Genomic DNA, 72089 nt, shown 5'->3' with positions numbered 1-72089 from the left:
AGCATGCAGAATCGACTCAGAATAGGAAAAGGAGACGTTTAGGTCAATTTTATGCATTCTGGCGTTCGTAGATACAAGAAAACTGTTAAAATTCTTCAGAAACGTCACTTTTGAAGTGTTTTCTTGTACTTTTAAGCCAATCAGATACCCTACGGGCTCGGAAAGTGCAACGAAACCATCAAATTTTAGCTAGAAACTGTATTTTTGTCGATTTTTATTGAATTTGAACTATATTTCAACGTTTTTTGATGGTTCTGAGCCACCAAACACACTTAAAGCATGCAGAATCGACTCAGAATAGGAAAAGGAGACGTTTAGGTCAATTTTATGCATTCTGGCGTTCGTAGATACAAGAAAACTGTTAAAATTCTTCAGAAACGTCGCTTTTGAAGTGTTTTCTTGTACTTTTAAGCCAATCAGATACCCTACGGGCTCGGAAAGTGCAACGAAACCATCAAATTTTAGCTAGAAACTGTATTTTTGTCGATTTTTATTGAATTTGAACTATATTTCAACGTTTTTTGATGGTTCTGAGCCACCAAACACACTTAAAGCATGCAGAATCGACTCAGAATAGGAAAAGGAGACGTTTAGGTCAATTTTATGCATTCTGGCGTTCGTAGATACAAGAAAACTGTTAAAATTCTTCAGAAACGTCACTTTTGAAGTGTTTTCTTGTACTTTTAAGCCAATCAGATACCCTACGGGCTCGGAAAGTGCAACGAAACCATCAAATTTTAGCTAGAAACTGTATTTTTGTCGATTTTTATTGAATTTGAACTATATTTCAACGTTTTTTGATGGTTCTGAGCCACCAAACACACTTAAAGCATGCAGAATCGACTCAGAATAGGAAAAGGAGACGTTTAGGTCAATTTTATGCATTCTGGCGTTCGTAGATACAAGAAAACTCTAAAAATTCTTCAGAAACGTCACTTTTGAAGTGTTTTCTTGTACTTTTAAGCCAATCAGATACCCTACGGGCTCGGAAAGTGCAACGAAACCATCAAATTTTAGCTAGAAACTGTATTTTTGTCGATTTTTATTGAATTTGAACTATATTTCAACGTTTTTTGATGGTTCTGAGCCACCAAACACACTTAAAGCATGCAGAATCGACTCAGAATAGGAAAAGGAGACGTTTAGGTCAATTTTATGCATTCTGGCGTTCGTAGATACAAGAAAACTGTTAAAATTCTTCAGAAACGTCACTTTTGAAGTGTTTTCTTGTACTTTTAAGCCAATCAGATACCCTACGGGCTCGGAAAGTGCAACGAAACCATCAAATTTTAGCTAGAAACTGTATTTTTGTCGATTTTTATTGAATTTGAACTATATTTCAACGTTTTTTGATGGTTCTGAAACACCAAACACACTTAAAGCATGCAGAATCGACTCAGAATAGGAAAAGGAGACGTTTAGGTCAATTTTATGCATTCTGGCGTTCGTAGATACAAGAAAACTGTTAAAATTCTTCAGAAACGTCACTTTTGAAGTGTTTTCTTGTACTTTTAAGCCAATCAGATACCCTACGGGCTCGGAAAGTGCAACGAAACCATCAAATTTTAGCTAGAAACTGTATTTTTGTCGATTTTTATTGAATTTGAACTATATTTCAACGTTTTTTGATGGTTCTGAGCCACCAAACACACTTAAAGCATGCAGAATCGACTCAGAATAGGAAAAGGAGACGTTTAGGTCAATTTTATGCATTCTGGCGTTCGTAGATACAAGAAAACTGTTAAAATTCTTCAGAAACGTCGCTTTTGAAGTGTTTTCTTGTACTTTTAAGCCAATCAGATACCCTACGGGCTCGGAAAGTGCAACGAAACCATCAAATTTTAGCTAGAAACTGTATTTTTGTCGATTTTTATTGAATTTGAACTATATTTCAACGTTTTTTGATGGTTCTGAGCCACCAAACACACTTAAAGCATGCAGAATCGACTCAGAATAGGAAAAGGAGACGTTTAGGTCAATTTTATGCATTCTGGCGTTCGTAGATACAAGAAAACTGTTAAAATTCTTCAGAAACGTCACTTTTGAAGTGTTTTCTTGTACTTTTAAGCCAATCAGATACCCTACGGGCTCGGAAAGTGCAACGAAACCATCAAATTTTAGCTAGAAACTGTATTTTTGTCGATTTTTATTGAATTTGAACTATATTTCAACGTTTTTTGATGGTTCTGAGCCACCAAACACACTTAAAGCATGCAGAATCGACTCAGAATAGGAAAAGGAGACGTTTAGGTCAATTTTATGCATTCTGGCGTTCGTAGATACAAGAAAACTCTAAAAATTCTTCAGAAACGTCACTTTTGAAGTGTTTTCTTGTACTTTTAAGCCAATCAGATACCCTACGGGCTCGGAAAGTGCAACGAAACCATCAAATTTTAGCTAGAAACTGTATTTTTGTCGATTTTTATTGAATTTGAACTATATTTCAACGTTTTTTGATGGTTCTGAGCCACCAAACACACTTAAAGCATGCAGAATCGACTCAGAATAGGAAAAGGAGACGTTTAGGTCAATTTTATGCATTCTGGCGTTCGTAGATACAAGAAAACTGTTAAAATTCTTCAGAAACGTCACTTTTGAAGTGTTTTCTTGTACTTTTAAGCCAATCAGATACCCTACGGGCTCGGAAAGTGCAACGAAACCATCAAATTTTAGCTAGAAACTGTATTTTTGTCGATTTTTATTGAATTTGAACTATATTTCAACGTTTTTTGATGGTTCTGAGCCACCAAACACACTTAAAGCATGCAGAATCGACTCAGAATAGGAAAAGGAGACGTTTAGGTCAATTTTATGCATTCTGGCGTTCGTAGATACAAGAAAACTGTTAAAATTCTTCAGAAACGTCACTTTTGAAGTGTTTTCTTGTACTTTTAAGCCAATCAGATACCCTACGGGCTCGGAAAGTGCAACGAAACCATCAAATTTTAGCTAGAAACTGTATTTTTGTCGATTTTTATTGAATTTGAACTATATTTCAACGTTTTTTGATGGTTCTGAGCCACCAAACACACTTAAAGCATGCAGAATCGACTCAGAATAGGAAAAGGAGACGTTTAGGTCAATTTTATGCATTCTGGCGTTCGTAGATACAAGAAAACTGTTAAAATTCTTCAGAAACGTCACTTTTGAAGTGTTTTCTTGTACTTTTAAGCCAATCAGATACCCTACGGGCTCGGAAAGTGCAACGAAACCATCAAATTTTAGCTAGAAACTGTATTTTTGTCGATTTTTATTGAATTTGAACTATATTTCAACGTTTTTTGATGGTTCTGAGCCACCAAACACACTTAAAGCATGCAGAATCGACTCAGAATAGGAAAAGGAGACGTTTAGGTCAATTTTATGCATTCTGGCGTTCGTAGATACAAGAAAACTGTTAAAATTCTTCAGAAACGTCACTTTTGAAGTGTTTTCTTGTACTTTTAAGCCAATCAGATACCCTACGGGCTCGGAAAGTGCAACGAAACCATCAAATTTTAGCTAGAAACTGTATTTTTGTCGATTTTTATTGAATTTGAACTATATTTCAACGTTTTTTGATGGTTCTGAGCCACCAAACACACTTAAAGCATGCAGAATCGACTCAGAATAGGAAAAGGAGACGTTTAGGTCAATTTTATGCATTCTGGCGTTCGTAGATACAAGAAAACTGTTAAAATTCTTCAGAAACGTCACTTTTGAAGTGTTTTCTTGTACTTTTAAGCCAATCAGATACCCTACGGGCTCGGAAAGTGCAACGAAACCATCAAATTTTAGCTAGAAACTGTATTTTTGTCGATTTTTATTGAATTTGAACTATATTTCAACGTTTTTTGATGGTTCTGAGCCACCAAACACACTTAAAGCATGCAGAATCGACTCAGAATAGGAAAAGGAGACGTTTAGGTCAATTTTATGCATTCTGGCGTTCGTAGATACAAGAAAACTGTTAAAATTCTTCAGAAACGTCACTTTTGAGGTGTTTTCTTGTACTTTTAAGCCAATCAGATACCCTACGGGCTCGGAAAGTGCAACGAAACCATCAAATTTTAGCTAGAAACTGTATTTTTGTCGATTTTTATTGAATTTGAACTATATTTCAACGTTTTTTTATGGTTCTGAGCCACCAAACACACTTAAAGCATGCAGAATCGACTCAGAATAGGAAAAGGAGACGTTTAGGTCAATTTTATGCATTCTGGCGTTCGTAGATACAAGAAAACTGTTAAAATTCTTCAGAAACGTCACTTTTGAAGTGTTTTCTTGTACTTTTAAGCCAATCAGATACCCTACGGGCTCGGAAAGTGCAACGAAACCATCAAATTTTAGCTAGAAACTGTATTTTTGTCGATTTTTATTGAATTTGAACTATATTTCAACGTTTTTTGATGGTTCTGAGCCACCAAACACACTTAAAGCATGCAGAATCGACTCAGAATAGGAAAAGGAGACGTTTAGGTCAATTTTATGCATTCTGGCGTTCGTAGATACAAGAAAACTGTTAAAATTCTTCAGAAACGTCACTTTTGAAGTCTTTTCTTGTACTTTTAAGCCAATCAGATACCCTACGGGCTCGGAAAGTGCAACGAAACCATCAAATTTTAGCTAGAAACTGTATTTTTGTCGATTTTTATTGAATTTGAACTATATTTCAACGTTTTTTGATGGTTCTGAGCCACCAAACACACTTAAAGCATGCAGAATCGACTCAGAATAGGAAAAGGAAACGTTTAGGTCAATTTTATGCATTCTGGCGTTCGTAGATACAAGAAAACTGTTAAAACTCTTCAGAAACGTCACTTTTGAAGTGTTTTCTTGTACTTTTAAGCCAATCAGATACCCTACGGGCTCGGAAAGTACAACGAAACCATCAAATTTTAGCTAGAAACTGTATTTTTGTCGATTTTTATTGAATTTGAACTATATTTCAACGTTTTTTGATGGTTCTGAGCCACCAAACACACTTAAAGCATGCAGAATCGACTCAGAATAGGAAAAGGAGACGTTTAGGTCAATTTTATGCATTCTGGCGTTCGTAGATACAAGAAAACTGTTAAAATTCTTCAGAAACGTCACTTTTGAAGTGTTTTCTTGTACTTTTAAGCCAATCAGATACCCTACGGGCTCGGAAACTGCAACGAAACCATCAAATTTTAGCTAGAAACTGTATTTTTGTCGATTTTTATTGAATTTGAACTATATTTCAACGTTTTTTGATGGTTCTGAGCCACCAAACACACTTAAAGCATGCAGAATCGACTCAGAATAGGAAAAGGAGACGTTTAGGTCAATTTTATGCATTCTGGCGTTCGTAGATACAAGAAAACTTTTAAAATTCTTCAGAAACGTCACTTTTGAAGTGTTTTCTTGTACTTTTAAGCCAATCAGATACCCTACGGGCTCGGAAAGTGCAACGAAACCATCAAATTTTAGCTAGAAACTGTATTTTTGTCGATTTTTATTGAATTTGAACTATATTTCAACGTTTTTTGATGGTTCTGAGCCACCAAACACACTTAAAGCATGCAGAATCGACTCAGAATAGGAAAAGGAGACGTTTACGTCAATTTTATGCATTCTGGCGTTCGTAGATACAAGAAAACTGTTAAAATTCTTCAGAAACGTCACTTTTGAGGTGTTTTCTTGTACTTTTAAGCCAATCAGATACCCTACGGGCTCGGAAAGTGCAACGAAACCATCAAATTTTAGCTAGAAACTGTATTTTTGTCGATTTTTATTGAATTTGAACTATATTTCAACGTTTTTTTATGGTTCTGAGCCACCAAACACACTTAAAGCATGCAGAATCGACTCAGAATAGGAAAAGGAGACGTTTAGGTCAATTTTATGCATTCTGGCGTTCGTAGATACAAGAAAACTGTTAAAATTCTTCAGAAACGTCACTTTTGAAGTGTTTTCTTGTACTTTTAAGCCAATCAGATACCCTACGGGCTCGGAAAGTGCAACGAAACCATCAAATTTTAGCTAGAAACTGTATTTTTGTCGATTTTTATTGAATTTGAACTATATTTCAACGTTTTTTGATGGTTCTGAGCCACCAAACACACTTAAAGCATGCAGAATCGACTCAGAATAGGAAAAGGAGACGTTTAGGTCAATTTTATGCATTCTGGCGTTCGTAGATACAAGAAAACTGTTAAAATTCTTCAGAAACGTCACTTTTGAAGTCTTTTCTTGTACTTTTAAGCCAATCAGATACCCTACGGGCTCGGAAAGTGCAACGAAACCATCAAATTTTAGCTAGAAACTGTATTTTTGTCGATTTTTATTGAATTTGAACTATATTTCAACGTTTTTTGATGGTTCTGAGCCACCAAACACACTTAAAGCATGCAGAATCGACTCAGAATAGGAAAAGGAAACGTTTAGGTCAATTTTATGCATTCTGGCGTTCGTAGATACAAGAAAACTGTTAAAATTCTTCAGAAACGTCACTTTTGAAGTGTTTTCTTGTACTTTTAAGCCAATCAGATACCCTACGGGCTCGGAAAGTGCAACGAAACCATCAAATTTTAGCTAGAAACTGTATTTTTGTCGATTTTTATTGAATTTGAACTATATTTCAACGTTTTTTGATGGTTCTGAGCCACCAAACACACTTAAAGCATGCAGAATCGACTCAGAATAGGAAAAGGAGACGTTTAGGTCAATTTTATGCATTCTGGCGTTCGTAGATACAAGAAAACTGTTAAAATTCTTCAGAAACGTCACTTTTGAAGTGTTTTCTTGTACTTTTAAGCCAATCAGATACCCTACGGGATCGGAAAGTGCAACGAAACCATCAAATTTTAGCTAGAAACTGTATTTTTGTCGATTTTTATTGAATTTGAACTATATTTCAACGTTTTTTGATGGTTCTGAGCCACCAAACACACTTAAAGCATGCAGAATCGACTCAGAATAGGAAAAGAAGACGTTTAGGTCAATTTTATGCATTCTGGCGTTCGTAGATACAAGAAAACTGTTAAAATTCTTCAGAAACGTCACTTTTGAAGTGTTTTCTTGTACTTTTAAGCCAATCAGATACCCTACGGGCTCGGAAAGTGCAACGAAACCATCAAATTTTAGCTAGAAGCTGTATTTTTGTCGATTTTTATTGAATTTGAACTATATTTCAACGTTTTTTGATGGTTCTGAGCCACCAAACACACTTAAAGCATGCAGAATCGACTCAGAATAGGAAAAGGAGACGTTTAGGTCAATTTTATGCATTCTGGCGTTCGTAGATACAAGAAAACTGTTAAAATTCTTCAGAAACGTCACTTTAGAAGTGTTTTCTTGTACCTTTTAAGCCAATCAGATACCCTACGGGCTCGGAAAGTGCAACGAAACCATCAAATTTTAGCTAGAAACTGTATTTTTGTCGATTTTTATTGAATTTGAACTATATTTCAACGTTTTCTGATGGTTCTGAGCCACCAAACACACTTAAAGCATGCAGAATCGACTCAGAATAGGAAAAGGAGACGTTTAGGTCAATTTTATGCATTCTGGCGTTCGTAGATACAAGAAAACTGTTAAAATTCTTCAGAAACGTCACTTTTGAAGTGTTTTCTTGTACTTTTAAGCCAATCAGATACCCTACGGGTTCGGAAAGTGCAACGAAACCATCAAATTTTAGCTAGAAACTGTATTTTTGTCGATTTTTATTGAATTTGAACTATATTTCAACGTTTTTTCATGGTTCTGAGCCACCAAACACACTTAAAGCATGCAGAATCGACTCAGAATAGGAAAAGGAGACGTTTAGGTCAATTTTATGCATTCTGGCGTTCGTAGATACAAGAAAACTGTTAAAATTCTTCAGAAACGTCACTTTTGAAGTGTTTTCTTGTACTTTTAAGCCAATCAGATACCCTACGGGCTCGGAAAGTGCAACGAAACCATCAAATTTTAGCTAGAAACTGTATTTTTGTCGATTTTTATTGAATTTGAACTATATTTCAACGTTTTTTGATGTTTCTGAGCCCCAAACACACTTAAAGCATGCAGAATCGACTCAGAATAGGAAAAGGAGACGTTTAGGTCAATTTTATGCATTCTGGCGTTCGTAGATACAAGAAAACTGTTAAAATTCTTCAGAAACGTCACTTTTGAAGTGTTTTCTTGTACTTTTAAGCCAATCAGATACCCTACGGGCTCGGAAAGTGCAACGAAACCATCAAATTTTAGCTAGAAACTGTATTTTTGTCGATTTTTATTGAATTTGAACTATATTTCAACGTTTTTTGATGGTTCTGAGCCACCAAACACACTTAAAGCATGCAGAATCGACTCAGAATAGGAAAAGGAGACGTTTAGGTCAATTTTATGCATTCTGGCGTTCGTAGATACAAGAAAACTGTTAAAATTCTTCAGAAACGTCACTTTTGAAGTGTTTTCTTGTACTTTTAAGCCAATCAGATACCCTACGGGCTCGGAAAGTGCAACGAAACCATCAAATTTTAGCTAGAAACTGTATTTTTGTCGATTTTTATTGAATTTGAACTATATTTCAACGTTTTTTGATGGTTCTGAGCCACCAAACACACTTAAAGCATGCAGAATCGACTCAGAATAGGAAAAGGAGACGTTTAGGTCAATTTTATGCATTCTGGCGTTCGTAGATACAAGAAAACTGTTAAAATTCTTAGTTGCACTTTCCGAGCCCGTAGATTATCTGATTGGCTTAAAAGTACAAGAAAACACTTCAAAAGTGACGTTTCTGAAGAATTTTAACAGTTTTCTTGTATCTACGAACGCCAGAATGCATAAAATTGACCTAAACGTCTCCTTTTCCTATTCTGAGTCGATTCTGCATGCTTTAAGTGTGTTTGGTGGCTCAGAACCATCAAAAAACGTTGAAATATAGTTCAAATTCAATACAAATCGACAAAAATACAGTTTCTAGCTAAAATTTGATGGTTTCGTTGCACTTTCCGAGCCCGTAGGGTATCTGATTGGCTTAAAAGTACAAGAAAACACTTCAAAAGTGACGTTTCTGAAGAATTTTAACAGTTTTCTTGTATCTACGAACGCCAGAATGCATAAAATTGACCTAAACGTCTCCTTTTCCTATTCTGAGTCGATTCTGCATGCTTTAAGTGTGTTTGGTGGCTCAGAACCATCAAAAAACGTTGAAATATAGTTCAAATTCAATAAAAATCGACAAAAATACAGTTTCTAGCTAAAATTTGATGGTTTCGTTGCACTTTCCGAGCCCGTAGGGTATCTGATTGGCTTAAAAGTACAAGAAAACACTTCAAAAGTGACGTTTCTGAAGAATTTTAACAGTTTTCTTGTATCTACGAACGCCAGAATGCATAAAATTGACCTAAACGTCTCCTTTTCCTATTCTGAGTCGATTCTGCATGCTTTAAGTGTGTTTGGTGGCTCTGAACCATCAAAAAACGTTGAAATATAGTTCAAATTCAATAAAAATCGACAAAAATACAGTTTCTAGCTAAAATTTGATGGTTTCGTTGCACTTTCCGAGCCCGTAGGGTATCTGATTGGCTTAAAAGTACAAGAAAACACTTCAAAAGTGACGTTTCTGAAGAATTTTAACAGTTTTCTTGTATCTACGAACGCCAGAATGCATAAAATTGACCTAAACGTCTCCTTTTCCTATTCTGAGTCGATTCAGCATGCTTTAAGTGTGTTTGGTGGCTCAGAACCATCAAAAAACGTTGAAATATAGTTCAAATTCAATAAAAATCGACAAAAATACAGTTTCTAGCTAAAATTTGATGGTTTCGTTGCACTTTCCGAGCCCGTAGGGTATCTGAATGGCTTAAAAGTACAAGAAAACACTTCAAAAGTGACGTTTCTGAAGAATTTTAACAGTTTTCTTGTATCTACGAACGCCAGAATGCATAAAATTGACCTAAACGTCTCCTTTTCCTATTCTGAGTCGATTCTGCATGCTTTAAGTGTGTTTGGTGGCTCAGAACCATCAAAAAACGTTGAAATATAGTTCAAATTCAATAAAAATCGACAAAAATACAGTTTCTAGCTAAAATTTGATGGTTTCGTTGTACTTTCCGAGCCCGTAGGGTATCTGATTGGCTTAAAAGTACAAGAAAACACTTCAAAAGTGACGTTTCTGAAGAATTTTAACAGTTTTCTTGTATCTACGAACGCCAGAATGCATAAAATTTACCTAAACGTCTCCTTTTCCTATTCTGAGTCGATTCTGCATGCTTTAAGTGTGTTTGGTGGCTCAGAACCGTCAAAAAACGTTGAAATATAGTTCAAATACAATAAAAATCGACAAAAATACAGTTTCTAGCTAAAATTTGATGGTTTCGTTGCACTTTCCGAGCCCGTAGGGTATCTGATTGGCTTAAAAGTACAAGAAAACACTTCAAAAGTGACGTTTCTGAAGAGTTTTAACAGTTTTCTTGTATCTACGAACGCCAGAATGCATAAAATTGACCTAAACGTCTCCTTTTCCTATTCTGAGTCGATTCTGCATGCTTTAAGTGTGTTTGGTGGCTCAGAACCATCAAAAAACGTTGAAATATAGTTCAAAATCAATAAAAATCGACAAAAATACAGTTTCTAGCTAAAATTTGATGGTTTCGTTGCACTTTCCGAGCCCGTAGGGTATCTGATTTACTTAAAAGTACAAGAAAACACTTCAAAAGTGACGTTTCTGAAGAATTTTAACAGTTTTCTTGTATCTACGAACGCCAGAATGCATAAAATTGACCTAAACGTCTCCTTTTCCTATTCTGAGTCGATTCTGCATGCTTTAAGTGTGTTTGGTGGCTCAGAACCATCAAAAAACGTTGAAATATAGTTCAAATTCAATAAAAATCGACAAAAATACAGTTTCTAGCTAAAATTTGATGGTTTCGTTGCACTTTCCGAGCCCGTTGGGTATCTGATTGGCTTAAAAGTACAAGAAAACACTTCAGAAGTGACGTTTCTGAAGAATTTTAACAGTTTTCTTGTATCTACGAACGCCAGAATGCATAAAATTGACCTAAACGTCTCCTTTTCCTATTCTGAGTCGATTCTGCATGCTTTAAGTGTGTTTGGTGGCTCAGAACCATCAAAAAACGTTGAAATATAGTTCAAATTCAATAAAAATCGACAAAAATACAGTTTCCAGCTAAAATTTGATGGTTTCGGTGCACTTTCCGAGCCCGTAGGGTATCTGATTGGCTTAAAAGTACAAGAAAACACTTCAAAAGTGACGTTTCTGAAGAATTTTAACAGTTTTCTTGTATCTACGAACGCCAGAATGCATAAAATTGACCTAAACGTCTCCTTTTCCTATTCTGAGTCGATTCTGCATGCTTTAAGTGTGTTTGGTGGCTCAGAACCATCAAAAAACGTTGAAATATAGTTCAAATTCAATAAAAATCGACAAAAATACAGTTTCTAGCTAAAATTTGATGGTTTCGTTGCACTTTCCGAGCCCGTAGGGTATCTGATTGGCTTAAAAGTACAAGAAAACACTTCAAAAGTGACGTTTCTGAAGAATTTTAACAGTTTTCTTGTATCTACGAACGCCAGAATGCATAAAATTGACCTAAACGTCTCTTTTTCCTATTCTGAGTCGATTCTGCATGCTTTAAGTGTGTTTGGTGGCTCAGAACCATCAAAAAACGTTGAAATATAGTTCAAATTCAATAAAAATCGACAAAAATACAGTTTCTAGCTAAAATTTGATGGTTTCGTTGCACTTTCCGAGCCCGTAGGGTATCTGATTGGCTTAAAAGTACAAGAAAACACTTCAAAAGTGACGTTTCTGAAGAATTTTAACAGTTTTCTTGTATCTACGAACGCCAGAATGCATAAAATTGACCTAAACGTCTCCTTTTCCTATTCTGAGTCGATTCTGCATGCTTTAAGTGTGTTTGGTGGCTCAGAACCATCAAAAAACGTTGAAATATAGTTCAAATTCAATAAAAATCGACAAAAATACAGTTTCTAGCTAAAATTTGATGGTTTCGTTGCACTTTCCGTAGGGTATCTGATTGGCTTAAAAGTACAAGAAAACACTTCAAAAGTGACGTTTCTGAAGAATTTTAACAGTTTTCTTGTATCTACGAACGCCAGAATGCATAAAATTGACCTTAACGTCTCCTTTTCCTATTCTGAGTCGATTCTGCATGCTTTAAGTGTGTTTGGTGGCTCAGAACCATCAAAAAACGTTGAAATATAGTTCAAATTCAATAAAAATCGACAAAAATACAGTTTCTAGCTAAAATTTGATGGTTTCGTTGCACTTTCCGAGCCCGTAGGGTATCTGATTGGCTTAAAAGTACAAGAAAACACTTCAAAAGTGACGTTTCTGAAGAATTTTAACAGTTTTCTTGTATCTACGAACGCCAGAATGCATAAAATTGACCTAAACGTCTCCTTTTCCTATTCTGAGTCGATTCTGAACAAGAAAACTGTTAAAATTCTTCAGAAACGTCACTTTTGAAGTGTTTTCTTGTACTTTTAAGCCAATCAGATACCCTACGGGCTCGGAAAGTGCAACGAAACCATCAAATTTTAGCTAGAAACTGTATTTTTGTCGATTTTTATTGAATTTGAACTATATTTCAACGTTTTTTGATGGTTCTGAGCCACCAAACACACTTAAAGCATGCAGAATCGACTCAGAATAGGAAAAGGAGACGTTTAGGTCAATTTTATGCATTCTGGCGTTCGTAGATACAAGAAAACTGTTAAAATTCTTCAGAAACGTCACTTTTGAAGTGTTTTCTTGTACTTTTAAGCCAATCAGATACCCTACGGGCTCGGAAAGTGCAACGAAACCATCAAATTTTAGCTAGAAACTGTATTTTTGTCGATTTTTATTGAATTTGAACTATATTTCAACGTTTTTTGATGGTTCTGAGCCACCAAACACACTTAAAGCATGCAGAATCGACTCAGAATAGGAAAAGGAGACGTTTAGGTCAATTTTATGCATTCTGGCGTTCGTAGATACAAGAAAACTGTTAAAATTCTTCAGAAACGTCACTTTTGAAGTGTTTTCTTGTACTTTTAAGCCAATCAGATACCCTACGGGCTCGGAAAGTGCAACGAAACCATCAAATTTTAGCTAGAAACTGTATTTTTGTCGATTTTTATTGAATTTGTACTATATTTCAACGTTTTTTCATGGTTCTGAGCCACCAAACACACTTAAAGCATGCAGAATCGACTCAGAATAGGAAAAGGAGACGTTTAGGTCAATTTTATGCATTCTGGCGTTCGTAGATACAAGAAAACTGTTAAAATTCTTCAGAAACGTCACTTTTGAAGTGTTTTCTTGTACTTTTAAGCCAATCAGATACCCTACGGGCTCGGAAAGTGCAACGAAACCATCAAATTTTAGCTAGAAACTGTATTTTTGTCGATTTTTATTGAATTTGAACTATATTTCAACGTTTTTTGATGTTTCTGAGCCCCAAACACACTTAAAGCATGCAGAATCGACTCAGAATAGGAAAAGGAGACGTTTAGGTCAATTTTATGCATTCTGGCGTTCGTAGATACAAGAAAACTGTTAAAATTCTTCAGAAACGTCACTTTTGAAGTGTTTTCTTGTACTTTTAAGCCAATCAGATACCCTACGGGCTCGGAAAGTGCAACGAAACCATCAAATTTTAGCTAGAAACTGTATTTTTGTCGATTTTTATTGAATTTGAACTATATTTCAACGTTTTTTGATGGTTCTGAGCCACCAAACACACTTAAAGCATGCAGAATCGACTCAGAATAGGAAAAGGAGACGTTTAGGTCAATTTTATGCATTCTGGCGTTCGTAGATACAAGAAAACTGTTAAAATTCTTCAGAAACGTCACTTTTGAAGTGTTTTCTTGTACTTTTAAGCCAATCAGATACCCTACGGGCTCGGAAAGTGCAACGAAACCATCAAATTTTAGCTAGAAACTGTATTTTTGTCGATTTTTATTGAATTTGAACTATATTTCAACGTTTTTTGATGGTTCTGAGCCACCAAACACACTTAAAGCATGCAGAATCGACTCAGAATAGGAAAAGGAGACGTTTAGGTCAATTTTATGCATTCTGGCGTTCGTAGATACAAGAAAACTGTTAAAATTCTTCGTTGCACTTTCCGAGCCCGTAGATTATCTGATTGGCTTAAAAGTACAAGAAAACACTTCAAAAGTGACGTTTCTGAAGAATTTTAACAGTTTTCTTGTATCTACGAACGCCAGAATGCATAAAATTGACCTAAACGTCTCCTTTTCCTATTCTGAGTCGATTCTGCATGCTTTAAGTGTGTTTGGTGGCTCAGAACCATCAAAAAACGTTGAAATATAGTTCAAATTCAATAAAAATCGACAAAAATACAGTTTCTAGCTAAAATTTGATGGTTTCGTTGCACTTTCCGAGCCCGTAGGGTATCTGATTGGCTTAAAAGTACAAGAAAACACTTCAAAAGTGACGTTTCTGAAGAATTTTAACAGTTTTCTTGTATCTACGAACGCCAGAATGCATAAAATTGACCTAAACGTCTCCTTTTCCTATTCTGAGTCGATTCTGCATGCTTTAAGTGTGTTTGGTGGCTCAGAACCATCAAAAAACGTTGAAATATAGTTCAAATTCAATAAAAATCGACAAAAATACAGTTTCTAGCTAAAATTTGATGGTTTCGTTGCACTTTCCGAGCCCGTAGGGTATCTGATTGGCTTAAAAGTACAAGAAAACACTTCAAAAGTGACGTTTCTGAAGAATTTTAACAGTTTTCTTGTATCTACGAACGCCAGAATGCATAAAATTGACCTAAACGTCTCCTTTTCCTATTCTGAGTCGATTCTGCATGCTTTAAGTGTGTTTGGTGGCTCTGAACCATCAAAAAACGTTGAAATATAGTTCAAATTCAATAAAAATCGACAAAAATACAGTTTCTAGCTAAAATTTGATGGTTTCGTTGCACTTTCCGAGCCCGTAGGGTATCTGATTGGCTTAAAAGTACAAGAAAACACTTCAAAAGTGACGTTTCTGAAGAATTTTAACAGTTTTCTTGTATCTACGAACGCCAGAATGCATAAAATTGACCTAAACGTCTCCTTTTCCTATTCTGAGTCGATTCTGCATGCTTTAAGTGTGTTTGGTGGCTCAGAACCATCAAAAAACGTTGAAATATAGTTCAAATTCAATAAAAATCGACAAAAATACAGTTTCTAGCTAAAATTTGATGGGTTCGTTGCACTTTCCGAGCCCGTAGGGTATCTGATTGGCTTAAAAGTACAAGAAAACACTTCAAAAGTGACGTTTCTGAAGAATTTTAACAGTTTTCTTGTATCTACGAACGCCAGAATGCATAAAATTGACCTAAACGTCTCCTTTTCCTATTCTGAGTCGATTCTGCATGCTTTAAGTGTGTTTGGTGGCTCAGAACCATCAAAAAACGTTGAAATATAGTTCAAATTCAATAAAAATCGACAAAAATACAGTTTCTAGCTAAAATTTGATGGTTTCGTTGTACTTTCCGAGCCCGTAGGGTATCTGATTGGCTTAAAAGTACAAGAAAACACTTCAAAAGTGACGTTTCTGAAGAATTTTAACAGTTTTCTTGTATCTACGAACGCCAGAATGCATAAAATTGACCTAAACGTCTCCTTTTCCTATTCTGAGTCGATTCTGCATGCTTTAAGTGTGTTTGGTGGCTCAGAACCGTCAAAAAACGTTGAAATATAGTTCAAATACAATAAAAATCGACAAAAATACAGTTTCTAGCTAAAATTTGATGGTTTCGTTGCACTTTCCGAGCCCGTAGGGTATCTGATTGGCTTAAAAGTACAAGAAAACACTTCAAAAGTGACGTTTCTGAAGAGTTTTAACAGTTTTCTTGTATCTACGAACGCCAGAATGCATAAAATTGACCTAAACGTCTCCTTTTCCTATTCTGAGTCGATTCTGCATCCTTTAAGTGTGTTTGGTGGCTCAGAACCATCAAAAAACGTTGAAATATAGTTCAAAATCAATAAAAATCGACAAAAATACAGTTTCTAGCTAAAATTTGATGGTTTCGTTGCACTTTCCGAGCCCGTAGGGTATCTGATTGGCTTAAAAGTACAAGAAAACACTTCAAAAGTGACGTTTCTGAAGAATTTTAACAGTTTTCTTGTATCTACGAACGCCAGAATGCATAAAATTGACCTAAACGTCTCCTTTTCCTATTCTGAGTCGATTCTGCATGCTTTAAGTGTGTTTGGTGGCTCAGAACCATCAAAAAACGTTGAAATATAGTTCAAATTCAATAAAAATCGACAAAAATACAGTTTCTAGCTAAAATTTGATGGTTTCGTTGCACTTTCCGAGCCCGTTGGGTATCTGATTGGCTTAAAAGTACAAGAAAACACTTCAGAAGTGACGTTTCTGAAGAATTTTAACAGTTTTCTTGTATCTACGAACGCCAGAATGCATAAAATTGACCTAAACGTCTCCTTTTCCTATTCTGAGTCGATTCTGCATGCTTTAAGTGGGTTTGGTGGCTCAGAACCATCAAAAAACCTTGAAATATAGTTCAAATTCAATAAAAATCGACAAAAATACAGTTTCCAGCTAAAATTTGATGGTTTCGTTGCACTTTCCGAGCCCGTAGGGTATCTGATTGGCTTAAAAGTACAAGAAAACACTTCAAAAGTGACGTTTCTGAAGAATTTTAACAGTTTTCTTGTATCTACGAACGCCAGAATGCATAAAATTGACCTAAACGTCTCCTTTTCCTATTCTGAGTCGATTCTGCATGCTTTAAGTGTGTTTGGTGGCTCAGAACCATCAAAAAACGTTGAAATATAGTTCAAATTCAATAAAAATCGACAAAAATACAGTTTCTAGCTAAAATTTGATGGTTTCGTTGCACTTTCCGAGCCCGTAGGGTATCTGATTGGCTTAAAAGTACAAGAAAACACTTCAAAAGTGACGTTTCTGAAGAATTTTAACAGTTTTCTTGTATCTACGAACGCCAGAATGCATAAAATTGACCTAAACGTCTCCTTTTCCTATTCTGAGTCGATTCTGCATGCTTTAAGTGTGTTTGGTGGCTCAGAACCATCAAAAAACGTTGAAATATAGTTCAAATTCAATAAAAATCGACAAAAATACAGTTTCTAGCTAAAATTTGATGGTTTCGTTGCACTTTCCGAGCCCGTAGGGTATCTGATTGGCTTAAAAGTACAAGAAAACACTTCAAAAGTGACGTTTCTGAAGAATTTTAACAGTTTTCTTGTATCTACGAACGCCAGAATGCATAAAATTGACCTAAACGTCTCCTTTTCCTATTCTGAGTCGATTCTGCATGCTTTAAGTGTGTTTGGTGGCTCAGAACCATCAAAAAACGTTGAAATATAGTTCAAATTCAATAAAAATCGACAAAAATACAGTTTCTAGCTAAAATTTGATGGTTTCGTTGCACTTTCCGAGCCCGTAGGGTATCTGATTGGCTTAAAAGTACAAGAAAACACTTCAAAAGTGACGTTTCTGAAGAATTTTAACAGTTTTCTTGTATCTACGAACGCCAGAATGCATAAAATTGACCTAAACGTCTCCTTTTCCTATTCTGAGTCGATTCTGAACAAGAAAACTGTTAAAATTCTTCAGAAACGTCACTTTTGAAGTGTTTTCTTGTACTTTTAAGCCAATCAGATACCCGACGGGCTCGGAAAGTGCAACGAAACCATCAAATTTTAGCTAGAAACTGTATTTTTGTCGATTTTTATTGAATTTGAACTATATTTCAACGTTTTTTGATGGTTCTGAGCCACCAAACACACTTAAAGCATGCAGAATCGACTCAGAATAGGAAAAGGAGACGTTTAGGTCAATTTTATGCATTCTGGCGTTCGTAGATACAAGAAAACTGTTAAAATTCTTCAGAAACGTCACTTTTGAAGTGTTTTCTTGTACTTTTAAGCCAATCAGATACCCTACGGGCTCGGAAAGTGCAACGAAACCATCAAATTTTAGCTAGAAACTGTATTTTTGTCGATTTTTATTGAATTTGAACTATATTTCAACGTTTTTTGATGGTTCTGAGCCACCAAACACACTTAAAGCATGCAGAATCGACTCAGAATAGGAAAAGGAGACGTTTAGGTCAATTTTATGCATTCTGGCGTTCGTGGATACAAGAAAACTGTTAAAATTCTTCAGAAACGTCACTTTTGAAGTGTTTTCTTGTACTTTTAAGCCAATCAGATACCCTACGGGCTCGGAAAGTGCAACGAAACCATCAAATTTTAGCTAGAAACTGTATTTTTGTCGATTTTTATTGAATTTGAACTATATTTCAACGTTTTTTGATGGTTCTGAGCCACCAAACACACTTAAAGCATGCAGAATCGACTCAGAATAGGAAAAGGAGACGTTTAGGTCAATTTTATGCATTCTGGCGTTCGTAGATACAAGAAAACTGTTAAAATTCTTCAGAAACGTCACTTTTGAAGTGTTTTCTTGTACTTTTAAGCCAATCAGATATCCTACGGGCTCGGAAAGTGCAACGACACCATCAAATTTTAGCTAGAAACTGTATTTTTGTCGATTTTTATTGAATTTGAACTATATTTCAACGTTTTTTGATGGTTCTGAGCCACCAAACACACTTAAAGCATGCAGAATCGACTCAGAATAGGAAAAGGAGACGTTTAGGTCAATTTTATGCATTCTGGCGTTCGTAGATACAAGAAAACTGTTAAAATTCTTCAGAAACGTCACTTTTGAAGTGTTTTCTTGTACTTTTAAGCCAATCAGATACCCTACGGGCTCGGAAAGTGCAACGAAACCATCAAATTTTAACCAAACACACTTAAAGCATGCAGAATCGACTCAGAATAGGAAAAGGAGACGTTTAGGTCAATTTTATGCATTCTGGCGTTCGTAGATACAAGAAAACTGTTAAAATTCTTCAGAAACGTCACTTTTGAAGTGTTTTCTTGTACTTTTAAGCCAATCAGATACCCTACGGGCTCGGAAAGTGCAACGAAACCATCAAATTTTAGCTAGAAACTGTATTTTTGTCGATTTTTATTGAATTTGAACTATATTTCAACGTTTTTTGATGGTTCTGAGCCACCAAACACACTTAAAGCATGCAGAATCGACTCAGAATAGGAAAAGGAGACGTTTAGGTCAATTTTATGCATTCTGGCGTTCGTCGATACAAGAGAACTGTTAAAATTCTTCAGAAACGTCACTTTTGAAGTGTTTTCTTGTACTTTTAAGCCAATCAGACACCCTACGGGCTCGGAAAGTGCAACGAAACCATCAAATTTTAGCTAGAAACTGTATTTTTGTCGATTTTTATTGAATTTGAACTATATTTCAACGTTTTTTGATGGTTCTGAGCCACCAAACACACTTAAAGCATGCAGAATCGACTCAGAATAGGAAAAGGAGACGTTTAGGTCAATTTTATGCATTCTGGCGTTCGTAGATACAAGAAAACTGTTAAAATTCTTCAGAAACGTCACTTTTGAAGTGTTTTCTTGTACTTTTAAGCCAATCAGATACCCTACGGGCTCGGAAAGTGCAACGAAACCATCAAATTTTAGCTAGAAACTGTATTTTTGTCGATTTTTATTGAATTTGAACTATATTTCAACGTTTTTTGATGGTTCTGAGCCACCAAACACACTTAAAGCATGCAGAATCGACTCAGAATAGGAAAAGGAGACGTTTAGGTCAATTTTATGCATTCTGGCGTTCGTAGATACAAGAAAACTGTTAAAATTCTTCAGAAACGTCACTTTTGAAGTGTTTTCTTGTACTTTTAAGCCAATCAGATACCCTACGGGCTCGGAAAGTGCAACGAAACCATCAAATTTTAGCTAGAAACTGTATTTTTGTCGATTTTTATTGAATTTGAACTATATTTCAACGTTTTTTGATGGTTCTGAGCCACCAAACACACTTAAAGCATGCAGAATCGACTCAGAATAGGAAAAGGAGACGTTTAGGTCAATTTTATGCATTCTGGCGTTCGTAGATACAAGAAAACTGTTAAAATTCTTCAGAAACGTCACTTTTGAAGTGTTTTCTTGTACTTTTAAGCCAATCAGATACCCTACGGGCTCGGAAAGTGCAACGAAACCATCAAATTTTAGCTAGAAACTGTATTTTTGTCGATTTTTATTGAATTTGAACTATATTTCAAAGTTTTTTGATGGTTCTGAGCCACCAAACACACTTAAAGCATGCAGAATCGACTCAGAATAGGAAAAGGAGACGTTTAGGTCAATTTTATGCATTCTGGCGTTCGTAGATACAAGAAAACTGTTAAAATTCTTCAGAAACGTCACTTTTGAAGTGTTTTCTTGTACTTTTAAGCCAACCAGATACCCTACGGGCTCGGAAAGTGCAACGAAACCATCAAATTTTAGCTAGAAACTGTATTTTTGTCGATTTTTATTGAATTTGAACTATATTTCAACGTTTTTTGATGGTTCTGAGCCACCAAACACACTTAAAGCATGCAGAATCGACTCAGAATAGGAAAACGAGACGTTTAGGTCAATTTTATGCATTCTGGCGTTCGTAGATACAAGAAAACTGTTAAAATTCTTCAGAAACGTCACTTTTGAAGTGTTTTCTTGTACTTTTAAGCCAATCAGATACCCTACGGGCTCGGAAAGTGCAACGAAACCATCAAATTTTAGCTAGAAACTGTATTTTTGTCGATTTTTATTGAATTTGAACTATATTTCAACGTTTTTTGATGGTTCTGAGCCACCAAACACACTTAAAGCATGCAGAATCGACTCAGAATAGGAAAAGGAGACGTTTAGGTCAATTTTATGCATTCTGGCGTTCGTAGAAACAAGAAAACTGTTAAAATTCTTCAGAAACGTCACTTTTGAAGTGTTTTCTTGTACTTTTAAGCCAATCAGATACCCGACGGGCTCGGAAAGTGCAACGAAACCATCAAATTTTAGCTAGAAACTGTATTTTTGTCGATTTTTATTGAATTTGAACTATATTTCAACGTTTTTTGATGGTTCTGAGCCACCAAACACACTTAAAGCATGCAGAATCGACTCAGAATAGGAAAAGGAGACGTTTAGGTCAATTTTATGCATTCTGGCGTTCGTAGATACAAGAAAACTGTTAAAATTCTTCAGAAACGTCACTTTTGAAGTGTTTTCTTGTACTTTTAAGCCAACCAGATACCCTACGGGCTCGGAAAGTGCAACGAAACCATCAAATTTTAGCTAGAAACTGTATTTTTGTCGATTTTTATTGAATTTGAACTATATTTCAACGTTTTTTGATGGTTCTGAGCCACCAAACACACTTAAAGCATGCAGAATCGACTCAGAATAGGAAAAGGAGACGTTTAGGTCAATTTTATGCATTCTGGCGTTCGTAGATACAAGAAAACTGTTAAAATTCTTCAGAAACGTCACTTTTGAAGTGTTTTCTTGTACTTTTAAGCCAATCAGATACCCTACGGGCTCGGAAAGTGCAACGAAACCATCAAATTTTAGCTAGAAACTGTATTTTTGTCGATTTTTATTGAATTTGAACTATATTTCAACGTTTTTTGATGGTTCTGAGACACCAAACACACTTAAAGCATGCAGAATCGACTCAGAATAGGAAAAGGAGACGTTTAGGTCAATTTTATGCATTCTGGCGTTCGTAGATACAAGAAAACTGTTAAAATTCTTCAGAAACGTCACTTTTGAAGTGTTTTCTTGTACTTTTAAGCCAATCAGATACCCTACGGGCTCGGAAAGTGCAACGAAACTATCAAATTTTAGCTAGAAACTGTATTTTTGTCGATTTTTATTGAATTTGAACTATATTTCAACGTTTTTTGATGGTTCTGAGCCACCAAACACACTTAAAGCATGCAGAATCGACTCGGAATAGGAAAAGGAGACGTTTAGGTCAATTTTATGAATTCTGGCGTTCGTAGATACAAGAAAACTGTTAAAATTCTTCAGAAACGTCACTTTTGAAGTGTTTTCTTGTACTTTTAAGCCAATCAGATACCCTACGGGCTCGGAAAGTGCAACGAAACCATCAAATTTTAGCTAGAAACTGTATTTTTGTCGATTTTTATTGAATTTGAACTATATTTCAACGTTTTTTGATGGTTCTGAGCCACCAAACACACTTAAAGCATGCAGAATCGACTCAGAATAGGAAAAGGAGACGTTTAGGTCAATTTTATGCATTCTGGCGTTCGTAGATACAAGAAAACTGTTAAAATTCTTCAGAAACGTCACTTTTGAAGTGTTTTCTTGTACTTTTAAGCCAAGCAGATACCCTACGGGCTCGGAAAGTGCAACGAAACCATCAAATTTTAGCTAGAAACTGTATTTTTGTCGATTTTTATTGAATTTGAACTATATTTCAACGTTTTTTGATGGTTCTGAGCCACCAAACACACTTAAAGCATGCAGAATCGACTCAGAATAGGAAAAGGAGACGTTTAGGTCAATTTTATGCATTCTGGCGTTCGTAGATACAAGAAAACTGTTAAAATTCTTCAGAAACGTCACTTTTGAAGTGTTTTCTTGTACTTTTAAGCCAATCAGATACCCTACGGGCTCGGAAAGTGCAACGAAACCATCAAATTTTAGCTAGAAACTGTATTTTTGTCGATTTTTATTGAATTTGAACTATATTTCAACGTTTTTTGATGGTTCTGAGCCACCAAACACACTTAAAGCATGCAGAATCGACTCAGAATAGGAAAAGGAGACGTTTAGGTCAATTTTATGCATTCTGGCGTTCGTAGATACAAGAAAACTGTTAAAATTCTTCAGAAACGTCACTTTTGAAGTGTTTTCTTGTACTTTTAAGCCAATCAGATACCCAACGGGCTCGGAAAGTGCAACGAAACCATCAAATTTTAGCTAGAAACTGTATTTTTGTCGATTTTTATTGAATTTGAACTATATTTCAACGTTTTTTGATGGTTCTGAGCCACCAAACACACTTAAAGCATGCAGAATCGACTCAGAATAGGAAAAGGAGACGTTTAGGTCAATTTTATGCATTCTGGCGTTCGCAGATACAAGAAAACTGTTAAAATTCTTCAGAAACGTCACTTTTGAAGTGTTTTCTTGTACTTTTAAGCCAATCAGATACCCTACGGGCTCGGAAAGTGCAACGAAACCATCAAATTTTAGCTAGAAACTGTATTTTTGTCGATTTTTATTGAATTTGAACTATATTTCAACGTTTTTTGATGGTTCTGAGCCACCAAACACACTTAAAGCATGCAGAATCGACTCAGAATAGGAAAAGGAGACGTTTAGGTCAATTTTATGCATTCTGGCGTTCGTAGATACAAGAAAACTGTTAAAATTCTTCAGAAACGTCACTTTTGAAGTGTTTTCTTGTACTTTTAAGCCAACCAGATACCCTACGGGCTCGGAAAGTGCAACGAAACCATCAAATTTTAGCTAGAAACTGTATTTTTGTCGATTTTTATTGAATTTGAACTATATTTCAACGTTTTTTGATGGTTCTGAGCCACCAAACACACTTAAAGCATGCAGAATCGACTCAGAATAGGAAAAGGAGACGTTTAGGTCAATTTTATGCATTCTGGCGTTCGTAGATACAAGAAAACTGTTAAAATTCTTCAGAAACGTCACTTTTGAAGTGTTTTCTTGTACTTTTAAGCCAATCAGATACCCTACGGGCTCGGAAAGTGCAACGAAACCATCAAATTTTAGCTAGAAACTGTATTTTTGTCGATTTTTATTGAATTTGAACTATATTTCAACGTTTTTTGATGGTTCTGAGCCACCAAACACACTTAAAGCATGCAGAATCGACTCAGAATAGGAAAAGGAGACGTTTAGGTCAATTTTATGCATTCTGGCGTTCGTAGATACAAGAAAACTGTTAAAATTCTTCAGAAACGTCACTTTTGAAGTGTTTTCTTGTACTTTTAAGCCAATCAGATACCCTACGGGCTCGGAAAGTGCAACGAAACCATCAAATTTTAGCTAGAAACTGTATTTTTGTCGATTTTTATTGAATTTGAACTATATTTCAACGTTTTTTGATGGTTCTGAGCCACCAAACACACTTAAAGCATGCAGAATCGACTCAGAATAGGAAAAGGAGACGTTTAGGTCAATTTTATGAATTCTGGCGTTCGTAGATACAAGAAAACTGTTAAAATTCTTCAGAAACGTCACTTTTGAAGTGTTTTCTTGTACTTTTAAGCCAACCAGATACCCTACGGGCTCGGAAAGTGCAACGAAACCATCAAATTTTAGCTAGAAACTGTATTTTTGTCGATTTTTATTGAATTTGAACTATATTTCAACGTTTTTTGATGGTTCTGAGCCACCAAACACACTTAAAGCATGCAGAATCGACTCAGAATAGGAAAAGGAGACGTTTAGGTCAATTTTATGCATTCTGGCGTTCGTAGATACAGGAAAACTGTTAAAATTCTTCAGAAACGTCACTTTTGAAGTGTTTTCTTGTACTTTTAAGCCAATCAGATACCCTACGGGCTCGGAAAGTGCAACGAAACCATCAAATTTTAGCTAGAAACTGTATTTTTGTCGATTTTTATTGAATTTGAACTATATTTCAACGTTTTTTGATGGTTCTGAGCCACCAAACACACTTAAAGCATGCAGAATCGACTCAGAATAGGAAAAGGAGACGTTTAGGTCAATTTTATGAATTCTGGCGTTCGTAGATACAAGAAAACTGTTAAAATTCTTCAGAAACGTCACTTTTGAAGTGTTTTCTTGTACTTTTAAGCCAATCAGATACCCTACGGGCTCGGAAAGTGCAACGAAACCATCAAATTTTAGCTAGAAACTGTATTTTTGTCGATTTTTATTGAATTTGAACTATATTTCTACGTTTTTTGATGGTTCTGAGCCACCAAACACACTTAAAGCATGCAGAATCGACTCTGAATAGGAAAAGGAGACGTTTAGGTCAATTTTATGCATTCTGGCGTTCGTAGATACAAGAAAACTGTTAAAATTCTTCAGAAACGTCACTTTTGAAGTGTTTTCTTGTACTTTTAAGCCAACCAGATACCCTACGGGCTCGGAAAGTGCAACGAAACCATCAAATTTTAGCTAGAAACTGTATTTTTGTCGATTTTTATTTAATTTGAACTATATTTCAACGTTTTTTGATGGTTCTGAGCCACCAAACACACTTAAAGCATGCAGAATCGACTCAGAATAGGAAAAGGAGACGTTTAGGTCAATTTTATGCATTCTGGCTTTCGTAGATACAAGAAAACTGTTAAAATTCTTCAGAAACGTCACTTTTGAAGTGTTTTCTTGTACTTTTAAGCCAATCAGATACCCGACGGGCTCGGAAAGTGCAACGAAACCATCAAATTTTAGCTAGAAACTGTATTTTTGTCGATTTTTATTGAATTTGAACTATATTTCAACGTTTTTTGATGGTTCTGAGCCACCAAGCACACTTAAAGCATGCAGAATCGACTCAGAATAGGAAAAGGAGACGTTTAGGTCAATTTTATGCATTCTGGCGTTCGTAGATACAAGAAAACTGTTAAAATTCTTCAGAAACATCACTTTTGAAGTGTTTTCTTGTACTTTTAAGCCAATCAGATACCCTACGGGCTCGGAAAGTGCAACGAAACCATCAAATTTTAGCTAGAAACTGTATTTTTGTCGATTTTTTTTGAATTTGAACTATATTTCAACGTTTTTTGATGGTTCTGAGCCACCAAACACACTTAAAGCATGCAGAATCGACTCAGAATAGGAAAAGGAGACGTTTAGGTCAATTTTATGCATTCTGGCGTTCGTAGATACAAGAAAACTGTTAAAATTCTTCAGAAACGTCACTTTTGAAGTGTTTTCTTGTACTTTTAAGCCAATCAGATACCCTACGGGCTCGGAAAGTGCAACGAAACCATCAAATTTTAGCTAGAAACTGTATTTTTGTCGATTTTTATTGAATTTGAACTATATTTCAACGTTTTTTGATGGTTCTGAGCCACCAAACACACTTAAAGCATGCAGAATCGACTCGGAATAGGAAAAGGAGACGTTTAGGTCAATTTTATGCATTCTGGCGTTCGTAGATACAAGAAAACTGTTAAAATTCTTCAGAAACGTCACTTTTGAAGTGTTTTCTTGTACTTTTAAGCCAACCAGATACCCTACGGGCTCGGAAAGTGCAACGAAACCATCAAATTTTAGCTAGAAACTGTATTTTTGTCGATTTTTATTGAATTTGAACTATATTTCAACGTTTTTTGATGGTTCTGAGCCACCAAACACACTTAAAGCATGCAGAATCGACTCAGAATAGGAAAAGGAGACGTTTAGGTCAATTTTATGCATTCTGGCGTTCGTAGATACAAGAAAACTGTTAAAATTCTTCAGAAACGTCACTTTTGAAGTGTTTTCTTGTACTTTTAAGCCAATCAGATACCCTACGGGCTCGGAAAGTGCAACGAAACCATCAAATTTTAGCTAGAAACTGTATTTTTGTCGATTTTTATTGAATTTGAACTATATTTCAACGTTTTTTGATGGTTCTGAGACACCAAACACACTTAAAGCATGCAGAATCGACTCAGAATAGGAAAAGGAGACGTTTAGGTCAATTTTATGCATTCTGGCGTTCGTAGATACAAGAAAACTGTTAAAATTCTTCAGAAACGTCACTTTTGAAGTGTTTTCTTGTACTTTTAAGCCAATCAGATACCCTACGGGCTCGGAAAGTGCAACGAAACCATCAAATTTTAGCTAGAAACTGTATTTTTGTCGATTTTTATTGAATTTGAACTATATTTCAACGTTTTTTGATGGTTCTGAGCCACCAAACACACTTAAAGCATGCAGAATCGACTCGGAATAGGAAAAGGAGACGTTTAGGTCAATTTTATGAATTCTGGCGTTCGTAGATACAAGAAAACTGTTAAAATTCTTCAGAAACGTCACTTTTGAAGTGTTTTCTTGTACTTTTAAGCCAATCAGATACCCTACGGGCTCGGAAAGTGCAACGAAACCATCAAATTTTAGCTAGAAACTGTATTTTTGTCGATTTTTATTGAATTTGAACTATATTTCAACGTTTTTTGATGGTTCTGAGCCACCAAACACACTTAAAGCATGCAGAATCGACTCAGAATAGGAAAAGGAGACGTTTAGGTCAATTTTATGCATTCTGGCGTTCGTAGATACAAGAAAACTGTTAAAATTCTTCAGAAACGTCACTTTTGAAGTGTTTTCTTGTACTTTTAAGCCAAGCAGATACCCTACGGGCTCGGAAAGTGCAACGAAACCATCAAATTTTAGCTAGAAACTGTATTTTTGTCGATTTTTATTGAATTTGAACTATATTTCAACGTTTTTTGATGGTTCTGAGCCACCAAACACACTTAAAGCATGCAGAATCGACTCAGAATAGGAAAAGGAGACGTTTAGGTCAATTTTATGCATTCTGGCGTTCGTAGATACAAGAAAACTGTTAAAATTCTTCAGAAACGTCACTTTTGAAGTGTTTTCTTGTACTTTTAAGCCAATCAGATACCCTACGGGCTCGGAAAGTGCAACGAAACCATCAAATTTTAGCTAGAAACTGTATTTTTGTCGATTTTTATTGAATTTGAACTATATTTCAACGTTTTTTGATGGTTCTGAGCCACCAAACACACTTAAAGCATGCAGAATCGACTCAGAATAGGAAAAGGAGACGTTTAGGTCAATTTTATGCATTCTGGCGTTCGTAGATACTGTGGTGGCCCTGCCGGCTCTTTTCTATAATTTATTTCAATATTTAATGTCCAACTTTTGATGTCCGAGTTTTTATGGCCGGTGGGCGTCACAAAATGGTGCCCCTTAGGTCCTGGCCCGTGAGGGCCGTTTCGGGATGTGAGAAGGGTAAGTTAAACGCGAAACGGTTCGCTCCATAGATAATCTATTTAAACAAATGCTACAGTTTAAACGAGTAAACGAGACGGAACAAGATTAGGGCTCGTACATCTTATTCGTAATTAAGACTAAGAAAATATTGCGAATGATTGGAAAGAATAATAAAAGGGCAGTAAACATAAACATTAAACTAAGTTAGAAGAAACGGGCAGGGTTGTGAAATGTTCCCTTTTTAAAGTATTATTAAAACTATAATATATATGAGAATTAGAGGGTTGTTGGCGCTTTCCTAGGTCATGGCTGGAGATTTGGGGGGGGGTAAGTGATATAATTACAACCCTTCCTAAAGGATAGGGCTTCCAGTGTTGGAAACGTATTCCTTGACGGCGGAGGAGTGCTGGTTCACGGGATTGAACGCGTAGATGAGATAAAAACGTGGGCAGTGCCCTATAGGGCAAACTCCTCTGATACGGCACGGGGGTCCCGAATACAGCCGAAAGAATCTGGTTTGATAAGGGGAGTCAATCACTTGATGAGCGAGATTCATCCTGACGATGCTTTAAAATCACTCTGAGATGCCGCTAATGACCGATAACCCGGTCTCCGCAAGGACAGAATAGGGCATGCCGTAACTAGGTCAGTGGGACTTACATGTCGTCGAGTTAGCGGCTCGGTGGAAGATTGGAAGGGACGAAGCGCCACTGCAACAGCTGAAGAAAGTTGGCTTGGAAGATGCACTTTCGCCCTTGCCACTAGCACAGCGGCCGGAAGTCGGGTATCGCGATCACACCAGGAAGCAGTCCCATCCACACGCCAGACTGAATCGGAATCGAACTGAATTTTATTTCTAATCGAGACGTTTTTATAGGGTTTTCAAGCGTGAGAATAGCGAAGAAGATGTAACAAAAAAATGCATTTCTCGCAATTTTGTCGCCGGAAACGGCGGCGAGTGTTTGTAAAAATGCATTTCCCACAATTAATTGGCATCGGACCACCCAGAATGATAACGCATTCGTCAGACTTATTGGCCTTGATCGGAAGTGTTTGCTTTGACCCCAGGTTTCCCATGCAACTTTGTATATTAATTGCAATTGGAGTGATTTGATTGGGCGCGAAGTTGTTCTCCATATTTGGGCATGGAATGCATTTTGGCGAATATTCCTGGAAGGAAGTGTGACTATGTGGGGCCGTGAGAAGCGATCGTTTGCCTTGAAGATGATATTAATTGACAATACTGGGAAGTTCGGACTTTTGGTTCCCATGATAATGAAGGGTAGAATCGTTATGGACAAATACTATGTGCTACAGTAGGACTGTTTTAAGGGTTGAAATTCCGGTTCACCACAACACTCCCCGTTTTAAGACGAAAATATGAGCCTCAAGGTGCTCGTATTTTCTCACAAGACTTATAATTACCTATAAGACTATAGCAACAGGGTCCAACAGTGAGGGTACTGTTTATGAAAAGTTTGTTAATGCGTAAAAGTTAAAGTGCGTATCCTCGCTGTTGGCTCACAAGTTTTCGTTGCCGAGATCATACTAACACTAAGCTACTCCTTTCTGGACACGGTGATTGTGGGTTTGGTAAATCCGTACTCTTCCGTCTCGAGGGATAGTGTGGTGAGACGGTGAGTGTTCGTCCTCGACGTGGTCTGGGTCCTCTTCGTCCGTGGATGATTATAACTCACGTTCTGTAGTCGCGGTCAATCGGTTGGATATGTTTTAATACAGCACTGCACATCGCGAACTACACTGGTTTCGGGGCGGCTTGGCTGAGATAGCACAAGAAGTGGTGCTGGGAGTCTACTAGGTGGCTGGTTTGTGACTGGGTCGTGACCTGATGCTGCCTGACGGTCTGGTGGTAATCATCAGTCAATGTTACATGTTGCGGCCTAAGAAGTGTGACAGGCCTGGGCGGCTGCACTGGGATGTCATAACCATGGGGGGTCGTTCCACGAGGCTGCTCTTGTGAATGGGCTGCACCTGGGGGGACCTCATATGAATCCTAGGTACGTCGGAGTGGATGGCCTGGTTGTGTTGGTGATGGCCATCCGTGGGCGCCATCTGGCACTCAATGCCCAACGATTGGATAGAACATGAAACAAAGGAGTAGATTAACAGCAACTAGCTGAAGATCACGACGAGTATTTCCCACACCACCCCCTTGTGAGCTGCGCGAATCGTAGTGTGCGATAGACCGTATCGCTGTTGATCGGCTAGAATGGGTATAAGGAGATGACGTCCCCTCACTACGTGAGCAAGAGTTAAAAGTTGTCCTTTTGGCGAATATGGCTGTTAGTTTTATTATTGGATGGTGTCCAGAAAACGTAGATTTCTTCGTAAGGAGTCCCTGGGAATTTCCATGTGATGGTCGTAACGACCAATCGTCCTTTGGCGGGACGAGGACTAAGACTCCATTGATGTCGATATTGTGACATGGTTAGTGGTGTGCCAAATGCGTTTTATTTGCCGCGATTTCAGTCTCCACTGCCCTAAGTTAAAGCACTATTCTGCCCCAGCTTTTCTGATTGGATTACGGAGATTTCGATAAATTTATAACGATGATTGTGATTGGTGATTGACTTAAATTCAGGTATGAGCTTGGTCGTTTATGGGATTGTATAGCGACCAAATTGTCAACGTGTCGAAAAACTGGCCAGTAACTTGATAGGTGGGCCATGTTCTTTCTGTATCGCGATGGTGTTGATTAAGATTTCGACAAAATTTTAAAAAAACGACTTAAGTAATGAATGCCATTTATAGCACTCGTCTAAGTACCTATGCACCTTGAACACCCTCACATATTTGTCTAGGGGTGAATTCACATTTCGCTCGCCCCCATATGTGGAGTAAAATTATTGACTATTCACGTCTTATCTGACGATTTTTGGGTTATATTACTTATTCTATTTACTAAATTATTACGCTAGCCTATGGAGCGAAGTTTTCGAATGCATCTTTAATCGTAAGTATTAAATAAAGTGGTAGTTTCCTTTTTCGTTCTGTTTAGTTTAGGTTGGGAGGGTAGCAGGAGCTCTCGGGAATTTATGCTATGCGGTGTTTACTTGAATTGGGGTTCGTTGAATTGCTGATGTGGGCTTCTGAGTGGTTGGTGAGTTTTGTAACGAATGTTTCAACAGGGTTTCTCAACTAGTCGGATCTTGAGATAATTTACTTAGGTGTTGTGAAATTTCTTTATTTTCTGTTGTTTCGTTGTTTTTTTTTTTCTGTTTTAATATGAGGTACATTTATGGAGGCAACGGCTTCAGGCTCTTTTTCTACAATAGTTTCAATGGAGAATCTCATGATTTTATTTTCGGGAACCCTTATCTTGATATTCAGAAAATTAACTATACGGATCGGGAGGGTTTTCGGAGTCACGCAAAGAACCCGGGCGATGAGTATGTTATATATGGTATGGTCATTTCCGCGTTGTTTTGTGACAACTAATGGCGAGTTGGCCAAACCCGCCGTAGCGTCGTGACACATCGTTTGACTCCTAGGTTTTAGCCAAACGAACCACATCTACATTGATCTTCTTGTATGGTCATACCCTTTTGCACATGAGGGTTCCGTTTGATCTCCTCAACTCCGGTTCAATATAGTTTCCAACCTCCGGAGGTTCTAACTGATTTTCTGATTTCTTCTCTTGTATCAACTTCTTTCCACAATCAATTGTTTCCTCATTATGTATTTCTTTTACTTATTATTTATTGCTTACTATTTATTACATGTTATCTCTTGACTTTTTTTTTCTTCAGTGAGTAAATACTTTTAACTGTATTACATATTTATTTTTCGACGTCGTTAATTTGATAGACTTGTTTTTTTTTTTCTCGCAGTTTTATTCTCTTTGACAGGGCGTTAAAAATTTCGCTGCTTTTTGGCATAGCGATGAAGTGCAAAATACTCTGCAGAGTTATCAGTTATTGTTCTGATAGTTATATCATGGTGATTTATACGTTAATTAATTCTTTCTTCACTCTTCTTAACTTAGTGTTTTTCTTTTACAATATCATAGATCTGATTACAACATTGAGCCATATGATTGACAATGTCCCTGAAGTCGCTGTATTCCTTGTACGTGTGGTGCTGTTATTAACGGCAGATGGTAGTCCTGATTTTTTTCCATAGCATATCCCCAGCTTCGACGGTTGCTGAGTTAATTATGCTTGGGCTCCGGTCGACCTCGGACCTCAACCTTTTCCAAGAGTTCGGTCCTTGATGACTTTAAGGGCTGGTTTGGTGATGCGAAAAGAGGATGTCCAGCTTCCTGTTTAGACTCGTTACTATCATAGTTGCGTATACAACACGACGAAGTTTGGTGTTGCACCATCACATGTTCTTGCTCCCCGCAACGGAAACAGAGCATGCGCGATTTTTTTTGAAAATGTGTTCCTGCTACTTCCTGATGGTTTTGAAGAGTTTAAGAGACGGTTTTGTGTTGGTCCCTTTACTGTAGATGATGGGTGTTCAGCAGCTTGCTCCCAGTCGACGAGACTATGAGCATGCGCGCCATCGGGTGGATTTCGGTACTGCCTTGGTCGTCCTCTGCAGCTCCTTCTTATATGTCCAAATTTTCCGCATTGGTAACAGACGATGGGTGGTCTGCCATGAAATGTTCTGTTGTTTCTGAATGATTGATTTTTTACTCTGGTTGGGGCAATCATTCCATGGTAAGACGGGATTGACGCCTGAGTATGGGCAATTTGATCGTCCGATTCGTCGTCCTGCTTGCCAGTTTTCCAAGAGGTTGGGGTTGCTACTACTTGCTGTTGTTCATTATGGTCGGTGACAGGTTCGTCGACCTCTTGTCTGTGCGTTTCTTGCGGATGCGTAGCCTCTAGGGTAGGTGGCGGTTGTTCGTAACTTTTCTTAAGTTCCGTTGACCACTCCTCCCAGGTAGTGGCATTGCGTAGTTTGTCATTCCATTCTAAGTAGTGCTTGGCATCCCCCGTTAATTTTAGTTTGGCTACTAAGACTTTTTGTTTTTCCACCTGGTCTCCTAGGCGGCCATGATCTTTGATATATACAAAAAACGTTCGGACGGGTCCTTGTCTTGGGTAACTTGAAGCTGCTTCGAGTGACAACGTGGGTGCCGTGGGGCATGGAGAAATATTATCATTCATCATTATTGTGTTTCCCTTTTTTTTTCTTGCTTACTATGGATGTTTTACTACGTTCTTTTTTTTTTTTTATTCTTAATAAGTTTTTCTGAAAGTAAAGTCCCAGAGTTATCACTCTGTTCAGCTTGTTCGGTTCTTATTGTAAAGCGTGTGTCTTCCAAGTGTCAAGGGCGTATTTTGATGGCATATACAAGGGTACTTTGACGAGGGCTTTCGAAAAGAAAATTTTCTTGTTGTAAATTAGTGCCGGTATATTCAAGGTCAAGTGTTATTATTGACCAACAACCCTTTATATTTCTCTTTTTTTTTTTCCTAATTAAACCTAATTGAACCTATTTATTGAAAATTGGTTCACCAAAAATTATATACAAGGTACTAGCTTAATGTTTATTATCACTTGATTAGGTGTTAAAATGTACAATTTTGAATTTGCAGGACCTTTGCGATATAACGATTTAGAGTAGCGTAAAAATAAATACCATCCATATGAATTAGCTTGGGAGCGATTCAGAAAAGTAAAATAAGTAACTAAAGTGTTTTCTTTTTTTCACGAAGGTAGATTTAGACAATCTATTATGTATGTTTTACGTTAAATTTTTGAATAAATAAATAAATAAACTTATTTTCCAACAAGTAATACATCATCCAAGTACAGGAAAAACTCACTTAACTCTGTGTAATAAAGTGTGGCAGATATGCTTACAAAATTTAAATTCAACCACATAATATATAAGAGCCTAATATTATAGCTAAATTACAAATTAATGAAAATGGAAATAAAGATGAAAAATAAAAACGTATGTACCTGGACCCGCAACACTAACTGTTTTATAACATGAAGTGAATCTACGTTAATGTCGCAAAACATTGAAATTTTGTTAACAATTCTAATATTAATCCAAAATATTATTTTTGAAAGAAAAGTCTAAAACGTTAAAATTTGTCTTAAATTAATACGGGGAACTATAAAATTAAGCTTATTTAACAAAAACGGACAATCGGTCTTATTGTTGACTAAGTTAAATAGAAACTTTACTACATATTAAGAGATTACGTTGGATTTGTAAACTAATGAAGTTGAATCGATTTAATAATTGAACGCGGCCATAACCTCGTTTAGGGTAAACTCCATCTAGGCGAAAACATAAAAATTCTAGAAATTTACGGTCTAGAAAGTATTCCTGCTGAAAAATTTTGTGAAATAATAATTTATATTTAATACTGCCGGCACCATCCATTGGCGCGGAACACGGGGTTTTTATCTGGATTAATTGTATTACTGGTTGCATGCTTTTGTGCTTGAAATTCAGTATTTTTGGTAGTTTCCTTGATTTTTTTTTTTTTTTTTGGCGATTGTTGTTTAAACATTTATTAAGGACAATTTATTGTAGGAACTGATACAAAATATGCTATTGAGAAAAAGTGTTTTAATTCTAAAGTGAAACGTTTTCGAAGACTTAATTGTTTGTGGTAATTTTAATGTGGAATTTCTTTAATGAGTTTTCTAAAAATAATTTTTGTTAGGCATTTTTTTTTTTTTTAATTAAAATTTCTGGAATTTATTAACATCTCAAAGACCTTCCTACGTCCTTTGTTGTTGCAATTTTTAATTTGTACATGTTGAGCAGCGACCAATTTCTCCACTTGCTGACGTTGACTGTTTTATCAGATTACGCCCACACGTGTGTAATAATAATTAGCGGAGTGCATCGGCGACCAGTTATCGCGTATCCGGTCTAAGAACAATGAATTCAATAATAATTTTTATTAGTCATCCCGCTGGCCGGCTGTACAGACGAAAATGGTTCGACAAGAGTTTTCAGTAATTTGTGCTAAATTATGTCTGAAATTGACCTGAATCTATTCCGCTGGATGTGATGTCGTTGCCGCAAAATCATACCTATCTAGATGGTTTTAACGGCGTTGGATTATCTTTTGCATTTTTTTTCCTTTCGTTTTAAGGCGGTTATTATTAGAGTTTGTTCGTTCACAGAAATTACCAATTATACCAAATACGAGGTTTAAAATTTAGAGAATATTTTGTCTTGTTATATGTAGTTTTACAAATTTTTTTTTCGTTTAAATTACAATGTTTTTATTTTTGGCAGGTATCGGGGAAATTGTAGCGATGACAAGCTTCTTTATTTGTGTTTCTTGATAAAAACCTCCCAGGAAGACAGGGAGAATTATACCAATTTTTTTTTTGAAAATTGTAATCAGAAATAGAACAGCAACTTCCAATCTTCGTCCTGAATTTTAGGTATTGCCATGTGTCCAAAATAATGCCGAGAATTATTTCTGAATCTTTTGTTTCAATTTCGGACGGGCTTTGTAATTTCCGTTTATATTTTAAATTTTTCTCCTAATTTTGACGAGTAAGCAATGTTAGTGTAAAATTAACCAATGACATATTTTACAGATTATGTGATAATTAAAATTTTATTTTATTTATTTTTTTATTTAAAGTTTTTAGTGAAATATTGGTTTTTCAAATTTTCTGACTAAATTTGGAAAAATGCTCACCTTCTTAAGCACAGGTTTACTAAATTTTGGAGCCGAGATTGTGAATAATTAGGGATAATATTGTTCCCACTTTGTAAATAAGAAATGAAGGATTGTGTCTTCCTCGAAGCGTGCCTGCTGTAATTATAATTAGAGCGCTCGGATATCGCGCAAGACAATTGATTCAGATTAATACCCTCGCGATAAGATAAGTGCATTCCAATTGAAGCTTTTGCAGTATGGGTTAATAATGCATTTTATGGTTGGATGGATTTTGACTGTTTAGAATAACACAATTTTGACCGTTTTTCCTGCGAATGACAGAATTTCGTAAATTTCACTGATTACTGTTTTTTTTTTTTTGGAATTTTGTTGTTTCTCTAACGCGAAGGTCTAAAAATGCCGATCTTTTGTCCCGAAATTTTTCTAATTTATTTTTACCGAATTGTGGAAATGTGAGCCTGATTGGCGTTTCAAAAAAAAATTTCCTTCTTTTGTCGAATTTTCCGCTATCCGCCTTTTTGTTTACCAAATTTTGGATTTTGTTCTGGTTTTGGAAAAAATTCTTAATTTTCAGAATTTAAAATAATTCTTTTTCCCGAAATTTTTTTTTGTGTATCCTGTGCCCGCAATTAAAAATTTTTGATCCTGTCCGAAATTTAGAAATTTTTTTGATCCTGTTCCCGAAATTTAGAAGGATTTTAAGATTTTGTACCTGTTCCCGAAATTTTGAAAGATTTTGATCCTGTTCCCGAAATTTAGAAAGATTTTGATCCTGTTCCCGAAATTTTGAAAGATTTTGATCCTGTCCCCGAAATTTAGAAAAATTGAGATCCTGTCCGCAGCGCCAAATTTTGTGGTGGCCCTGCCGGCTCTTTTCTATAATTTATTTCAATATTTAATGTCCAACTTTTGATGTCCGAGTTTTTATGGCCGGTGGGCGTCACAAAATGGTGCCCCTTAGGTCCTGGCCCGTGAGGGCCGTTTCGGGATGTGAGAAGGGTAAGTTAAACGCGAAACGGTTCGCTCCATAGATAATCTATTTAAACAAATGCTACAGTTTAAACGAGTAAACGAGACGGAACAAGATTAGGGCTCGTACATCTTATTCGTAATTAAGACTAAGAAAATATTGCGAATGATTGGAAAGAATAATAAAAGGGCAGTAAACATAAACATTAAACTAAGTTAGAAGAAACGGGCAGGGTTGTGAAATGTTCCCTTTTTAAAGTATTATTAAAACTATAATATATATGAGAATTAGAGGGTTGTTGGCGCTTTCCTAGGTCATGGCTGGAGATTTGGGGGGGGGTAAGTGATATAATTACAACCCTTCCTAAAGGATAGGGCTTCCAGTGTTGGAAACGTATTCCTTGACGGCGGAGGAGTGCTGGTTCACGGGATTGAACGCGTAGATGAGATAAAAACGTGGGCAGTGCCCTATAGGGCAAACTCCTCTGATACGGCACGGGGGTCCCGAATACAGCCGAAAGAATCTGGTTTGATAAGGGGAGTCAATCACTTGATGAGCGAGATTCATCCTGACGATGCTTTAAAATCACTCTGAGATGCCGCTAATGACCGATAACCCGGTCTCCGCAAGGACAGAATAGGGCATGCCGTAACTAGGTCAGTGGGACTTACATGTCGTCGAGTTAGCGGCTCGGTGGAAGATTGGAAGGGACGAAGCGCCACTGCAACAGCTGAAGAAAGTTGGCTTGGAAGATGCACTTTCGCCCTTGCCACTAGCACAGCGGCCGGAAGTCGGGTATCGCGATCACACCAGGAAGCAGTCCCATCCACACGCCAGACTGAATCGGAATCGAACTGAATTTTATTTCTAATCGAGACGTTTTTATAGGGTTTTCAAGCGTGAGAATAGCGAAGAAGATGTAACAAAAAAATGCATTTCTCGCAATTTTGTCGCCGGAAACGGCGGCGAGTGTTTGTAAAAATGCATTTCCCACAATTAATTGGCATCGGACCACCCAGAATGATAACGCATTCGTCAGACTTATTGGCCTTGATCGGAAGTGTTTGCTTTGACCCCAGGTTTCCCATGCAACTTTGTATATTAATTGCAATTGGAGTGATTTGATTGGGCGCGAAGTTGTTCTCCATATTTGGGCATGGAATGCATTTTGGCGAATATTCCTGGAAGGAAGTGTGACTATGTGGGGCCGTGAGAAGCGATCGTTTGCCTTGAAGATGATATTAATTGACAATACTGGGAAGTTCGGACTTTTGGTTCCCATGATAATGAAGGGTAGAATCGTTATGGACAAATACTATGTGCTACAGTAGGACTGTTTTAAGGGTTGAAATTCCGGTTCACCACAATACAAGAAAACTGTTAAAATTCTTCAGAAACGTCACTTTTGAAGTGTTTTCTTGTACTTTTAAGCCAATCAGATACCCAACGGGCTCGGAAAGTGCAACGAAACCATCAAATTTTAGCTAGAAACTGTATTTTTGTCGATTTTTATTGAATTTGAACTATATTTCAACGTTTTTTGATGGTTCTGAGCCACCAAACACACTTGAAGCATGCAGAATCGACTCAGAATAGGAAAAGGAGACGTTTAGGTCAATTTTATGCATTCTGGCGTTCGTAGATACAAGAAAACTGTTAAAATTCTTCAGAAACGTCACTTTTGAAGTGTTTTCTTGTACTTTTAAGCCAATCAGATACCCTACGGGCTCGGAAAGTGCAACGAAACCATCAAATTTTAGCTAGAAACTGTATTTTTGTCGATTTTTATTGAATTTGAACTATATTTCAACGTTTTTTGATGGTTCTGAGCCACCAAACACACTTAAAGCATGCAGAATCGACTCAGAATAGGAAAAGGAGACGTTTAGGTCAATTTTATGCATTCTGGCGTTCGTAGATACAAGAAAACTGTTAAAATTCTTCAGAAACGTCACTTTTGAAGTGTTTTCTTGTACTTTTAAGCCAACCAGATACCCTACGGGCTCGGAAAGTGCAACGAAACCATCAAATTTTAGCTAGAAACTGTATTTTTGTCGATTTTTATTGAATTTGAACTATATTTCAACGTTTTTTGATGGTTCTGAGCCACCAAACACACTTAAAGCATGCAGAATCGACTCAGAATAGGAAAAGGAGACGTTTAGGTCAATTTTATGCATTCTGGCGTTCGTAGATACAAGAAAACTGTTAAAATTCTTCAGAAACGTCACTTTTGAAGTGTTTTCTTGTACTTTTAAGCCAATCAGATACCCTACGGGCTCGGAAAGTGCAACGAAACCATCAAATTTTAGCTAGAAACTGTATTTTTGTCGATTTTTATTGAATTTGAACTATATTTCAACGTTTTTTGATGGTTCTGAGCCACCAAACACACTTAAAGCATGCAGAATCGACTCAGAATAGGAAAAGGAGACGTTTAGGTCAATTTTATGCATTCTGGCGTTCGTAGATACAAGAAAACTGTTAAAATTCTTCCGAAACGTCACTTTTGAAGTGTTTTCTTGTACTTTTAAGCCAATCAGATACCCTACGGGCTCGGAAAGTGCAACGAAACCATCAAATTTTAGCTAGAAACTGTATTTTTGTCGATTTTTATTGAATTTGAACTATATTTCAACGTTTTTTGATGGTTCTGAGCCACCAAACACACTTAAAGCATGCAGAATCGACTCAGAATAGGAAAAGGAGACGTTTAGGTCAATTTTATGAATTCTGGCGTTCGTAGATACAAGAAAACTGTTAAAATTCTTCAGAAACGTCACTTTTGAAGTGTTTTCTTGTACTTTTAAGCCAACCAGATACCCTACGGGCTCGGAAAGTGCAACGAAACCATCAAATTTTAGCTAGAAACTGTATTTTTGTCGATTTTTATTGAATTTGAACTATATTTCAACGTTTTTTGATGGTTCTGAGCCACCAAACACACTTAAAGCATGCAGAATCGACTCAGAATAGGAAAAGGAGACGTTTAGGTCAATTTTATGCATTCTGGCGTTCGTAGATACAAGAAAACTGTTAAAATTCTTCAGAAACGTCACTTTTGAAGTGTTTTCTTGTACTTTTAAGCCAATCAGATACCCTACGGGCTCGGAAAGTGCAACGAAACCATCAAATTTTAGCTAGAAACTGTATTTTTGTCGATTTTTATTGAATTTGAACTATATTTCAACGTTTTTTGATGGTTCTGAGCCACCAAACACACTTAAAGCATGCAGAATCGACTCAGAATAGGAAAAGGAGACGTTTAGGTCAATTTTATGCATTCTGGCGTTCGTAGATACAAGAAAACTGTTAAAATTCTTCAGAAACGTCACTTTTGAAGTGTTTTCTTGTACTTTTAAGCCAATCAGATACCCTACGGGCTCGGAAAGTGCAACGAAACCGTCAAATTTTAGCTAGAAACTGTATTTTTGTCGATTTTTATTGAATTTGAACTATATTTCAACGTTTTTTGATGGTTCTGAGCCACCAAACACACTTAAAGCATGCAGAATCGACTCAGAATAGGAAAAGGAGACGTTTAGGTCAATTTTATGCATTCTGGCGTTCGTAGATACAAGAAAACTGTTAAAATTCTTCAGAAACGTCACTTTTGAAGTGTTTTCTTGTACTTTTAAGCCAATCAGATACCCTACGGGCTCGGAAAGTGCAACGAAACCATCAAATTTTAGCTAGAAACTGTATTTTTGTCGATTTTTATTGAATTTGAACTATATTTCAACGTTTTTTGATGGTTCTGAGCCACCAAACACACTTAAAGCATGCAGAATCGACTCAGAATAGGAAAAGGAGACGTTTAGGTCAATTTTATGCATTCTGGCGTTCGTAGATACAAGAAAACTGTTAAAATTCTTCAGAAACGTCACTTTTGAAGTGTTTTCTTGTACTTTTAAGCCAATCAGATACCCTACGGGCTCGGAAAGTGCAACGAAACCATCAAATTTTAGCTAGAAACTGTATTTTTGTCGATTTTTATTGAATTTGAACTATATTTCAACGTTTTTTGATGGTTCTGAGCCACCAAACACACTTAAAGCATGCAGAATCGACTCAGAATAGGAAAAGGAGACGTTTAGGTCAATTTTATGCATTCTGGCGTTCGTAGATACAAGAAAACTGTTAAAATTCTTCAGAAACGTCACTTTTGAAGTGTTTTCTTGTACTTTTAAGCCAATCAGATACCCTACGGGCTCGGAAAGTGCAACGAAACCATCAAATTTTAGCTAGAAACTGTATTTTTGTCGATTTTTATTGAATTTGAACTATATTTCAACGTTTTTTGATGGTTCTGAGCCACCAAACACACTTAAAGCATGCAGAATCGACTCAGAATAGGAAAAGGAGACGTTTAGGTCAATTTTATGCATTCTGGCGTTCGTAGATACAAGAAAACTGTTAAAATTCTTCAGAAACGTCACTTTTGAAGTGTTTTCTTGTACTTTTAAGCCAATCAGATACCCTACGGGCTCGGAAAGTGCAACGAAACCATCAAATTTTAGCTAGAAACTGTATTTTTGTCGATTTTTATTGAATTTGAATTATATTTCAACGTTTTTTGATGGTTCTGAGCCACCAAACACACTTAAAGCATGCAGAATCGACTCAGAATAGGAAAAGGAGACGTTTAGGTCAATTTTATGCATTCTGGCGTTCGTAGATACAAGAAAACTGTTAAAATTCTTCAGAAACGTCACTTTTGAAGTGTTTTCTTGTACTTTTAAGCCAATCAGATACCCTACGGGCTCGGAAAGTGCAACGAAACCATCAAATTTTAGCTAGAAACTGTATTTTTGTCGATTTTTATTGAATTTGAACTATATTTCAACGTTTTTTGATGGTTCTGAGCCACCAAACACACTTAAAGCATGCAGAATCGACTCAGAATAGGAAAAGGAGACGTTTAGGTCAATTTTATGCATTCTGGCGTTCGTAGATACAAGAAAACTGTTAAAATTCTTCAGAAACGTCACTTTTGAAGTGTTTTCTTGTACTTTTAAGCCAATCAGATAACCTACGGGCTCGGAAAGTGCAACGAAACCATCAAATTTTAGCTAGAAACTGTATTTTTGTCGATTTTTATTGAATTTGAACTCTATTTCAACGTTTTTTGATGGTTCTGAGCCACCAAACACACTTAAAGCATGCAGAATCGAATCAGAATAGGAAAAGGAGACGTTTAGGTCAATTTTATGCATTCTGGCGTTCGTAGATACAAGAAAACTGTTAAAATTCTTCAGAAACGTCACTTTTGAAGTGTTTTCTTGTACTTTTAAGCCAATCAGATACCCTACGGGCTCGGAAAGTGCAACGAAACCATCAAATTTTAGCTAGAAACTGTATTTTTGTCGATTTTTATTGAATTTGAACTACATTTCAACGTTTTTTGATGGTTCTGAGCCACCAAACACACTTAAAGCATGCAGAATCGACTCAGAATAGGAAAAGGAGACGTTTAGGTCAATTTTATGCATTCTGGCGTTCGTAGATACAAGAAAACTGTTAAAATTCTTCAGAAACGTCACTTTTGAAGTGTTTTCTTGTACTTTTAAGCCAATCAGATACCCTACGGGTTCGGAAAGTGCAACGAAACCATCAAATTTTAGCTAGAAACTGTATTTTTGTCGATTTTTATTGAATTTGAACTCTATTTCAACGTTTTTTGATGGTTCTGAGCCACCAAACACACTTAAAGCATGCAGAATCGAATCAGAATAGGAAAAGGAGACGTTTAGGTCAATTTTATGCATTCTGGCGTTCGTAGATACAAGAAAACTGTTAAAATTCTTCAGAAACGTCACTTTTGAAGTGTTTTCTTGTACTTTTAAGCCAATCAGATACCCTACGGGCTCGGAAAGTGCAACGAAACCATCAAATTTTAGCTAGAAACTGTATTTTTGTCGATTTTTATTGAATTTGAACTACATTTCAACGTTTTTTGATGGTTCTGAGCCACCAAACACACTTAAAGCATGCAGAATCGACTCAGAATAGGAAAAGGAGACGTTTAGGTCAATTTTATGCATTCTGGCGTTCGTAGATACAAGAAAACTGTTAAAATTCTTCAGAAACGTCACTTTTGAAGTGTTTTCTTGTACTTTTAAGCCAATCAGATACCCTACGGGTTCGGAAAGTGCAACGAAACCATCAAATTTTAGCTAGAAACTGTATTTTTGTCGATTTTTATTGAATTTGAACTATATTTCAACGTTTTTTGATGGTTCTGAGCCACCAAACACACTTAAAGCATGCAGAATCGACTCAGAATAGGAAAAGGAGACGTTTAGGTCAATTTTATGCATTCTGGCGTTCGTAGATACAAGAAAACTGTTAAAATTCTTCAGAAACGTCACTTTTGAAGTGTTTTCTTGTACTTTTAAGCCAATCAGATACCCTACGGGCTCGGAAAGTGCAACGAAACCGTCAAATTTTAGCTAGAAACTGTATTTTTGTCGATTTTTATTGAATTTAAACTATATTTCAACGTTTTTTGATGGTTCTGAGCCACCAAACACACTTAAAGCATGCAGAATCGACTCAGAATAGGAAAAGGAGACGTTTAGGTCAATTTTATGCATTCTGGCGTTCGTAGATACAAGAAAACTGTTAAAATTCTTCAGAAACGTCACTTTTGAAGTGTTTTCTTGTACTTTTAAGCCAATCAGATACCCTACGGGCTCGGAAAGTGCAACGAAACCATCAAATTTTAGCTAGAAACTGTATTTTTGTCGATTTTTATTGAATTTGAACTATATTTCAACGTTTTTTGATGGTTCTGAGCCACCAAACACACTTAAAGCATGCAGAATCGACTCAGAATAGGAAAAGGAGACGTTTAGGTCAATTTTATGCATTCTGGCGTTCGTAGATACAAGAAAACTGTTAAAATTCTTCAGAAACGTCACTTTTGAAGTGTTTTCTTGTACTTTTAAGCCAATCAGATACCCTACGGGCTCGGAAAGTGCAACGAAACCATCAAATTTTAGCTAGAAACTGTATTTTTCTCGATTTTTATTGAATTTGAACTATATTTCAACGTTTTTTGATGGTTCTGAGCCACCAAACACACTTAAAGCATTCAGAATCGACTCAGAATAGGAAAAGGAGACGTTTAGGTCAATTTTATGCATTCTGGCGTTCGTAGATACAAGAAAACTGTTAAAATTCTTCAGAAACGTCACTTTTGAAGTGTTTTCTTGTACTTTTAAGCCAATCAGATACCCTACGGGCTCGGAAAGTGCAACGAAACCATCAAATTTTAGCTAGAAACTGTATTTTTGTCGATTTTTATTGAATTTGAACTATATTTCAACGTTTTTTGATGGTTCTGAGCCACCAAACACACTTAAAGCATGCAGAATCGACTCAGAATAGGAAAAGGAGACGTTTAGGTAAATTTTATGCATTCTGGCGTTCGTAGATACAAGAAAACTGTTAAAATTCTTCAGAAACGTCACTTTTGAAGTGTTTTCTTGTACTTTTAAGCCAATCAGATACCCTACGGGCTCGGAAAGTGCAACGAAACCATCAAATTTTAGCTAGAAACTGTATTTTTGTCGATTTTTATTGAATTTGAACTATATTTCAACGTTTTTTGATGGTTCTGAGCCACCAGACACACTTAAAGCATGCAGAATCGACTCAGAATAGGAAAAGGAGACGTTTAGGTCAATTTTATGCATTCTGGCGTTCGTAGATACAAGAAAACTGTTAAAATTCTTCAGAAACGTCACTTTTGAAGTGTTTTCTTGTACTTTTAAGCCAATCAGATACCCTACGGGCTCGGAAAGTGCAACGAAACCATCAAATTTTAGCTAGAAACTGTATTTTTGTCGATTTTTATTGAATTTGAATTATATTTCAACGTTTTTTGATGGTTCTGAGCCACCAAACACACTTAAAGCATGCAGAATCGACTCAGAATGGGAAAAGGAGACGTTTAGGTCAATTTTATGCATTCTGGCGTTCGTAGATACAAGAAAACTGTTAAAATTCTTCAGAAACGTCACTTTTGAAGTGTTTTCTTGTACTTTTAAGCCAATCAGATACCCTACGGGCTCGGAAAGTGCAACGAAACCATCAAATTTTAGCTAGAAACTGTATTTTTGTCGATTTTTATTGAATTTGAACTATATTTCAACGTTTTTTGATGGTTCTGAGCCACCAAACACACTTAAAGCATGCAGAATCGACTCAGAATAGGAAAAGGAGACGTTTAGGTCAATTTTATGCATTCTGGCGTTCGTAGATACAAGAAAACTGTTAAAATTCTTCAGAAACGTCACTTTTGAAGTGTTTTCTTGTACTTTTAAGCCAATCAGATACCCTACGGGCTCGGAAAGTGCAACGAAACCATCAAATTTTAGCTAGAAACTGTATTTTTGTCGATTTTTATTGAATTTGAACTATATTTCAACGTTTTTTGATGGTTCTGAGCCACCAAACACACTTAAAGCATGCAGAATCGACTCAGAATAGGAAAAGGAGACGTTTAGATCAATTTTATGCATTCTGGCGTTCGTAGATACAAGAAAACTGTTAAAATTCTTCAGAAACGTCACTTTTGAAGTGTTTTCTTGTACTTTTAAGCCAATCAGATACCCTACGGGCTCGGAAAGTGCAACGAAACCATCAAATTTTAGCTAGAAACTGTATTTTTGTCGATTTTTATTGAATTTGAACTATATTTCAACGTTTTTTGATGGTTCTGAGCCACCAAACACACTTAAAGCATGCAGATTCGACTCAGAATAGGAAAAGGAGACGTTTAGGTCAATTTTATGCATTCTGGCGTTCGTAGATACAAGAAAACTGTTAAAATTTTTCAGAAACGTCACTTTTGAAGTGTTTTCTTGTACTTTTAAGCCAATCAGATACCCTACGGGCTCGGAAAGTGTAACGAAACCATCAAATTTTAGCTAGAAACTGTATTTTTGTCGATTTTTATTGAATTTGAATTATATTTCAACGTTTTTTGATGGTTCTGAGCCACCAAACACACTTAAAGAATGCAGAATCGACTCAGAATAGGAAAAGGAGACGTTTAGGTCAATTTTATGCATTCTGGCGTTCGTAGATACAAGAAAACTGTTAAAATTCTTCAGAAACGTCACTTTTGAAGTGTTTTCTTGTACTTTTAAGCCAATCAGATACCCTACGGGCTCGGAAAGTGCAACGAAACCATCAAATTTTAGCTAGAAACTGTATTTTTGTCGATTTTTATTGAATTTGAACTATATTTCAACGTTTTTTGATGGTTCTGAGCCACCAAACACACTTAAAGCATGCAGAATCGACTCAGAATAGGAAAAGGAGACGTTTAGGTCAATTTTATGCATTCTGGCGTTCGTAGATACAAGAAAACTGTTAAAATTCTTTAGAAACGTCACTTTTGAAGTGTTTTCTTGTACTTTTAAGCCAATCAGATACCCTACGGGCTCGGAAAGTGCAACAAAACCATCAAATTTTAGCTAGAAACTGTATTTTTGTCGATTTTTATTGAATTTGAACTATATTTCAACGTTTTTTGATGGTTCTGAGCCACCAAACACACTTAAAGCATGCAGAATCGACTCAGAATAGGAAAAGGAGACGTTTAGGTCAATTTTATACATTCTGGCGTTCGTAGATACAAGAAAACTGTTAAAATTCTTCAGAAACGTCACTTTTGAAGTGTTTTCTTGTACTTTTAAGCCAATCAGATACCCTACGGGCTCGGAAAGTGCAACGAAACCATCAAATTTTAGCTAGAAACTGTATTTTTGTCGATTTTTATTGAATTTGAACTATATTTCAACGTTTTTTGATGGTTCTGAGCCACCAAACACACTTAAAGCATGCAGAATCGACTCAGAATAGGAAACGGAGACGTTTAGGTCAATTTTATGCATTCTGGCGTTCGTAGATACAAGAAAACTGTTAAAATTCTTCAGAAACGTCACTTTTGAAGTGTTTTCTTGTACTTTTAAGCCAATCAGATACCCAACGGGCTCGGAAAGTGCAACGAAACCATCAAATTTTAGCTAGAAACTGTATTTTTGTCGATTTTTATTGAATTTGAACTATATTTCAACGTTTTTTGATGGTTCTGAGCCACCAAACACACTTAAAGCATGCAGAATCGACTCAGAATAGGAAAAGGAGACGTTTAGGTGAATTTTGTGCATTCTGGCGTTCGTAGATACAAGAAAACTGTTAAAATTCTTCAGAAACGTCACTTTTGAAGTGTTTTCTTGTACTTTTAAGCCAATCAGATACCCGACGGGCTCGGAAAGTGCAACGAAACCATCAAATTTTAGCTAGAAACTGTATTTTTGTCGATTTTTATTGAATTTGAACAATATTTCAACGTTTTTTGATGGTTCTGAGCCACCAAACACACTTAAAGCATGCAGAATCGACTCAGAATAGGAAAAGGAGAAGTTTAGGTCAATTTTATGCATTCTGGCGTTCGTAGATACAAGAAAACTGTTAAAATTCTTCAGAAACGTCACTTTTGAAGTGTTTTCTTGTACTTTTAAGCCAATCAGATACCCTACGGGCTCGGAAAGTGCAACGAAACCATCAAATTTTAGCTAGAAACTGTATTTTTGTCGATTTTTATTGAATTTGAACTATATTTCAATGTTTTTTGATGGTTCTGAGCCACCAAACACACTTAAAGCATGCAGAATCGACTCAGAATAGGAAAAGGAGACGTTTAGGTCAATTTTGTGCATTCTGGCGTTCGTAGATACAAGAAAACTGTTAAAATTCTTCTGAAACGTCACTTTTGAAGTGTTTTCTTGTACTTTTAAGCCAATCAGATACCCTACGTGCCCGGAAAGTGCAACGAAACCATCAAATTTTAGCTAGAAACTGTATTTTTGTCGATTTTTATTGAATTTGAACTATATTTCAACGTTTTTTGATGGTTCTGAGCCACCAAACACACTTAAAGCATGCAGAAACGACTCAGAATAGGAAAAGGAGACGTTTAGGTCAATTTTATGCATTCTGGCGTTCGTAGATACAAGAAAACTGTTAAAATTCTTCAGAAACGTCACTTTTGAAGTGTTTTCTTGTACTTTTAAGCCAATCAGATACCCTACGGGCTCGGAAAGTGCAACGAAACCATCAAATTTTAGCTAGAAACTGTATTTTTGTCGATTTTTATTGAATTTGAACTAAATTTCAACGTTTTTTGATGGTTCTGAGCCACCAAACACACTTAAAGCATGCAGAATCGACTCAGAATAGGAAAAGGAGACGTTTAGGTCAATTTTATGCATTCTGGCGTTCGTAGATACAAGAAAACTGTTAAAATTCTTCAGAAACGTCACTTTTGAAGTGTTTTCTTGTACTTTTAAGCCAATCAGATACCCTACGGGCTCGGAAAGTGCAACGAAACCATCAAATTTTAGCTAGAAACTGTATTTTTGTCGATTTTTATTGAATTTGAACTATATTTCAACGTTTTTTGATGGTTCTGAGCCACCAAACACACTTAAAGCATGCAGAATCGACTCAGAATAGGAAAAGGAGACGTTTAGGTCAATTTTATGCATTCTGGCGTTCGTAGATACAAGAAAACTGTTAAAATTCTTCAGAAACGTCACTTTTGAAGTGTTTTCTTGTACTTTTAAGCCAATCAGATACCCGACGGGCTCGGAAAGTGCAACGAAACCATCAAATTTTAGCTAGAAACTGTATTTTTGTCGATTTTTATTGAATTTGAACTATATTTCAACGTTTTTTGATGGTTCTGAGCCACCAAACACACTTAAAGCATGCAGAATCGACTCAGAATAGGAAAAGGAGACGTTTAGGTCAATTTTATGCATTCTGGCGTTCGTAGATACAAGAAAACTGTTAAAATTCTTCAGAAACGTCACTTTTGAAGTGTTTTCTTGTACTTTTAAGCCAATCAGATACCCAACGGGCTCGGAAAGTGGAACGAAACCATCAAATTTTAGCTAGAAACTGTATTTTTGTCGATTTTTATTGAATTTGAACTATATTTCAACGTTTTTTGATGGTTCTGAGCCACCAAACACACTTAAAGCATGCAGAATCGACTCAGAATAGGAAAAGGAGACGTTTAGGTCAATTTTATGCATTCTGGCGTTCGTAGATACAAGAAAACTGTTAAAATTCTTCAGAAACGTCACTTTTGAAGTGTTTTCTTGTACTTTTAAGCCAATCAGATACCCTACGGGCTCGGAAAGTGCAACGAAACCATCAAATTTTAGCTAGAAACTGTATTTTTGTCGATTTTTATTGAATTTGAACTATATTTCAACGTTTTTTGATGGTTCTGAGCCACCAAACACACTTAAAGCATGCAGAATCGACTCAGAATAGGAAAAGGAGACGTTTAGGTCAATTTTATGCATTCTGGCGTTCGTAGATACAAGAAAACTGTTAAAATTCTTCAGAAACGTCACTTTTGAAGCGTTTTCTTGTACTTTTAAGCCAATCAGATACCCCACGGGCTCGGAAAGTGCAACGAAACCATCAAATTTTAGCTAGAAACTGTATTTTTGTCGATTTTTATTGAATTTGAACTATATTTCAACGTTTTTTGATGGTTCTGAGCCACCAAACACACTTAAAGCATGCAGAATCGACTCAGAATAGGAAAAGGAGACGTTTAGGTCAATTTTATGCATTCTGGGGTTCGTAGATACAAGAAAACTGTTAAAATTCTTCAGAAACGTCACTTTTGAAGTGTTTTCTTGTACTTTTAAGCCAATCAGCTACCCTACGGGCTCGGAAAGTGCAACGAAACCATCAAATTTTAGCTAGAAACTGTATTTTTGTCGATTTTTATTGAATTTGAACTATATTTCAACGTTTTTTGATGGTTCTGAGCCACCAAACACACTTAAAGCATGCAGAATCGACTCAGAATAGGAAAAGGAGACGTTTAGGTCAATTTTATGCATTCTGGCGTCCGTAGATACAAGAAAACTGTTAAAATTCTTCAGAAACTTCACTTTTGAAGTGTTTTCTTGTACTTTTAAGCCAATCAGATACCCTACGGGCTCGGAAAGTGCAACGAAACCATCAAATTTTAGCTAGAAACTGTATTTTTGTCGATTTTTATTGAATTTGAACTATATTTCAACGTTTTTTGATGGTTCTGAGCCACCAAACACACTTAAAGCATGCAGAATCGACTCAGAATAGGAAAAGGAGACGTTTAGGTCAATTTTATGCATTCTGGCGTTCGTAGATTCAAGAAAACTGTTAAAATTCTTCAGAAACGTCACTTTTGAAGTGTTTTCTTGTACTTTTAAGCCAATCAGATACCCTACGGGCTCGGAAAGTGCAACGAAACCATCAAATTTTAGCTAGAAACTGTATTTTTATCGATTTTTATTGAATTTGAACTATATTTCAACGTTTTTTGATGGTTCTGAGCCACCAAACACACTTAAAGCATGCAGAATCGACTCAGAATAGGAAAAGGAGACGTTTAGGTCAATTTTATGCATTCTGGCGTTCGTAGATACAAGAAAACTGTTAAAATTCTTCAGAAACGTCCCTTTTGAAGTGTTTTCTTGTACTTTTAAGCCAATCAGATATCCTACGGGCTCGGAAAGTGCAACGAAACCATCAAATTTTAGCTAGAAACTGTATTTTTGTCGATTTTTATTGAATTTGAACTATATTTCAACGTTTTTTGATGGTTCTGAGCCACCAAACACACTTAAAGCATGCAGAATCGACTCAGAGTAGGAAAAGGAGACGTTTAGGTCAATTTTATGCATTCTGGCGTTCGTAGATACAAGAAAACTGTTAAAATTCTTCAGAAACGTCACTTTTGAAGTGTTTTCTTGTACTTTTAAGCCAATCAGATACCCAACGGGCTCGGAAAGTGCAACGAAACCATCAAATTTTAGCTAGAAACTGTATTTTTGTCGATTTTTATTGAATTTGAACTATATTTCAACGTTTTTTGATGGTTCTGAGCCACCAAACACACTTAAAGCATGCAGAATCGACTCAGAATAGGAAAAGGAGACGTTTAGGTCAATTTTATGCATTCTGGCGTTCGTAGATACAAGAAAACTGTTAAAATTCTTCAGAAACGTCACTTTTGAAGTGTTTTCTTGTACTTTTAAGCCAATCAGATACCCTACGGGCTCGGAAAGTGCAACGAAACCATCAAATTTTAGCTAGAAACTGTATTTTTGTCGATTTTTATTGAATTTGAACTATATTTCAACGTTTTTTGATGGTTCTGAGCCACCAAACACACTTAAAGCATGCAGAATCGACTCAGAATAGTAAAAGGAGACGTTTAGGTCAATTTTATGCATTCTGGCGTTCGTAGATACAAGAAAACTGTTAAAATTCTTCAGAAACGTCACTTTTGAAGTGTTTTCTTGTACTTTTAAGCCAATCAGATACCCTACGGGCTCGGAAAGTGCAACGAAACCATCAAATTTTAGCTAGAAACTGTATTTTTGTCGATTTTTATTGAATTTGAACTATATTTCAACGTTTTTTGATGGTTCTGAGCCACCAAACACACTTAAAGCATGCAGAATCGACTCAGAATAGGAAAAGGAGACGTTTAGGTCAATTTTATGCATTCTGGCGTTCGTAGATACAAGAAAACTGTTAAAATTCTTCAGAAACGTCACTTTTGAAGTGTTTTCTTGTACTTTTAAGCCAATCAGATACCCTACGGGCTCGGAAAGTGCAACGAAACCATCAAATTTTAGCTAGAAACTGTATTTTTGTTGATTTTTATTGAATTTGAACTATATTTCAAAGTTTTTTGATGGTTCTGAGCAACCAAACACACTTAAAGCATGCAGAATCGACTCAGAATAGGAAAAGGAGACGTTTAGGTCAATTTTATGCATTCTGGCGTTCGTAGATACAAGAAAACTGTTAAAATTCTTCAGAAACGTCACTTTTGAAGTGTTTTCTTGTACTTTTAAGCCAATCAGACACCCTACGGGCTCGGAAAGTGCAACGAAACCATCAAATTTTAGCTAGAAACTGTATTTTTGTCGATTTTTATTGAATTTGAACTATATTTCAAAGTTTTTTGATGGTTCTGAGCCACCAAACACACTTAAAGCATGCAGAATCGACTCAGAATAGGAAAAGGAGACGTTTAGGTCAATTTTATGCATTCTGGCGTTCGTAGATACAAGAAAACTGTTAAAATTCTTCAGAAACGTCACTTTTGAAGTGTTTTCTTGTACTTTTAAGCCAATCAGATACCCTACGGGCTCGGAAAGTGCAACGAAACCATCAAATTTTAGCTAGAAACTGTATTTTTGTCGATTTTTATTGAATTTGAACTATATTTCAACGTTTTTTGATGGTTCTGAGCCACCAAACACACTTAAGGCATGCAGAATCGACTCAGAATAGGAAAAGGAGACGTTTAGGTCAATTTTATGCATTCTGGCGTTCGTAGATACAAGAAAACTGTTAAAATTCTTCAGAAACGTCACTTTTGAAGTGTTTTCTTGTACTTTTAAGCCAATCAGATACCCTACGGGCTCGGAAAGTGCAACGAAACCATCAAATTTTAGCTAGAAACTGTATTTTTGTCGATTTTTATTGAATTTGAACTATATTTCAAAGTTTTTTGATGGTTCTGAGCCACCAAACACACTTAAAGCATGCAGAATCGACTCAGAATAGGAAAAGGAGACGTTTAGGTCAAATTTATGCATTCTGGCGTTCGTAGATACAAGAAAACTGTTAAAATTCTTCAGAAACGTCACTTTTGAAGTGTTTTCTTGTACTTTTAAGCCAATCAGATACCCTACGGGCTCGGAAAGTGCAACGAAACCATCAAATTTTAGCTAGAAACTGTATTTTTGTCGATTTTTATTGAATTTGAACTATATTTCAACATTTTTTGATGGTTCTGAGCCACCAAACACACTTAAAGCATGCAGAATCGACTCAGAATAGGAAAAGGAGACGTTTAGGTCAATTTTATGCATTCTGGCGTTCGTAGGTACAAGAAAACTGTTAAAATTCTTCAGAAACGTCAATTTGAAGTGTTTTCTTGTACTTTTAAGCCAATCAGATACCCTACGGGCTCGGAAAGTGCAACGAAACCATCAAATTTTAGCTAGAAACTGTATTTTTGTCGATTTTTATTGAATTTGAACTATATTTCAACGTTTTTTGATGGTTCTGAGCCACCAAACACACTTAAAGCATGCAGAATCGACTCAGAATAGGAAAAGGAGACGTTTAGGTCAATTTTATGCATTCTGGCGTTCGTAGATACAAGAAAACTGTTAAAATTCTTCAGGAACGTCACTTTTGAAGTGTTTTCTTGTCCTTTTAAGCCAATCAGATACCCTACGGGCTCGGAAAGTGCAACGAAACCATCAAATTTTAGCTAGAAACTGTATTTTTGTCGATTTTTATTGAATTTGAACTATATTTCAACGTTTTTTGATGGTTCTGAGCCACCAAACACACTTAAAGCATGCAGAATCGACTCAGAATAGGAAAAGGAGACGTTTAGGTCAATTTTATGCATTCTGGCGTTCGTAGATACAAGAAAACTGTTAAAATTCTTCAGAAACGTCACTTTTGAAGTGTTTTCTTGTACTTTTAAGCCAATCAGATACCCTACGGGCTCGGAAAGTGCAACGAAACCATCAAATTTTAGCTAGAAACTGTATTTTTGTCGATTTTTATTGAATTTGAACTATATTTCAACGTTTTTTGATGGTTCTGAGCCACCAAACACACTTAAAGCATGCAGAATCGACTCAGAATAGGAAAAGGAGACGTTTAGGTCAATTTTATGCATTCTGGCGTTCGTAGATACAAGAAAACTGTTAAAATTCTTCAGAAACGTCACTTTTGAAGTGTTTTCTTGTACTTTTAAGCCAATCAGATACCCTACGGGCTCGGAAAGTGCAACGAAACCATCAAATTTTAGCTAGAAACTGTATTTTTGTCGATTTTTATTGAATTTGAACTATATTTCAACGTTTTTTGATGGTTCTGAGCCACCAAACACACTTAAAGCATGCAGAATCGACTCAGAATAGGAAAAGGAGACGTTTAGGTCAATTTTATGCATTCTGGCGTTCGTAGATACAAGAAAACTGTTAAAATTCTTCAGAAACGTCACTTTTGAAGTGTTTTCTTGTACTTTTAAGCCAATCAGATACCCTACGGGCTCGGAAAGTGCAACGAAACTATCAAATTTTAGCTAGAAACTGTATTTTTGTCGATTTTTATTGAATTTGAACTATATTTCAAAGTTTTTTGATGGTTCTGAGCCACCAAACACACTTAAAGCATGCAGAATCGACTCAGAATAGGAAAAGGAGACGTTTAGGTCAAATTTATGCATTCTGGCGTTCGTAGATACAAGAAAACTGTTAAAATTCTTCAGAAACGTCACTTTTGAAGTGTTTTCTTGTACTTTTAAGCCAATCAGATACCCTACGGGCTCGGAAAGTGCAACGAAACCATCAAATTTTAGCTAGAAACTGTATTTTTGTCGATTTTTATTGAATTTGAACTATATTTCAACATTTTTTGATGGTTCTGAGCCACCAAACACACTTAAAGCATGCAGAATCGACTCAGAATAGGAAAAGGAGACGTTTAGGTCAATTTTATGCATTCTGGCGTTCGTAGATGCAAGAAAACTGTTAAAATTCTTCAGAAAGGTCACTTTTGAAGTGTTTTCTTGTACTTTTAAGCCAATCAGATACCCTACGGGCTCGGAAAGTGCAACGAAACCATCAAATTTTAGCTAGAAACTGTATTTTTGTCGATTTTTATTGAATTTGAACTATATTTCAACGTTTTTTGATGGTTCTGAGCCACCAAACACACTTAAAGCATGCAGAATCGACTCAGAATAGGAAAAGGAGACGTTTAGGTCAATTTTATGCATTCTGGCGTTCGTAGATACAAGAAAACTGTTAAAATTCTTCAGAAACGTCACTTTTGAAGTGTTTTCTTGTACTTTTAAGCCAATCAGATACCCTACGGGCTCGGAAAGTGCAACGAAACCATCAAATTTTAGCTAGAAACTGTATTTTTGTCGATTTTTATTGAATTTGAACTATATTTCAACGTTTTTTGATGGTTCTGAGCCACCAAACACACTTAAAGCATGCAGAATCGACTCAGAATAGGAAAAGGAGACGTTTAGGTCAATTTTATGCATTCTGGCGTTCGTAGATACAAGAAAACTGTTAAAATTCTTCAGAAACGTCACTTTTGAAGTGTTTTCTTGTACTTTTAAGCCAATCAGATACCCTACGGGCTCGGAAAGTGCAACGAAACCATCAAATTTTAGCTAGAAACTGTATTTTTGTCGATTTTTATTGAATTTGACCTATATTTCAACGTTTTTTGATGGTTCTGAGCCACCAAACACACTTGAAGCATGCAGAATCGACTCAGAATAGGAAAAGGAGACGTTTAGGTCAATTTTATGCATTCTGGCGTTCGTAGATACAAGAAAACTGTTAAAATTCTTCAGAAACGTCACTTTTGAAGTGTTTTCTTGTAGTTTTAAGCCAATCAGATACCCAACGGGCTCGGAAAGTGCAACGAAACCATCAAATTTTAGCTAGAAACTGTATTTTTGTCGATTTTTATTGAATTTGACCTATATTTCAACGTTTTTTGATGGTTCTGAGCCACCAAACACACTTGAAGCATGCAGAATCGACTCAGAATAGGAAACGGAGACGTTTAGGTCAATTTTATGCATTCTGGCGTTCGTAGATACAAGAAAACTGTTAAAATTCTTCAGAAACGTCACTTTTGAAGTGTTTTCTTGTACTTTTAAGCCAATCAGATACCCTACGGGCTCGGAAAGTGCAACGAAACCATCAAATTTTAGCTAGAAACTGTATTTTTGTCGATTTTTATTGAATTTGAACTATATTTCAACGTTTTTTGATGGTTCTGAGCCACCAAACACACTTAAAGCATGCAGAATCGACTCAGAATAGGAAAAGGAGACGTTTAGGTCAATTTTTATGCATTCTGGCGTTCGTAGATACAAGAAAACTGTTAAAATTCTTCAGAAACGTCACTTTTGAAGTGTTTTCTTGTACATTTTAAGCCAATCAGATACCCTACGGGCTCGGAAAGTGCAACGAAACCATCAAATTTTAGCTAGAAACTGTATTTTTGTCGATTTTTATTGAATTTGAACTATATTTCAACGTTTTTTGATGGTTCTGAGCCACCAAACACACTTAAAGCATGCAGAATCGACTCAGAATAGGAAAAGGAGACGTTTAGGTCAATTTTATGCAATCTGGCGTTCGTAGATAGAAGAAAACTGTTAAAATTCTTCAGAAACGTCACTTTTGAAGTGTTTTCTTGTACTTTTAAGCCAATCAGATACCCTACGGGCTCGGAAAGTGCAACGAAACCATCAAATTTTAGCTAGAAACTGTATTTTTGTCGATTTTTATTGAATTTGAACTATATTTCAACGTTTTTTGATGGTTCTGAGCCACCAAACACACTTAAAGCATGCAGAATCGACTCAGAATAGGAAAAGGAGACGTTTAGGTCAATTTTATGCATTCTGGCGTTCGTAGATACAAGAAAACTGTTAAAATTCTTCAGAAACGTCACTTTTGAAGTGTTTTCTTGTACTTTTAAGCCAATCAGATACCCTACGGGCTCGGAAAGTGCAACGAAACCATCAAATTTTAGCTAGAAACTGTATTTTTGTCGATTTTTATTGAATTTGAACTATATTTCAACGTTTTTTGATGGTTCTGAGCCACCAAACACACTTAAAGCATGCAGAATCGACTCAGAATAGGAAAAGGAGACGTTTAGGTCAATTTTATGCATTCTGGCGTTCGTGGATACAAGAAAACTGTTAAAATTCTTCAGAAACGTCACTTCTGAAGTGTTTTCTTGTACTTTTAAGCCAATCAGATACCCTACGGGCTCGGAAAGTGCAACGAAACCATCAAATTTTAGCTAGAAACTGTATTTTTGTCGATTTTTATTGAATTTGAACTATATTTCAACGTTTTTTGATGGTTCTGAGCCACAAAACACACTTAAAGCATGCAGAATCGACTCAGAATAGGAAAAGGAGACGTTTAGGTCAATTTTATGCATTCTGGCGTTCGTAGATACAAGAAAACTGTTAAAATTCTTCAGAAACGTCACTTTTGAAGTGTTTTCTTGTACTTTTAAGCCAATCAGATACCCTACGGGCTCGGAAAGTGCAACGAAACCATCAAATTTTAGCTAGAAACTGTATTTTTGTCGATTTTTATTGAATTTGAACTATATTTCAACGTTTTTTGATGGTTCTGAGCCACCAAACACACTTAAAGCATGCAGAATCGACTCAGAATAGGAAAAGGAGACGTTTAGGTCAATTTTATGCATTCTGGCGTTCGTAGATACAAGAAAACTGTTAAAATTCTTCAGAAACGTCACTTCTGAAGTGTTTTCTTGTACTTTTAAGCCAATCAGATACCCTACGGGCTCGGAAAGTGCAACGAAATCATCAAATTTTAGCTAGAAACTGTATTTTTGTCGATTTTTATTGAATTTGAACTATATTTCAACGTTTTTTGATGGTTCTGAGCCACCAAACACACTTAAAGCATGCAGAATCGACTCAGAATAGGAAAAGGAGACGTTTAGGTCAATTTTATGCATTCTGGCGTTCGTAGATACAAGAAAACTGTTAAAATTCTTCAGAAACGTCACTTTTGAAGTGTTTTCTTGTACTTTTAAGCCAATCAGATACCCTACGGGCTCGGAAAGTGCAACGAAACCATCAAATTTTAGCTAGAAACTGTATTTTTGTCGATTTTTATTGAATTTGAACTATATTTCAACGTTTTTTGATGGTTCTGAGCCACCAAACACACTTAAAGCATGCAGAATCGACTCAGAATAGGAAAAGGAGACGTTTAGGTCAATTTTATGCATTCTGGCGTTCGTAGATACAAGAAAACTGTTAAAATTCTTCAGAAACGTCACTTTTGAAGTGTTTTCTTGTACTTTTAAGCCAATCAGATACCCTACGGGCTCGGAAAGTGCAACGAAACCATCAAATTTTAGCTAGAAACTGTATTTTTGTCGATTTTTATTGAATTTGAACTATATTTCAACGTTTTTTGATGGTTCTGAGCCACCAAACACACTTAAAGCATGCAGAATCGACTCAGAATAGGAAAAGGAGACGTTTAGGTCAATTTTATGCATTCTGGCGTTCGTAGATACAAGAAAACTGTTAAAATTCTTCAGAAACGTCACTTTTGAAGTGTTTTCTTGTACTTTTAAGCCAATCTGATACCCTACGGGCTCGGAAAGTGCAACGAAACCATCAAATTTTAGCTAGAAACTGTATTTTTGTCGATTTTTATTGAATTTAAACTATATTTCAACGTTTTTTGATGGTTCTGAGCCACCAAACACACTTAAAGCATGCAGAATCGACTCAGAATAGGAAAAGGAGACGTTTAGGTCAATTTTATGCATTCTGGCGTTCGTAGATACAAGAAAACTGTTAAAATTCTTCAGAAACGTCACTTTTGAAGTGTTTTCTTGTACTTTTAAGCCAATCAGATACCCTACGGGCTCGGAAAGTGCAACGAAACCATCAAATTTTAGCTAGAAACTGTATTTTTGTCGATTTTTATTGAATTTGAACTATATTTCAACGTTTTTTGATGGTTCTGAGCCACCAAACACACTTAAAGCATGCAGAATCGACTCAGAATAGGAAAAGGAGACGTTTAGGTCAATTTTATGCATTCTGGCGTTCGTAGATACAAGAAAACTGTTAAAATTCTTCAGAAACGTCACTTTTGAAGTGTTTTCTTGTACTTTTAAGCCAATCAGATACCCTACGGGCTCGGAAAATGCAACGAAACCATCAAATTTTAGCTAGAAACTGTATTTTTGTCGATTTTTATTGAATTTGAACTATATTTCAACGTTTTTTGATGGTTCTGAGCCACCAAACACACTTAAAGCATGCAGAATCGACTCAGAATAGGAAAAGGAGACGTTTAGGTCAATTTTATGCATTCTGGCGTTCGTAGATACAAGAAAACTGTTAAAATTCTTCAGAAACGTCACTTTTGAAGTGTTTTCTTGTACTTTTAAGCCAATCAGATACCCAACGGGCTCGGAAAGTGCAACGAAACCATCAAATTTTAGCTAGAAACTGTATTTTTGTCGATTTTTATTGAATTTGAACTATATTTCAACGTTTTTTGATGGTTCTGAGCCACTAAACATACTTAAAGCATGCAGAATCGACTCAGAATAGGAAAAGGAGACGTTTAGGTCAATTTTATGCATTCTGGCGTTCGTAGATACAAGAAAACTGTTAAAATTCTTCAGAAACGTCACTTTTGAAGTGTTTTCTTGTACTTTTAAGCCAATCAGATACCCTACGGGCTCGGAAAGTGCAACGAAACCATCAAATTTTAGCTAGAAACTGTATTTTTGTCGATTTTTATTGAATTTGAACTATATTTCAACGTTTTTTGATGGTTCTGAGCCACCAAACACACTTAAAGCATGCAGAATCGACTCAGAATAGGAAAAGGAGACGTTTAGGTCAATTTTATGCATTCTGGCGTTCGTAGATACAAGAAAACTGTTAAAATTCTTCAGAAACGTCACTTTTGAAGTGTTTTCTTGTACTTTTAAGCCAATCCGATACCCTACGGGCTCGGAAAGTGCAACGAAACCATCAAATTTTAGCTAGAAACTGTATTTTTGTCGATTTTTATTGAATTTGAACTATATTTCAACGTTTTTTGATGGTTCTGAGCCACCAAACACACTTAAAGCATGCAGAATCGACTCAGAATAGGAAAAGGAGACGTTTAGGTCAATTTTATGCATTCTGGCGTTCGTAGATACAAGAAAACTGTTAAAATTCTTCAGAAACGTCACTTTTGAAGTGTTTTCTTGTACTTTTAAGCCAATCAGATACCCTACGGGCTCGGAAAGTGCAACGAAACCATCAAATTTTAGCTAGAAACTGTATTTTTGTCGATTTTTATTGAATTTGAACTATATTTCAATGTTTTTTGATGGTTCTGAGCCACCAAACACACTGAAAGCATGCAGAATCGACTCAGAATAGGAAAATGAGACGTTTAGGTCAATTTTATGCATTCTGGCGTTCGTAGATACAAGAAAACTGTTAAAATTCTTCAGAAACGTCACTTTTGAAGTGTTTTCTTGTACTTTTAAGCCAATCAGATACCCTACGGGCTCGGAAAGTGCAACGAAACCATCAAATTTTAGCTAGAAACTGTATTTTTGTCGATTTTTATTGAATTTGAACTATATTTCAACGTTTTTTGATGGTTCTGAGCCACCAAACACACTTAAAGCATGCAGAATCGACTCAGAATAGGAAAAGGAGACGTTTAGGTCAATTTTATGCATTCTGGCGTTCGTAGATACAAGAAAACTGTTAAAATTCTTCAGAAACGTCACTTTTGAAGTGTTTTCTTGTACTTTTAAGCCAATCAGATACCCTACGGGCTCGGAAAATGCAACGAAACCATCAAATTTTAGCTAGAAACTGTATTTTTGTCGATTTTTATTGAATTTGAACTATATTTCAACGTTTTTTGATGGTTCTGAGCCACCAAACACACTTAAAGCATGCAGAATCGACTCAGAATAGGAAAAGGAGACGTTTAGGTCAATTTTATGCATTCTGGCGTTCGTAGATACAAGAACACTGTTAAAATTCTTCAGAAACGTCACTTCTGAAGTGTTTTCTTGTACTTTTAAGCCAATCAGATACCCTACGGGCTCGGAAAGTGCAACGAAATCATCAAATTTTAGCTAGAAACTGTATTTTTGTCGATTTTTATTGAATTTGAACTATATTTCAACGTTTTTTGATGGTTCTGAGCCACCAAACACACTTAAAGCATGCAGAATCGACTCAGAATAGGAAAAGGAGATGTTTAGGTCAATTTTATGCATTCTGGCGTTCGTAGATACAAGAAAACTGTTAAAATTCTTCAGAAACGTCACTTTTGAAGTGTTTTCTTGTACTTTTAAGCCAATCAGATACCCAACGGGCTCGGAAAGTGCAACGAAACCATCAAATTTTAGCTAGAAACTGTATTTTTGTCGATTTTTATTGAATTTGAACTATATTTCAACGTTTTTTGATGGTTCTGAGCCACCAAACACACTTAAAGCATGCAGAATCGACTCAGAATAGGAAAAGGAGACGTTTAGGTCAATTTTATGCATTCTGGCGTTCGTAGATACAAGAAAACTGTTAAAATTCTTCAGAAACGTCACTTTTGAAGTGTTTTCTTGTACTTTTAAGCCAATCAGATACCCTACGGGCTCGGAAAGTGCAACGAAACCATCAAATTTTAGCTAGAAACTGTATTTTTGTCGATTTTTATTGAATTTGAACTATATTTCAACGTTTTTTGATGGTTCTGAGCCATCAAACACACTTAAAGCATGCAGAATCGACTCAGAATAGGAAAAGGAGACGTTTAGGTCAATTTTATGCATTCTGGCGTTCGTAGATACAAGAAAACTGTTAAAATTCTTCAGAAACGTCACTTTTGAAGTGTTTTCTTGTACTTTTAAGCCAATCAGATACCCTACGGGCTCGGAAAGTGCAACGAAACCATCAAATTTTAGCTAGAAACTGTATTTTTGTCGATTTTTATTGAATTTAAACTATATTTCAACGTTTTTTGATGGTTCTGAGCCACCAAACACACTTAAAGCATGCAGAATCGACTCAGAATAGGAAAAGGAGACGTTTAGGTCAATTTTATGCATTCTGGCGTTCGTAGATACAAGAAAACTGTTAAAATTCTTCAGAAACGTCACTTTTGAAGTGTTTTCTTGTACTTTTAAGCCAATCAGATACCCTACGGGCTCGGAAAGTGCAACGAAACCATCAAATTTTAGCTAGAAACTGTATTTTTGTCGATTTTTATTGAATTTGAACTATATTTCAACGTTTTTTGATGGTTCTGAGCCACCAAACACACTTAAAGCATGCAGAATCGACTCAGAATAGGAAAAGGAGACGTTTAGGTCAATTTTATGCATTCTGGCGTTCGTAGATACAAGAAAACTGTTAAAATTCTTCAGAAACGTCACTTTTGAAGTGTTTTCTTGTACTTTTAAGCCAATCAGATACCCTACGGGCTCGGAAAGTGCAACGAAACCATCAAATTTTAGCTAGAAACTGTATTTTTGTCGATTTTTATTGAATTTGAACTATATTTCAACGTTTTTTGATGGTTCTGAGCCACCAAACACACTTAAAGCATGCAGAATCGACTCAGAATAGGAAAAGGAGACGTCTAGGTCAATTTTATGCATTCTGGCGTTCGTAGATACAAGAAAACTGTTAAAATTCTTCAGAAACGTCACTTTTGAAGTGTTTTCTTGTACTTTTAAGCCAATCAGATACCCTACGGGCTCGGAAAGTGCAACGAAACCATCAAATTTTAGCTAGAAACTGTATTTTTGTCGATTTTTATTGAATTTGAACTATATTTCAACGTTTTTTGATGGTTCTGAGCCACCAAACACACTTAAAGCATGCAGAATCGACTCAGAATAGGAAAAGGAGACGTTTAGGTCAATTTTATGCATTCTGGCGTTCGTAGATACAAGAAAACTGTTAAAATTCTTCAGAAACGTCACTTTTGAAGTGTTTTCTTGTACTTTTAAGCCAATCAGATACCCTACGGGCTCGGAAAGTGCAACGAAACCATCAAATTTTAGCTAGAAACTGTATTTTTGTCGATTTTTATTGAATTTGAACTATATTTCAACGTTTTTTGATGGTTCTGAGCCACCAAACACACTTAAAGCATGCAGAATCGACTCAGAATAGGAAAAGGAGACGTCTAGGTCAATTTTATGCATTCTGGCGTTCGTAGATACAAGAAAACTGTTAAAATTCTTCAGAAACGTCACTTTTGAAGTGTTTTCTTGTACTTTTAAGCCAATCAGATACCCTACGGGCTCGGAAAGTGCAACGAAACCATCAAATTTTAGCTAGAAACTGTATTTTTGTCGATTTTTATTGAATTTGAACTATATTTCAACGTTTTTTGATGGTTCTGAGCCACCAAACACACTTAAAGCATGCAGAATCGACTCAGAATAGGAAAAGGAGACGTTTAGGTCAATTTTATGCATTCTGGCGTTCGTAGATACAAGAAAACTGTTAAAATTCTTCAGAAACGTCACTTTTGAAGTGTTTTCTTGTACTTTTAAGCCAATCAGATACCCTACGGGCTCGGAAAGTGCAACGAAACCATCAAATTTTAGCTAGAAACTGTATTTTTGTCGATTTTTATTGAATTTGAACTATATTTCAACGTTTTTTGATGGTTCTGAGCCACCAAACACACTTAAAGCATGCAGAATCGACTCAGAATAAGAAAAGGAGACGTTTAGGTCAATTTTATACATTCTGGCGTTCGTAGATACAAGAAAACTGTTAAAATTCTTCAGAAACGTCACTTTTGAAGTGTTTTCTTGTACTTTTAAGCCAATCAGATACCCTACGGGCTCGGAAAGTGCAACGAAACCATCAAATTTTAGCTAGAAACTGTATTTTTGTCGATTTTTATTGAATTTGAACTATATTTCAATGTTTTTTGATGGTTCTGAGCCACCAAACACACTTAAAGCATGCAGAATCGACTCAGAATAGGAAAAGGAGACGTTTAGGTCAATTTTATGCATTCTGGCGTTCGTAGATACAAGAAAACTGTTAAAATTCTTCAGAAACGTCACTTTTGAAGTGTTTTCTTGTACTTTTAAGCCAATCAGATACCCTACGGGCTCGGAAAGTGCAACGAAACCATCAAATTTTAGCTAGAAACTGTATTTTTGTCGATTTTTATTGAATTTGAACTATATTTCAACGTTTTTTGATGGTTCTGAGCCACCAAACACACTTAAAGCATGCAAAATCGACTCAGAATAGGAAAAGGAGACGTTTAGGTCAATTTTATGCATTCTGGCGTTCGTAGATACAAGAAAACTGTTAAAATTCTTCAGAAACGTCACTTTTGAAGTGTTTTCTTGTACTTTTAAGCCAATCAGATACCCTACGGGCTCGGAAAGTGCAACGAAACCATCAAATTTTAGCTAGAAACTGTATTTTTGTCGATTTTTATTGAATTTGAACTATATTTCAACGTTTTTTGATGGTTCTGAGCCACCAAACACACTTAAAGCATGCAGAATCGACTCAGAATAGGAAAAGGAGACGTTTAGGTCAATTTTATGCATTCTGGCGTTCGTAGATACAAGAAAACTGTTAAAATTCTTCAGAAACGTCACTTTTGAAGTGTTTTCTTGTACTTTTAAGCCAATCAGATACCCTACGGGCTCGGAAAGTGCAACGAAACCATCAAATTTTAGCTAGAAACAGTATTTTTGTCGATTTTTATTGAATTTGAACTATATTTCAACGTTTTTTGATGGTTCTGAGCCACCAAACACACTTAAAGCATGCAGAATCGACTCAGAATAGGAAAAGGAGACGTTTAGGTCAATTTTATGCATTCTGGCGTTCGTAGATACAAGAAAACTGTTAAAATTCTTCAGAAACGTCACTTTTGAAGTGTTTTCTTGTACTTTTAAGCCAATCAGATACCCTACGGGCTCGGAAAGTGCAACGAAACCATCAAATTTTAGCTAGAAACTGTATTTTTGTCGATTATAATTGAATTTGAACTATATTTCAACGTTTTTTGATGGTTCTGAGCCACCAAACACACTGAAAGCATGCAGAATCGACTCAGAATAGGAAAAGGAGACGTTTAGGTCAATTTTATGCATTGTGGCGTTCGTAGATACAAGAAAACTGTTAAAATTCTTCATAAACGTCACTTTTGAAGTGTTTTCTTGTAATTTTAAGCCAATCAGATACCCTACGGGCTCGGAAAGTGCAACGAAACCATCAAATTTTAGCTAGAAACTGTATTTTTGTCGATTTTTATTGAATTTGAACTATATTTCAACGTTTTTTGATGGTTCTGAGCCACCAAACACACTTAAAGCATGCAGAATCGACTCAGAATAGGAAAAGGAGACGTTTAGGTCAATTTTATGCATTCTGGCGTTCGTAGATACAAGAAAACTGTTAAAATTCTTCAGAAACGTCACTTTTGAAGTGTTTTCTTATACTTTTAAGCCAATCAGATAACCTACGGGCTCGGAAAGTGCAACGAAACCATCAAATTTTAGCTAGAAACTGTATTTTTGTCGATTTTTATTGAATTTGAACTATATTTCAACGTTTTTTGATGGTTCTGAGCCACCAAACACACTTAAAGCATGCAGAATCGACTCAGAATAGGAAAAGGAGACGTTTAGGTCAATTTTATGCATTCTGGCGTTCGTAGATACAAGAAAACTGTTAAAATTCTTCAGAAACGTCACTTTTGAAGTGTTTTCTTGTACTTTTAAGCCAATCAGATACCCTACGGGCTCGGAAAGTGCAACGAAACCATCAAATTTTAGCTAGAAACTGTATTTTTGTCGATTTTTATTGAATTTGAACTATATTTCAACGTTTTTTGATGGTTCTGAGCCACCAAACACACTTAAAGCATGCAGAATCGACTCAGAATAGGAAAAGGAGACGTTTAGGTCAATTTGATGCATTCTGGCGTTCGTAGATACAAGAAAACTGTTAAAATTCTTCAGAAACGTCACTTTTGAAGTGTTTTCTTGTACTTTTAAGCCAATCAGATACCCTACGGGCTCGGAAAGTGCAACGAAACCATCAAATTTTAGCTAGAAACTGTATTTTTGTCGATTTTTATTGAATTTGAACTATATTTCAACGTTTTTTGATGGTTCTGAGCCACCAAACACACTTAAAGCATGCAGAATCGACTCAGAATAGGAAAAGGAGACGTTTAGGTCAATTTTATGCATTCTGGCGTTCGTAGATACAAGAAAACTGTTAAAATTCTTCAGAAACGTCACTTTTGAAGTGTTTTCTTCTACTTTTAAGCCAATCAGATACCCTACGGGCTCGGAAAGTGCAACGAAACCATCAAATTTTAGCTAGAAACTGTATTTTTGTCGATTTTTATTGAATTTGAACTATTTTTCAACGTTTTTTGATGGTTCTGAGCCACCAAACACACTTAAAGCATGCAGAATCGACTCAGAATAGGAAAAGGAGACGTTTAGGTCAATTTTATGCATTCTGGCGTTCGTAGATACAAGAAAACTGTTAAAATTCTTCAGAAACGTCACTTTTGAAGTGTTTTCTTGTACTTTTAAGCCAATCAGATACCCAACGGGCTCGGAAAGTGCAACGAAACCATCAAATTTTAGCTAGAAACTGTATTTTTGTCGATTTTTATTGAATTTGAACTATATTTCAACGTTTTTTGATGGTTCTGAGCCACTAAACATACTTAAAGCATGCAGAATCGACTCAGAATAGGAAAAGGAGACGTTTAGGTGAATTTTATGCATTCTGGCGTTCGTAGATACAAGAAAACTGTTAAAATTCTTCAGAAACGTCACTTTTGAAGTGTTTTCTTGTACTTTTAAGCCAATCAGATACCCTACGGGCTCGGAAAGTGCAACGAAACCATCAAATTTTAGCTAGAAACTGTATTTTTGTCGATTTTTATTGAATTTGAACTATATTTCAACGTTTTTTGATGGTTCTGAGCCACCAAACACACTTAAAGCATGCAGAATCGACTCAGAATAGGAAAAGGAGACGTTTAGGTCAATTTTATGCATTCTGGCGTTCGTAGATACAAGAAAACTGTTAAAATTCTTCAGAAACGTCACTTTTGAAGTGTTTTCTTGTACTTTTAAGCCAATCAGATACCCTACGGGCTCGGAAAGTGCAACGAAACCATCAAATTTTAGCTAGAAACTGTATTTTTGTCGATTTTTATTGAATTTGAACTATATTTCAACGTTTTTTGGTGGTTCTGAGCCACCAAACACACTTAAAGCATGCAGAATCGACTCAGAATAGGAAAAGGAGACGTTTAGGTCAATTTTATGCATTCTGGCGTTCGTAGATACAAGAAAACTGTTAAAATTCTTCAGAAACGTCACTTTTGAAGTGTTTTCTTGTACTTTTAAGCCAATCAGATACCCTACGGGCTCGGAAAGTGCAACGAAACCATCAAATTTTAGCTAGAAACTGTATTTTTGTCGATTTTTATTGAATTTGAACTATATTTCAACGTTTTTTGATGGTTCTGAGCCACCAAACACACTTAAAGCATGCAGAATCGACTCAGAATAGGAAAAGGAGACGTTTAGGTCAATTTTATGCATTCTGGCGTTCGTAGATACAAGAAAACTGTTAAAATTCTTCAGAAACGTCACTTTTGAAATGTTTTCTTGTACTTTTAAGCCAATCAGATACCCTACGGGCTCGGAAAGTGCAACGAAACCATCAAATTTTAGCTAGAAACTGTATTTTTGTCGATTTTTATTGAATTTGAACTATTTTTCAACGTTTTTTGATGGTTCTGGGCCACCAAACACACTTAAAGCATGCAGAATCGACTCAGAATAGGAAAAGGAGACGTTTAGGTCAATTTTATGCATTCTGGCGTTCGTAGATACAAGAAAACTGTTAAAATTCTTCAGAAACGTCACTTTTGAAGTGTTTTCTTGTACTTTTAAGCCAATCAGATACCCTACGGGCTCGGAAAGTGCAACGAAACCATCAAATTTTAGCTAGAAACTGTATTTTTGTCGATTTTTATTGAATTTGAACTATATTTCAACGTTTTTTGATGGTTCTGAGCCACCAAACACACTTAAAGCATGCAGAATCGACTCAGAATAGGAAAAGGAGACGTTTAGGTCAATTTTATGCATTCTGGCGTTCGTAGATACAAGAAAACTGTTAAAATTCTTCAGAAACGTCACTTTTGAAGTGTTTTCTTGTACTTTTAAGCCAATCAGATACCCTACGGGCTCGGAAAGTGCAACGAAACCATCAAATTTTAGCTAGAAACTGTATTTTTGTCGATTTTTATTGAATTTGAACTATATTTCAACGTTTTTTGATGGTTCTGAGCCACCAAACACACTTAAAGCATGCAGAATCGACTCAGAATAGGAAAAGGAGACGTTTAGGTCAATTTTATGCATTCTGGCGTTCGTAGATACAAGAAAACTGTTAAAATTCTTCAGAAACGTCACTTTTGAAGTGTTTTCTTGTACTTTTAAGCCAATCAGATACCCTACGGGCTCGTAAAGTGCAACGAAACCATCAAATTTTAGCTAGAAACTGTATTTTTGTCGATTTTTATTGAATTTGAACTATATTTCAACGTTTTTTGATGATTCTGAGCCACCAAACACACTTAAAGCATGCAGAATCGACTCAGAATAGGAAAAGGAGACGTTTAGGTCAATTTTATGCATTCTGGCGTTCGTAGATACAAGAAAACTGTTAAAATTCTTCAGAAACGTCACTTTTGAAGTGTTTTCTTGTACTTTTAAGCCAATCAGATACCCGACGGGCTCGGAAAGTGCAACGAAACCATCAAATTTTAGCTAGAAACTGTATTTTTGTCGATTTTTATTGAATTTGAACTATTTTTCAACGTTTTTTGATGGTTCTGAGCCACCAAACACACTTAAAGCATGCAGAATCGACTCAGAATAGGAAAAGGAGACGTTTAGGTCAATTTTATGCATTCTGGCGTTCGTAGATACAAGAAAACTGTTAAAATTCTTCAGAAACGTCACTTTTGAAGTGTTTTCTTGTACTTTTAAGCCAATCAGGTACCCTACGGGCTCGGAAAGTGCAACGAAACCATCAAATTTTAGCTAGAAACTGTATTTTTGTCGATTTTTATTGAATTTGAATTATATTTCAACGTTTTTTGATGGTTCTGAGCCACCAAACACACTTAAAGCATGCAGAATCGACTCAGAATAGGAAAAGGAGACGTTTAGGTCAATTTTATGCATTCTGGCGTTCGTAGATACAAGAAAACTGTTAAAATTCTTCAGAAACGTCACTTTTGAAGTGTTTTCTTGTACTTTTAAGCCAATCAGATACCCTACGGGCTCGGAAAGTGCAACGAAACCATCAAATTTTAGCTAGAAACTGTATTTTTGTCGATTTTTATTGAATTTGAACTATATTTCAACGTTTTTTGATGGTTCTGAGCCACCAAACACACTTAAAGCATGCAGAATCGACTCAGAATAGGAAAAGGAGACGTTTAGGTCAATTTTATGCATTCTGGCGTTCGTAGATACAAGAAAACTGTTAAAATTCTTCAGAAACGTCACTTTTGAAGTGTTTTCTTGTACTTTTAAGCCAATCAGATACCCTACGGGCACGGAAAGTGCAACGAAACCATCAAATTTTAGCTAGAAACTGTATTTTTGTCGATTTTTATTGAATTTGAACAATTTTTCAACGTTTTTTGATGGTTCTGAGCCACCAAACACACTTAAAGCATGCAGAATCGACTCAGAATAGGAAAAGGAGACGTTTAGGTCAATTTTATGCATTCTGGCGTTCGTAGATGCAAGAAAACTGTTAAAATTCTTCAGAAACGTCACTTTTGAAGTGTTTTCTTGTACTTTTAAGCCAATCAGATACCCAACGGGCTCGGAAAGTGCAACGAAACCATCAAATTTTAGCTAGAAACTGTATTTTTGTCGATTTTTATTGAATTTGAACTATATTTCAACGTTTTTTGATGGTTCTGAGCCACTAAACATACTTAAAGCATGCAGAATCGACTCAGAATAGGAAAAGGAGACGTTTAGGTGAATTTTATGCATTCTGGCGTTCGTAGATACAAGAAAACTGTTAAAATTCTTCAGAAACGTCACTTTTGAAGTGTTTTCTTGTACTTTTAAGCCAATCAGATACCCTACGGGCTCGGAAAGTGCAACGAAACCATCAAATTTTAGCTAGAAACTGTATTTTTGTCGATTTTTATTGAATTTGAACTATATTTCAACGTTTTTTGATGGTTCTGAGCCACCAAACACACTTAAAGCATGCAGAATCGACTCAGAATAGGAAAAGGAGACGTTTAGGTCAATTTTATGCATTCTGGCGTTCGTAGATACAAGAAAACTGTTAAAATTCTTCAGAAACGTCACTTTTGAAGTGTTTTCTTGTACTTTTAAGCCAATCAGATACCCTACGGGCTCGGAAAGTGCAACGAAACCATCAAATTTTAGCTAGAAACTGTATTTTTGTCGATTTTTATTGAATTTGAACTATATTTCAACGTTTTTTGATGGTTCTGAGCCACCAAACACACTTAAAGCATGCAGAATCGACTCAGAATAGGAAAAGGAGACGTTTAGGTCAATTTTATGCATTCTGGCGTTCGTAGATACAAGAAAACTGTTAAAATTCTTCAGAAACGTCACTTTTGAAGTGTTTTCTTGTACTTTTAAGCCAATCAGATACCCTACGGGCTCGGAAAGTGCAACGAAACCATCAAATTTTAGCTAGAAACTGTATTTTTGTCGATTTTTATTGAATTTGAACTATATTTCAACGTTTTTTGATGGTTCTGAGCCACCAAACACACTTAAAGCATGCAGAATCGACTCAGAATAGGAAAAGGAGACGTTTAGGTCAATTTTATGCATTCTGGCGTTCGTAGATACAAGAAAACTGTTAAAATTCTTCAGAAACGTCACTTTTGAAATGTTTTCTTGTACTTTTAAGCCAATCAGATACCCTACGGGCTCGGAAAGTGCAACGAAACCATCAAATTTTAGCTAGAAACTGTATTTTTGTCGATTTTTATTGAATTTGAACTATTTTTCAACGTTTTTTGATGGTTCTGAGCCACCAAACACACTTAAAGCATGCAGAATCGACTCAGAATAGGAAAAGGAGACGTTTAGGTCAATTTTATGCATTCTGGCGTTCGTAGATACAAGAAAACTGTTAAAATTCTTCAGAAACGTCACTTTTGAAGTGTTTTCTTGTACTTTTAAGCCAATCAGATACCCTACGGGCTCGGAAAGTGCAACGAAACCATCAAATTTTAGCTAGAAACTGTATTTTTGTCGATTTTTATTGAATTTGAACTATATTTCAACGTTTTTTGATGGTTCTGAGCCACCAAACACACTTAAAGCATGCAGAATCGACTCAGAATAGGAAAAGGAGAGGTTTAGGTCAATTTTATGCATTCTGGCGTTCGTAGATACAAGAAAACTGTTAAAATTCTTCAGAAACGTCACTTTTGAAGTGTTTTCTTGTACTTTTAAGCCAATCAGATACCCTACGGACTCGGAAAGTGCAACGAAACCATCAAATTTTAGCTAGAAACTGTATTTTTGTCGATTTTTATTGAATTTGAACTATATTTCAACGTTTTTTGATGGTTCTGAGCCACCAAACACACTTAAAGCATGCAGAATCGACTCAGAATAGGAAAAGGAGACGTTTAGGTCAATTTTATGCATTCTGGCGTTCGTAGATACAAGAAAACTGTTAAAATTCTTCAGAAACGTCACTTTTGAAGTGTTTTCTTGTACTTTTAAGCCAATCAGATACCCTACGGGCTCGGAAAGTGCAACGAAACCATCAAATTTTAGCTAGAAACTGTATTTTTGTCGATTTATATTGAATTTGAACTATATTTCAACGTTTTTTGATGGTTCTGAGCCACCAAACACACTTAAAGCATGCAGAATCGACTCAGAATAGGAAAAGGAGACGTTTAGGTCAATTTTATGCATTCTGGCGTTCGTAGATACAAGAAAACTGTTAAAATTCTTCAGAAACGTCACTTTTGAAGTGTTTTCTTGTACTTTTAAGCCAATCAGATACCCTACGGGCTCGGAAAGTGCAACGAAACCATCAAATTTTAGCTAGAAACTGTATTTTTGTCGATTTTTATTGAATTTGAACTATATTTCAACGTTTTTTGATGGTTCTGAGCCACCAAACACACTTAAAGCATGCAGAATCGACTCAGAATAGGAAAAGGAGACGTTTAGGTCAATTTTATGCATTCTGGCGTTCGTTGATACAAGAAAACTGTTAAAATTCTTCAGAAACGTCACTTTTGAAGTGTTTTCTTGTACTTTTAAGCCAATCAGATACCCTACGGGCTCGGAAAGTGCAACGAAACCATCAAATTTTAGCTAGAAACTGTATTTTTGTCGATTTTTATTGAATTTGAACTATTTTTCAACGTTTTTTGATGGTTCTGAGCCACCAAACACACTTAAAGCATGCAGAATCGACTCAGAATAGGAAAAGGAGACGTTTAGGTCAATTTTATGCATTCTGGCGTTCGTAGATACAAGAAAACTGTTAAAATTCTTCAGAAACATCACTTTTGAAGTGTTTTCTTGTACTTTTAAGCCAATCAGATACCCAACGGGCTCGGAAAGTGCAACGAAACCATCAAATTTTAGCTAGAAACTGTATTTTTGTCGATTTTTATTGAATTTGAACTAAATTTCAACGTTTTTTGATGGTTCTGAGCCACCAAACATACTTAAAGCATGCAGAATCGACTCAGAATAGGAAAAGGAGACGTTTAGGTCAATTTTATGCATTCTGGCGTTCGTAGATACAAGAAAACTGTTAAAATTCTTCAGAAACGTCACTTTTGAAGTGTTTTCTTGTACTT

Source organism: Zophobas morio, unplaced genomic scaffold (genome assembly GCF_036711695.1).
Source record: "Zophobas morio isolate AGI-343-1 ecotype UQ-CSIRO unplaced genomic scaffold, CSIRO_AGI_Zmor_V1 ptg000409l, whole genome shotgun sequence".
Taxonomy (NCBI): domain Eukaryota; kingdom Metazoa; phylum Arthropoda; class Insecta; order Coleoptera; family Tenebrionidae; genus Zophobas; species Zophobas morio.
The sequence above is the reverse complement of the archived record's forward strand: the minus strand, read 5'-3'. Positions refer to the sequence as shown.